The sequence below is a fragment of the Miscanthus floridulus genome, chromosome 1, assembly GCF_019320115.1.
Source record: "Miscanthus floridulus cultivar M001 chromosome 1, ASM1932011v1, whole genome shotgun sequence".
Lineage (NCBI taxonomy): Eukaryota > Viridiplantae > Streptophyta > Magnoliopsida > Poales > Poaceae > Miscanthus > Miscanthus floridulus.
Genome location: NC_089580.1, coordinates 28,162,968 through 28,232,579, shown reverse-complemented (window position 1 = coordinate 28,232,579; position 69,612 = coordinate 28,162,968). Strand labels below are relative to the sequence as shown.

Below are 69,612 nucleotides of genomic sequence, written 5' to 3'. Positions count from 1 at the left end.
AATCCTGGGACTTCCGACGTTAGCAGAAAATACTGTTCCCAAAGGGTCAGAAGTCCACGGGTGAAAGTCAGTGTCGGAACTCTCGGCAAACGTCGGGACTTCCGACATGCACAGTTAAACAAACAGCCAGCATCGACGATGCCAGGACTCCCGGCTTGGGTCAGGTCAGTGTCGGAACTCCCGGCGAACGTCAGGACTTCTGACGGTCGGAACTCCTGGCGAACGTCGGGACTTCCGACGTGCACAGACAGCGAGCAGTCAGAAGCACAGGTGCCGGGACTCCTGGCTTAGGTCGGGACTTCCGACTGTTGGGAGTTCCGACTTACGTCGGGACTTCCGACACCGAAAGTCACAGAAAATTATTCTATGTGCTCGTGAAGTGCTAGAGTGACTCTCTTTTGATTTTATTTAAATGCTTGAGCACTCTATCTTCCTCAGACCAACTAAACTTGCATCCCTCTTTATAGTGCGACGGATCCTAAACTCAAAAACAAAATAAAACCTTTGGAGATCATTTTGAGTTCATCCGCCTTTACAACTTCAAGAATTGAGGGATACCATTTCATCTTTATCAACTCTTTGATTCTTTCATGGGACTAATAGTTGCAACATATCTTATTTAGAACACATTAGTCCCTAATTTGGATGTCATCAATACACCAAAACCCACTTAGGGGGCAAATGCACTTTCACATCGCCATCTTCATGTCATGATCTTCATTTGCTTCACCACTTGGAATGTGCTACATATCCCTTGATCACTTGATAAACTAGGTTAGCACTTAGGGTTTCATCAATTCACCAAAACCAAACTAGAGCTTTCAGTCGTCCTCGATGATCCTCTAGTTCATGTCGTAGGCAATGGTGCATGCATGCTCACCGTCTCTGTGGCGCTCGATCTCTCGCTCGAGCTCCATGCGTTCCTGCTCGAGCTCTTGGTCTCATGCCCTCAGCTACTCTACCCACAAGCGAGGTGGCGCCCCTATGTCCCCCTCGACCTAATCTTCAAGGTCGTCTGTTGGGGTAGCCCCTTCCTCATGGATGCTTTCAACATATTCCTCGAGTGTACCTACCATGAAACATTCTCGCGAGGGGTGATGGCTCCCCCTACTGGAGTCATAGTCGGAGAGCAACTTCGATTCTCTCATGAGAAGGTCGTGGAAAGATTCCGCGATATATTCGGTCATCCCCACGAACTCGTCGTTCATAGGGATGGGGGTATGCGCTGCACCACAAGGTGGCCAACGGTCTCTGTGGCATGACGTAGACTGAACGGGAGCGCTATCGGGGCACTTCGGATGAGGTATTCTGGAGAGAGCGGCTCTCCATCGGCAAGCTACGTCATGACATTGACGAACAAGAAGGTAAGGCGTCCTTGGTCCTCCCTGGACGGTCGGGGTCCCAGGAAAGCGCCGAGCTGGCGCTCTAGCCTCCCGTAATCAAAGCCGAGGAGCCGGTCGCTCCTAGGGGTGTGGGCCTCCGGTGCGTGCAGTTGTAGCTCCTCTAGCGCCTCGGCGATCGCATCGAGGCCGGCAGAGTGGAGAGGCTGGACGATGGCGGGAACCTGCACCAACTCTCCCTCCGTGGTAACGATGAAGTTGAGGTTCCCGAAGCGCACGTGCGTGCCCGGGACCTAGCTGACGCCGTGACTAGACATCTGAGGCCTGATGTGGACATCGAGACGTGGCGCGCCACTTGTTGGTGTTTTCTGACCACCGATGAGTTAATTTGTATTTGTGCGTCTGGCTTGGATAGTGTGCTTGGAGGACACAAGGGTTTATACTGGTTCGGGTGGAACGTCCCTACGTCCAGTTCGTTGCTGCTCATGTTACCGGCACTTGGTTTGCAGTTGGGGTTACAAACAGGTAAGAGAAGGAGAGGATCCCAAGTCTCTGGCGGAAGGGGTGAACGGATGCTGAGAGCTCGCTTGCTGCTCAGCCGTGTGCTTATGTCATGCTCTTGTATTCCAATTTCGTCCCTTTTCATGGGGTGCACTGCTTCCCCTTTTATAAGCGAAGGGAAAGCGCGGGTTACAGCGGAGGAAAAGGAGAAGAACGAGAGAGAGAGAGAGAGAGAGAAGAAGGCTTCCATGGTCGCCGAGTCCTTCTCCTTTATGCGGGTCCCGCTAATCCTGTAGATGTCAACAGGGATGGCTCCACGTCGCAGCCCTGTTCGTCACTGGCGCCATGCGTAGGCATCATCTGCTAGTCATGGCGTTCCACTCCGTCCCGGTGGACGTCCAAGTGAACTGACACGCCTGTCAGCGTCCGTACGAGGGTTAGGCAGAATAGCACCGGCACGCCCGACGCTATTTTTGATGTGAATCCCCAGGTATGGCCCGTCATGGCCACGGGTTACATCGTGACGTGTTAGTCTCTTTCCTGGTGTCAGAGTTTTGACCTAGGCCCATACGCTTGGACCTGGAGTGGTTGGCGGCGGTATGGGTCCCCGTCGGAAGAGACGGAAACCGCGTCCCTAGGGTCGGGCAAGACAGAGCCCGCACCCAAGGGGTCGGGCAAGACAAAGCCCGTGGCCTTGGGCGAGATGGAAACCGAGTCCTTAGGGTTGGGCGAGACGGAGCCCGCGGCCTCAGGCAAGACAAAGCCCACACCCAAGGGGTCGGACGAGACGGAGCCCGCGGCCTCGAGGTTGGACGAGACAGAACCCGTGGCCTTGGGATCGGGCGAGATGGAACCCGCACCCAAGGGGTCGGGCGAGATAGAGCCCGTGGCCTTGAGGTCGGGCGGGACGGAGCCCGCGGCCTCGAGGTTGGGCGAGGCAGAGGCCGCGGCCTTAGGATCGGGTGAGATGGATCCCACACCCAAGGGGTCGGACGAGACGGAGCCTACGGCCTCGAGGTCGGGCGAGACGGAGCCCACGGCCTTGGGGTCGGGCGAGACCTTTTAATGCATCTTGATCCATCCGGGGAAGTCAGCATGAGCGCTAACTACCTTGCTTTGGGTATCCCTAATATCCCGACACATTTAAAGAAAAAAATATTTATGAACTTACATGTCAATAATTCACTCTAAATTGGAACTATGTGTTTGTCGCTATCAAATAATGTATCCGTTGCTGATCAAAGTTGCTTGAGAAAGTTGTTTGATATATCTCTGAAACTTAGCTCTGAACTATGAAGTTCATATCTGAAAACAATTTTTCGCAAGTAACGTTCGAGCTTCTTGATCTACGAGTTCAAAGACTAATTCATATATGTGCTTTAACAATTAAGGTAGAGATATAGATCAGGAACAGAACAGTTTTGCTTAAGGTTGCATATAGGATTGTAAGAAATTGTGTGTGGCACAGTTAAAGTTTGACCGAAAACCTGCAACTATGAAACCTGTACCTGCGACTCTGAAAACAAATTTGGCATTCAGTTTTGGAAGCTAAGTCTGGAAGCCATTTTAGGAATAACTTATCTGGAAAATTTGAAACAAATCTATAGTATCAATCTTGGTATATCAAATGGCCTTGTTCAGGTTAACTAACATATCAGGATCAATAGTTTTGAAGGCATTCATACCAAAAGAACCACACTTACACACGTTTGCACCTTTTTAGCTCTAGGCCTCCTCCATCCATGGACCTCATATGGACAACAGAAATTGAATTGACGTTAATTTGAAATACCAAAAGAACCAGTTGCAGAGGATAATCAAAACATTGGTTTCTTTATGGTAATTTTCAATGGTACACATGTTTGATTCACAGAATATCCATAATACAACAACTCTAAAAATACACATCCTCTCCACTGCACGATGTTTGGAAGCCCACACTGCAAACTAGAAACACATATCATCCAAATACATAGAAATGCATTGCGTGTTTGGATACAAGTGTTTCTGCAGGCATCCAGAAAGTGAAATACACTGTAGACATCCAGAAAGTGAAATACAACACGTATCTCTAGTATCATCACAAGGAATACACTGTAGTTGCTACTCTGCAATAGTTCACACCATGAACCTGAACAAGGACTATAGGGACAGTGGGAGTATGAATACTACCATTTCGTGTGGGCCAGCTAAAAGCACGATAGCCCTACCATTTCGAGTAGGATGACCACGGTCGTTCCTTGCCTCCTTGCCTCCTTGGGGAGCTAACAATAACGCCGCAGCATTTAGTATGGCCGTTGCTTAGATTTCAGGCAAAGACGACTGAACGGGTAGAATAATGGCGCCGCGTCATGGGGCCATGGGTGGGCGGCGTAGGGCGCACCTTGGCCGTACGAGATCGCCGGACGCCGCGCCCCTACCGAGCTCGCCGCATTAAATTCCGCGCCCGGGAGACGGGATTGGTTGCCCGGTAGATGGTGGCAGCGGCGGCGGCCCACGCCGCCGGCCTGCCGCCCACCACGACATGCCATGCCCGACCCGAGTACCCACCGATCACGCTTGCCAATGCCCCAACGGCTAGTCCGTTTGCGGTTTGCGGCAAAAGCGAACGGCACTGCGGACAGTGCGGACCACAGTGCTCGCGTCTACACACTGGTCATAGTGAGGTGACTCGTGAGCGCCGCCATTGCTGGGTCTAGTGACATGGGCAGATGGGCCTCCGTTCCAAAAGGCAAAATGAACGCGACTTTAGATTTAGAGATAATTATTCAGTGTTTCGTATTTGGCACTCGAAAATTTGAATTTTCTTATCTGGCATCAAGTTGAAATTTTCTTTTGTAAATGGCACTACCGTCCGTTTTCATCGGTCATCTGTTAGTTGACTGGCTCGACCGTGTCAGTTTTTTCTCCGTATGTCCAATGTATCCGTCTGCTAGGTGCGAAACCTGAAATTTGGCCGAGCCCCCGTAATCCCAGATCCCGGACCTTCTTCCCCGGCTCTGTGCCACTGTGCGAGGCTCTCCTCCGCCGCGGCGCGCTGCGCCTCGTACAGGCGCTCGTGTGCGGACCTCCTCCTGCCGCCCCAGCGCCCCGCCCCTCCCCTTCGCGGGTGACGGAGACGGAGATGGTGACGATGTGCTCGGCTTCGCCGCCGCGGTTGGCGTAATTGGAGCAGCGTGGTGGGAATGCTGCTGCAGGTGGTGGGTGCTCTTGCCGCCGTCCGACGTGCTGCGGTGGAGCAGGTCCTTGAGGAACCCGCCTCAGCGGCAGGATCCCCGGGAGGACGAGGACGACGTGGAGGAGGCGGTGGACGAGGACGACGACGAGCGTGATGCCGCGGGGGTCGCCGCCACCGGATGCTGCGCCTCGTCGGCGGACTCAGCCTCCGGCACGGGTTGTGCAGGCGCGTGCGACGCGGTCCGCCAGTGTGTGCGGAACGGGGACATCGAGCGCGCCTTCCGGCGCAGGGAGCGGCTCCGGACGCGGCCGCGGTCGTCGGTAGTCTCCTCCACCCGCTCGGCGTCAGCACGCCGCGCGTCCGCGGCGGCATGGGGGAAGTCTAGTAGCAAGGCCATGTCCGGGTGCGGCTGCAGCAGCGTGGCGGACGGGGCGGATCTGGCTGTTGTGGAAGAGCTCGTCGGCGGAGGACATGGCGGCGGCAGAGGGCGACGGGAAGCGCGAGGAGAAGTCGAAGTCGAAGTCGAGGACGTCGGGGATGGTGTCCTTGCCGTCGCCGTCGGGGCTAGTTGACGCGCTGAAGAAGAAGTGGGACGGGGACGGGTATGGGTCCCGGTCACAGGTGGGGCTGGACAGCGTGCTGACGAAGGGCATGGAGCAGGCGTGCTCATGTAGGCAATGCTCACCTTCGTGCGGCCATGGCGGAGCGGAGCTCCAGGCACGCGCACTCGCCGTTGCCATGGCCAGCCGGGGGCGAGGCCGACCACCATCTGCGCGACAGTAGCGCCCCCGGCCCCTGTGCGCAAGACTGGCGGTGGCTCGACAGCTCGCTCGCGCGCTTGCCCGGCAGCAGCGTGGTGGCCTGCTTCCGCGCGCTCGCCGGCCATGGCGCGCTGCCTTCTCGTCGGCGCCGTCCATATGAAAATACTTGAATTTCCCTATTTGGCATCATGGGTTTCTACTGTAAACAAGGGTATTCATGTCTTTTTGCCAGCCACTTAACACCGTTACTGTCCTAAATGGACGGCAGTGCCATTTACGAAAGGAAATTTCAACTTGATGCCAAATAAGAAAGTTTAAATTTTCGAGTGCCAAATACGAAACACTGGTTTGTTTCAGTGCCAAATAAATAATTCCCCCTTAGATTTAAATCAAGCTAATATTTTAAGAAGTTAACTAAATTTATAGAAAAATATCAATATTTTATCAGAAGGGCTAGCGTCCGGTCACAGGACGCCCGCATCGCATCCCACTCCCCCTTGCGCTTGCATCACAGCCCATCCCACGTCACCTGCGCCTCGCATCCTATCTCACGCGTAGCGCCTGTGTCCAAACACAGCAAACTCGACAACCCCCACTCCAACACCAACACCAAGGCGAGATGGAGGGAAGGGAAGGAAGGGGAGAGAGAGAGGAGAGGACGAGGCGCATTGCGTGAGGTAGGAGCCAAAGCCCTGCGGAAAGTGGTAGAATCGCCTAATCTAATGTCCTCCCAAGAGTACTTGTCGGGTTCATAAACTTGGGGTCCATAATGGACCTGCTTCCCAACGAAAGCTTGGCCCAGCAGACGATATTGCGAACGACGCACAAAACACCTGGGTCGGCCCAAATGCCTAAACGACAGACTGGGAGAATGATTAAGTCTCCGACCAGAAGGCCTGACCAAGGAGGGGACGATGCTCACTTCCGACTTCGACCCGTGTTTCCAACCGGGAGCCTAGCCAAGGAGGGGACGATACTCGCTTCCAACTCCGACCCGCATCTCTGACCAGGAATACACCAAACCTCTGCCTGTGGCTCTTCTCCGACCAGCGCGATCAGAGCCGACTAGGAACGACCGAACGGGGGCGCCCACTCGGTGAGGACCCCAAAAATCAGGCGGAGCAGATAAGGTAAGGCTCACAAGTCAACCGCAACATCATGGATGGGGGAACGGTCCCCTACAGTTCGCTTGGGCTGGCCAGAACATCGCCACTGCGGCGATGCTTCTACGCGGCCTTCTAGAGCCCATTGACCCCCAGGAGCAGGCGATCCACCGGAACCTCCGGGCGCTGGTGGAAACCGTCGCCGTTCAATAGGCTGAGAGCTCCGTGTCACGACACCGACTCACGAGCTCTCTCCCCACCGAGGAATGGGGGCATACCAGTCGCATCGCTCCATCTAATCACCTCTACAGTCGCCAGGCGTGGAACGGGAGGCCACAACTGCACCACGGCCTGACCCGACGCCCGCTCCACACCGACCACCTGCGCGCGAATGCCTCAGGCCAAACTGAGACGCTCACAGCGTCATCAACAACCAGCGCTAGGCCCAGCGTGATGACGATTCCATCAGGTGGCGGTGAGAGTAGGCGGCACGGGCCCCGGCTGAACCATCGAGGGGAGCAGTGAAACACACCCCAGGCATGGTCGCCGACCCGATGACCGAAGTCCCAGCCCGGATGGCCCGGGACTACAGGCCTTTTGCCGACGCATCCAGAGAGCACCGTTCCCACAGCGCTTCCGAACGCCCACCAACATCGCCAAATATACAAGGGAGATGAATTCCGGTATATGGCTCAAAGACTTCTGGCTCGCTTGTCGAGCCAGAGGAGTGAATGATGACCACTTCATCATTCAATACCTCCCCATCTGCATGGGGGAATATGTTCGAGCATGGCTCGAGTTCCTCCCGCATGATAGCATCCACGACTAGGCGGATCTCAAGAGGATCTTCATCAGAAATTTTTAGGGGACCTATGTCTGTCCTAGGAATTCCTGGGACCTCAAGAGCTGCTAGCAGGTGATAAGCAATCAGAATCATTTTATCACCTTTCAAGTTTTAGTTCTTACTACGGTACTAGACCATAGCCAAGTCGGTACCGTCTCACAGAAACAGCGATTCGCAAATCAATGTATCCTAGTTGGGTACCCCGAAACACACGCCCTATTTGTACCCCAGGCACAAACGAGACCAATCCATTTTACTCCTATCGAGGGGTCCAGGTCCCCATCCAAACTTGGACTCCAAGCCCCCACACTTGAGACCCGGTCTCAACATGGTGCTTATACCTCTACCTTTTCCTACCTCCAATCAGTCGGTCCAAAAAGTGCCAGAATCCACGACAAGAGCGCAACGAGCCTTTCCGCTCCTATAAGCAAGTATGTGCTCAAGATAATAAGTTTATGACCTAACTACCATCCACAGCAACGGACGGTCCTCAATCGACATAGGCGGAACAAGTGCAATCCGAGCCTCGCTCGAATGTCTAACCAAGTCTAGATCCAGAGTACCATTCCACTCGGTCTCTAATTACCCTCCATATATATTACATGTGATAGTAATATAATAACAACAATAATATCTTTTCTATCTCTCACGAGTGACAGGTAATCACTTGACTTCTACCGGATCCTATACCATAGCAATCTACACGATTCTAACATACTAGTAGGACTCATAGGATAAGGATATGTATATGCAAGTGGATTTCATTCAACTCCTTAAAACTTATGCACAAGCATAAGATAAAGTGCAGAATAATAGGGCTTGTCTGGGTAAGATATAACCAAAGGATAGCACTCCATCGTGGTGACACGATCATCAATGCACCATCTTTTCTGCTACCACAGATGACTCCGTGATCCATCGTTGTTCCTATTATGATATACGTAGATGTAGCGCAGAGACGTAATTAATCAACGGCAACCCTAACTCTAAGAATACGATTATGCCTCGCAAGCTAACAAGATAGCTCTAATAACTAACATGCTAGGCTACGTATCCATGTTGCTGAATAAGACGTTGTTTCCCGACAAGCGTTTTAGTCCTACAATCCAAGGTGTTTCTTTATTTTATTTCTTTGATTTAATATATATTCTCACTAGGGCTCATTAGCTATCTTAGAAAACTAATTATTATGGGGCTACAAAAATTACAGTGAGCACCTAATAATGTTAGGAGTTTACTGTGAAAATTCTAGAGCCAACACTACTACCAATTCATCACAATAATTTTTACAAGTTGATGTCTTAGCAATATTAAGTATCTTGAATTAATTAGATTACTCTTGAAAATACTATGAAACTATGTGAACGAAATATACTAGCAGATAAATCATGATTTTAGGAACCTAACAAAATTAGTTTCATAATTTTTGGTCAACTACACAAATTTTCATTGAATTTACAAGTTTACCTTAGAAACTAAATTAGAAATGCTTACGGAAAAGGGAAAAACCAGCAGCAGCCAATTCGGCCCAGCAGCTCCCTAACCTAGTGCGAGTGCGGCTACGCGCACAGCAGGCCAACAAGCGGCCCACGGTGGAAGCGCTCCGCGCGCACAGCGTTTATGCGAAAGAGACCCTGTATTTCTAGTAAATCCACCCAAAGTCCAAACCCTATTTATACCTCTCTCTCTGACATTCACGCTTAACCCCCTGGGTTTATCCCAATTCGAGCGTGTGCGCTCCTAGCGGCCCAACGCACGATGGCGCGACGCCTGCTGGCACGCGACACCGACGCCGACACTGGGAGCCCCTGATGACTCCACATAGAAGCCGACTGCCACCCAAGGTTCCCACGGCTACACTAGGAGATGGTTGGGGACTCTAAGGGGTATCTAAGTCCAGCCAACCACGGCGGTGGCCGGGACAACGCATTTTGCGATGGCGGTGAGTCCATTCCAGTAATCTAGCGCGGCTAACGAACTAAAGGGTGGGCAAATGGGCAACAGTAGCTTATAGGGATCATGGTCGACGCAGTGGTTTTCGTCAAGGATGGCCCAAGCAGAGCTGGCCACATACGAGCCGGTTGGGTGGCGGTGCTCCAAGATGGACACCGACACGTCACCTCATCGCCAATGAAGATTTTGCCTAAAATAAGGCGAGCACCGATATGAGAGGGTCAACCCAAGCCTCAAAACGCAATCAATTGAATCCTCACCCTAAGATTGGGACTTACCCCCAATCCACTGGTCACGGCGGCGTCCATGGCCGGCGATGAGCAAAACGCCCAATTTCCGGTTGGTAGTGCTCTGGTGGGCTTGAGGAGGAGGGGATGCCTAATTAACTTCTTATACTACTTTACAGCACGAGGGATTGGACTGGGAGCCTGAGCTGGGGATTTAGAAGGGGATGGTGCGCTACCGCTGCTATGTCATGGCATGTGGCCTTGACTTAACACGGACCGGCCAAGACATGATGAGGGCATAGCCGCATGGGGACATGGTCGTGCGAGCGTAATAGAGGCTTGTCGGTTAGTGAGGGGATAAGAACAGAAATGGGACAAGCAAGAGCACCAGGCACAGCGCGCCAAGGCGACAGGACAGTGGTGGTGAGATGGCAGCGCTACGAGGCAGCCGAGACAAGTGGTGACTCGGTGGGTAGGTAGAACGAGTAGCGAGACGGGTGCCACGATAATCAAACGACGATTGTCGTGGCGTCGGCTTAGCCCCGCGCACGGCCTGGCCGACAGTGCAGACGTGGCAGCCGCGTAGCAGCAGCACCGTAGCTCCACCTAGACCCATGGATGATGGCTAGGGTCGACACAGCACGACGTGCGGCAGCCAGCCAACGAGGTCGGCCAGCAGAGCAGCGCCAGGCAGCGGTAGCATGCTTGTGTGGTGACTACGGGGCTCAGGCCGAGAGACTGGGAACAACACCATGCACGCTTTTCAAAGCAGACCAAAATCTACTTACTAATTCGATGAAAGTTCAACCAAGTCTATGAACCCAAAATCAACACTAACGGATAGCTAACGAAGTAATTCCTACCACCAGAGGATGACCAGAGAGGAAGTTGGAGAGACGCCAAGATAGGTTTGTCGCGCCGAACACCAGTTCACGAATAGAGCGTCAACAACATGGTTACAACACGTTCCAACGAAGTTTGAGGAATTTTTAAGAGAGCAACGCGACACCCAGCGCAACTACGACCTACCCCATGCCCAAGAGCTTACTTAGATGCAACAAACAATACAAGAATATGAAGCTAGTGTTTAAATATTTTAGTTAGAATTTAAACACCAAAATGGCATTGTCTACTACTCTTTTAGACTTAGAAAAGGCAAGAGTTCAGTTTGAACTTAACAACCCTGAACACTTTTACCATTATTTTTAAAAGGCCTAATCTTGATTAACTTCAACCAACAAGTACTTCATGCAATAGTCCATACTTTATACTAAACCATAGGAACAAAAATATTTAAGCACTATTTAACTATTTGCTCAATATAATTCACCAAAAATAGCATTTTAAACATAAGTTCAAATTATTGTTGATTCAACGAAAAGGCTAATTTTTTTTGTTTCAGATTCAATTTTTGAGCTCTCAAGAACACTAGTTAACAACATTTATTTTCAAAAATTAAAGTTGCATTTTCAACTACACCACTTGCTCATCATCTTTACTTAAGTACTACACACAAGGTATATTTTATTTTTGTTTATATAAATTGTTTTTCGTTGACCTTGACCTAGGTGCTAAGCAAGCTCATAACACCAGAGGTGTTACACGGAAGCTCGTTGTCCGTCTACTACTGGCGCTATTGCAACATGTGCAATACCCGATTTACTTTTAAAATATCTAGATACAACACTTACAACATACATATGAAGAAGATGAAACATTTGAAATATGTGTCTGAAAAACTTACAAAAACACCTGAAAATACATGAAAACCCATTGTAAAACATACGCAAACATCTAGATAAAACACTTGTAACATACGTGTGAAATATATGCAACATAGATGAAATGTTGGGAAACAGAAGCTTGCAACTTACGTGTACAGCCATAGCAACATATGCAACATCTCGATCTACTTTTGCAACATCCATATGAAACATTTGTAATATACCTATGAAACTTCTGAAACACTTGAAACATAAAGCTTGCAACGTACATTTTCACCCTTCTTCCGTACGAAGCAGCGCAGAGCGGGTGAACGGCAGGTTCCAGCCACCCGGTGGCCAAGGATGGTGGCGTGGCCTAGCAACGGCTAGCTACGCCTGCGCCTGGCCTGGGCCCTTCCAGCGACGGCCCCCTCTCTTGGCCGCCTAGACTGGGTGCGGTGAAGGACAAAGGTGCCGCGGGGGATGGGGTGCGCCGTGGGGGATGACGGCGGCGGCGCAGCGGAGCGGGGCGGGCGGACAGCCACACAGACAAGCGCGGAGTGGGGAGACAAGCGCAGAGTGGAGAGATTTAATTTTTTTTAGGCCTGGGTGGACAGACGCCTGGGCATGAGCATTATCGTATTTTTATATCTCTCAATAGATTTGCTATGAAAATATATTTTATAATTAATCTAATGATACTGTGTATCTATAATAAATCTTAGTGCTTTGTATAGATCTAATTGGAAGTTAAAATTGTTTGATCTCTTGAAAAACAAGAATTGTATTTTAATGGGACTGAGGGAGTATATGACAAACAATTTCTTAGGAACCTGAACAACACGAGTTAGACATGTACTTCCTCCGACCCAAAGTAAATTAACTCCTAAACCACCCTATGTTAAACTATCTTTGGGTCTAACCAACTTCATAGTGAAGAATAATACTTATGACACCAAGTAGAAGTTGATTTATTTTAAGATAGACAAAAATTTGACTTATGACAACTTTAAAAGTTGATTTATTTTAAGATAGAGGGAACACCGCAGTAAGCGCAACCGACTAGGTTGAATGGAATAACGGTGCTTTACCGGCTTGATTCTTAGGGCTTATTTGATCTATTAGCACTAAAAATTACCAGCTAAAATTAGTACTAGTTGGCCTAAATAGACCCGCTAATAATTAGCCAAAGTACTGCTAACAATTAATTTCATTAGCAGGTTTGAAGTTACTAATAGTTCATATTCACTTTCAACTCATCGTCCAACCACCTGTTGGCAGGTGGATATAAACAATCTTTGTTAAAAATTAGCTATCTAGAATTTAACAGCTATTAGCTATTAACTAACTAATTTAAATTAACGCTAATGGATCCAAGCGTACCCTTACACTGCCCTTAGACTGATCGCCGTGGCTGTGTCAGCGAGCGTAGTATACTATTCTCAGATTCCTCAACTTGGAGGGGATAAAAACATGAGCCTTGCCCTTGCTACAGGAACCATGCTGCTGTGGGTTAGGTGCAGAGCAGCATGTTCTGCAGGATGCGCTGCACGGCCCAAATACCCAAACGTTGACAAACTTATGACAAAACTGACAAACTTATGACAAAACAAAACGCCGGAGACATTCATGAATCATGATTATTCTCCTTCAAATTCGGGTCACGTAGAAGAAGTGCTCATTTTCATGATCATACACACACTGAAAGTCTGCAAGACTGCAACCCAGTCGGATGCCATTGCTACGCCCGCTAGCTATTAGGTCCATGTCGCCGCGATCGGGCTGGCGACCACGTGGTGGTCGCTGGACCAGACAAGCCGGCCGAACCCGTTGGTGCCCGACGGCATCCCGCCCGCCGTGAAGCTCACCGTGTAGCTCTGCTTCTCGCCGGCCTTGCTGAAGCTCAGCGTCGACGGCTCCACGGACACCGTCACCGGGGTGCTGCCGGCGGCGGCGGCGCTGGCGGTCACCTTGTACGTCCCAGGCTGCCCGACGTTGGTCACCGTGCGGGTGTGCTTCACCGTGCCGCCCGCGGCCGGGAACGCCACGGAGAAGGACGGGTAGTTGAGCGCGGTCACCGTGTACGTGCGGTTGGCGCTGCACCCCTCGGACGGGTGCTGCCTGGTGAGCGCCGCGATCTGCGCCGGCTCGTAGTTGTTGGCGCAGAGGAAGTCGACGTAGTCCGCCGCTGTGATGTCGTACACCAGCCCCGGGTCGACGGCCTTCGCCGGGTCGACGTGGCCGGCGCCCATGTCCAGCGGCGTGGCCGGCCGGCCAGTGGCCACGTCCAGGATGCCGTTGCCGCCGGGGTACTCGTTGTACGCCGTCGTCATCAGCGCCGACCGGATGGCTGCCGGGCTCCACTCCGGGTGCGCCGCGCGGAGCAGCGCCGCAAGCCCGCTCACATGCGGGCATGACATGGACGTGCCGGAGATGATGTTGAAGCCCACGCGGCGGCTGTCGCCGGGGAGACCCGAGGGGCCGACGGACCCAGACCACGCCGCCAGAATGTTCACGCCGGGCGCGATGATGTCCGGCTTCAGGATGCTCGACGTCACAGTGTTGGGGCCCCTGGAGGAGAAGGCCGCAACGACGGGAGACGGCTTGATGCCAACCTTCGTGCCGGCGAACACAATGGTGGCCGTCGCCTTCGGATCCGACATGGCGTAGTCCCTCATGGCGTCGCCGGCTTTCTCACCCACGCCGGAGCCTGGGAGAATGTGCGCGTCAGCGACGAGCTCCTCGCCGTTGGCGGCGGTGTTGGCGAGAACCATGCCAGCGCCGCCGGCGTCTTTGACGACGAAGCCCTTCTGGACCCTGGCGTTGGTGCCGCGGTCGCAGAGCACGATCTTGCCGGCCACCTTCTCTGGGATCAGGCTGCCGGACATGCAGAGCTGGCCCATGCTGCTGTTGGACGCGTTCCCCGCGTAGATGAAAGGCACCGGCGTGGTAGGCAGAGGCTTGCCGCTGTAGAGGGACACGCCCGTGTAGTTCTTGCCGTTGCCGAGCATGACGTAGGCGGGGAAGTCGCGGTCGATGGTCCCAGCGCCCACGGTGGTGATCCACGGCGCCCCGTTCGACAGCGTCGCGGCGCCCGGACCGGCATTGCCAGCGGAGCAGGACACGAAGATCCCCTTCTCCATGGCGCTGAAAGCGCCCACCGCGACGCTGTCACGGTAGTACTCCGCCGTGCCGCCGCCGAGGGAGAGGGAGAGCACGTCGACGCCGTCCGTCACCGCGACCTCCATGGCCTTGAGGATGTCGGAGCTGAAACACCCGCCGACCCAGCACACCTTGTACGTCGCGACGCGAGCGCGGGGCGCCATGCCCTTGGCTGTGCCGGCGGCGTAGCCGAGCAGGTCCGCGCCCTGGACGGCGCCGCCCGCCGCGGTGCTCGACGTATGCGTCCCGTGGCCGTCGTTGTCCCTCGGCGACCGGGATTCCTTGGACGTGTCCACGGGGCCCTTGGCCGCCTCGTAGCCCGTCAGGAAGAACCTCGCGCCGACGAGCTTCTTGTTGCACGCGGAGGAGTTGAAGTCGTTGCCGTCCTCGCACTTGCCCTTCCAGGCCGCCGGCACGGGGCCGAAGCCCGTGTCGTCGTAGCTCGGCCTCTCCGGCCACACGCCGGTGTCGAGCACCCCGACGATGACGTCGGTCCCGGTGCCCGACTGCGGGAACAGCGCGTCCGTGCCGTCCAGACCCAGGAACTCCCACGTCCGGGTGGTGTGCAGCTCGTACCGCACCTCCGGGTTGACGACGAGCACGCCGGGCTGCGACTCCAGCGCCGCGGCCTCCGCGCGCGTCAGCCGCGCCGAGTAGCCGTGGAGGAGGGTGTTGTAGGTGTACAGCACGGTGGCGGCATCCGACACCGCCTGAAGCGACGCGGCGTACCATTCCTCATGCTCCACGAAATCACTCGGCATGGCGGAATGGGACATGTGGACGATGTAGGTCTGCCGATCCTCCCGACCAGCCGCGCCCGGGGCCGCCGCCAAGAGAGCGGCGGCGGCCACAGCAAAGATCATGCATACCTCGCCATGGCGCTGCATTGTGAGTGAGCGAGTGAAGGTAACGGAGTGGCGATTCTTGGCAGTGGAAGTGAGACTGAGGTAGATCGGGACAGTGGATTTATAGAATCAAGAACGGGGTCTCGAATGATTGCAACCGGACAAAGGGACCAGATGGACCGATGCTACAGCGGTAGCGATCGAGGGAGGAGACGGATGGGGAAGAGAGAGAGCGAGAGTGGCCGCACTGCACATGGCTGGCCGCTTTTAACTTTTGTTTTTTTGGCATCACCACCACATGACCGTTCCAGGAGCCAAAGATGCTGCTCGCAATCCGTGAAAGTATTCAGTGGTCAAGAGCGGTTGCACATCGATCGTGTCGCAGTTGTTAACTTCCCCTGCGACCCGGCCCATGAGCCTGAGGACCAGGTAGAAACTGATGTCTGCGACCGCGATTAACTTGTTCACCTCCGTCACGGCCTCCGGGTTTCTGCCCAAGCTATCTCTAAAGGCACAGAGAATGATTTCTTGAAGCTTTTCAGATAGATAACGATAGCTTTAGATTAGATAACGATAGCTTTAGATTAGATAAAACAAGATGATGTCTCGTGATGATGCTGCCGCTGTTGGACGTCGATGATGGTGGGAGGTGGCGGTGGCGGTGCCTGCCTGCCGTGGCCATCGAGCCAGATGACGGCATGGCTTGGCTGCCCGTGGCCGCAAGCGAGCTACTGCTAGAAAACAACAATTCCTCTCGCCGAACCCATGTTCGGCTGTTGCGTAGCGGACGGCGAGTTCCACGATTGCATGGGCAACTGCTCGTCTACATCGACGCGGACGAACACGGCCTTGGACGAAAGCGAGCGAAAGGCGTCGTGCTTTGCTTCGCCGCGTGACGGTTCACACTCCACGGTTCACACACACCTGTAACGTGCGTGCGTGGTTCGCCGAAAGTAGCCGGCGATTTTCGGGTGCGGTGTGGAACGGAGAAAGAAAGGCGGCTGGCTCGTAGTCGTAGGCCCGAGGCTCTTGACTGGGTGGGCCGCCTGTCAATTGGGCTTACGGTGGAGTGGGCCCCAAGTAGCCGTAACACATCAGGGGCGGAGGAGCGAGATTCGACCGTTGCGGCAGCAGCGGGTTCGGGGGAAAGCCGTCGTATCTTTTGTGCCCATTGATCTGCCACCGAAATTGCTTATGCTTGGTTTATTACCAAAGCCAAAGTGTGCCTTGTCAAATTAGGCAAAAATGTTTGCCAAAATTTGGCCAGTTGAATGTGAGATATTGGTGAACTTAAGTAGCAAATTAGTAGCTACTAAAATGTTAACTGCTAAAACATTGGACCTGTTTGGATCTCTACAAAACTTAGTTGCGAAAAATTTGGATCCTCAACTAAGTTAAGTTAATACTTTAACTACCACCCAGCTAATAAATTAATTATTAGCTTGTTCTCCTAGCTAACACAAATAATATATATATAGGACCTTTACTATTAAAAAATGGCTTACTCGTATTTTGATTATTAAATTTTAGGCTTTAGACAGACCCATAGTACCATCATGTAATTATTTTGAGCCGATGATGCAGACTTGTTTTCAATCTTGATGCGATCCTAACCTTCATCGCCTCAGAAGTCGGATGGCTAAGGGTGGCTTTTGTTCGAAGACAAGGGTGGACGAGATATGATCACCCATAGATTTCAGGATATGGATATCCATGGTGCTTATTTGGTTAGATGGATAGGGCAAGCCATTAGTCCGTTTGGTTGGATGGATGATAGAGATGAGAATAATTAACTAATTATATATTACTTAGAGTAACAACAACTAATTATACACTAACACTATTTTTATCACGATAATCAATAATTAAAAATAAAATATGTTAATTAGCACTACTACTATCCTAATTGACGCACAAAATGTGCGCTAATCAACATATTAGCACTTTATCAAAACTAATCTTGTGATTATAATTATTAATTAACCTTTATTTGTTTGCTAATGATAAATATTAGAAAACATGGATAAGCTTATCCGCCGGTTTTTTTGTGATAATTGTATATCCAGGAATATTCTCCGCATTGGATATCCATGTCCAGCCAATCCATTAAACCAAACACCACCCGTCCATGGATGATTATCTCTATTCATAATATCCATCCAACCAAATATACCCTAAAGCTAAGACGAGATCCAATGCGTTTTCAACTTTCAGCGGGTCTTCAGGTCGTCAACTTTGCACTAGTCGCTTGCAACATTGCCGCTTTGCCAGTTGCACACTTGCACTGGCGTCCCCTGCTGAAAGCCCACCGGCCCGGGCCGTCTCCTGCCTGGAATGCTTCACGGCAGTGACAGCGTATTCATTCATTCGTACCGACGCACCGTCGTACGCTACCCGTGTCGGAGGCAGTAATAAATACCGTCCACCCGTGTGGTGTGGGCGTCTGGGCGTCTGGCCGTGTGAACACGGGTGGACGGACGCAGTGCCGCACCGGTAGTACTGGCGCCGGCCGTCGGGCGTCGTACGCCGGGGACCATGGCGATGGCGATGGCGACGGCGATGGCGATGGCGACCTCCCTTTCGGTCCTCTTTCCTGGGGCGGCAGCTTTGTTGGGTCGCGTACGTACTCGCGTTGCGTCAGATCGGAGTGGGCGAGCCCGCCACTTCTCAGAGCCGCGTGCCCGTGACTGACTGGACTCTGGCGAGGGAGAGGGCATGCGGGTACGCGCAGTGCGAGCAGCCGTGGCCCGTGGGCCGCGGCGGTCAGCAGACAGAGGCACGCGGGCGGCCAGAGCTCGAGCCCCGAGGGACACGGCATGGCACGCTACGGAACAGCAGCCGTACTCCTGTCGTTTTTTAGTTTTAATCTTCATTGACCGTTCGATTTATTTAAATTTTTATGTAAAAAATAATAATATAAATAAATTATTTTTAAAGTATCTCTAATGGTAAAATAAGTTATAATAAAATAAATAATGTTTATATAAAAATTTAAATAAAACGAATAGTCAATCAATTCCAGGGAGTAGCCGGCAGCAAAGCGTGGTATGGCTCGCATTTTTCTTTTCCTCGTTTCTCTTGTCTCTAAGCGGCTGCAGATGACATGGGCCGCACACGTGCTCCGGCGAACCTACTGCAGAGCGCTTTCGTACCGTGCACAAAGCTGTACGTGGATTCTTGTCTCTGCCGGCAGCGGCTGAGATAAGGCAACCGGCGAAACAAATCTGAATACAATAGTGCTATCTATGGCTAGCTATCCAGTATATCCATAGCGGGAATACAGGATGTGGTCTTGTGGAAGGCTCGTGGCCTCGTGCGGAAGTTTTTTTTTCGTGAGAAATGCTATCCAACAATGTCTTACAACACTCAATTTCTCTCTTCTTCTTCTTTAAATCCAGTGACTTTCCCTCTCTTCTTACGGCCATGGTGAAGACATGGTGCAAGAGTGTCTTGCAAACCGCATTCGCAGTGTGCGCTACGTCGGGTTTCGACCTAGGCCTGCTAATGGGTAGGGCTTCACATGTCTTTTAAGGCGGGTTCTAAAATACTACTGTACGTGTATGTGGATGAGGGAAAACGAGTTTTACGAGTTTGTGAGGTACTACTGATGAAGTGTAACATGGTGGAGTAGATTTCTGACATATATGAATTTCGGCAGGTTAGAAAGTCCTCGGCAATCGTTCTCGTGCCATCACACTTCGATGGAGCAAGGGTAATCAGCCTATTCGTTTGGATGTGGCTTTGTAAATTTTCAGCCAGAACAGTATTTTTCTCTCACACAAACCAGCTAGCAGTACTTCTTCACAAACCAACAACGATACGAACCAGCCAATCGAACAGGCTAAATATCGTGCGACGCAACAAACAATGTGTGTTCCCACACAAGCCTAGTGTTCTGCTAGGGTTCAGGTGTCGAACTCAGACATGTGGCCAGCAAGATGGCTTCATTTTAGTTTGATAGACTCGGCGCATTTGTTTTCCTATAATTCTATTACGTCTCCTATACGGTATTGATATTGCTTACACAAGAAATTTATGGTCGTTGTACATAATAGACAAATGATGATGTTCGATCATGCAGCATGCACGCGGTAGGAGTGGAGCTAAAACAGATTTGAACGGGGTATGTTTTGCATTGTACTCCTAGGTGGATAGATCTTTACTGACTTTTACTGTCGTGGTGCTTTTTTTTGTGACTTTTACTGTCGTGGTGCTTAGCCTCTACATATGACATAGCTCCGTCTCATTTTTAAAAATATAAAAAACTGGCCCGACTGGAGATAACACATCAACCTTTAGGCCCGTTAGCGACCCAAGTATAAAGTTGGGCCGGTCCGTGAAGACAGCTGCGTAAAGGAACCAGGCGCATCTCTTTGAGGCCTCCACGTCATCGCCTTCTGAGGGCGTCTCCCTCCCTCAGTCCCTCGCGCAGGCGCAGGCTCTCCTCCATCCACCACCGCATTGGAAGGCCGTTGCATCAGTGCCTACGTCACTCGGGCCCACTCCACAGATCCACGGAAGCAGCAGCGGCAGTCGGCAGCAAACTCAATGGCGCTTCGCGCCGTGGAGCTCCGGCGAATCCTCCTCCCGCGCATCGGCGGCGGCGAGGCGGCTCTTCCTCCTCTCACGTGGCGCAGCCGGCCGGCGAGCACCTCCGCCCCGGCGGACGAGGAGCTCGCGGGGAAGAGCGCCTACGAGGTTCTCGGGGTTGGGGAGACCAGTTCCAGCGCCGAGATCAAGGCCTCCTTCCATCGCCTAGCCAAAGAGACCCACCCAGACGTCGCCGCGGCTGCTGGTTCCCGACGGTTCCTTCAGATCCTCGCCGCCTACGAGGTATCTAATTAAACTAAGCTGACAGGTTTTTTCTCCGATGATAGGCATTCTATTTTACCATGAACCCACTGATAACTGATTAGTGATTATGAGTGAAGCGATGAATAATTGTTTGAGTTTTCATTATTGAGGATGCGATTGAATTTTTTTATGTTCACAAATCTGGGTGAACAAAATTTGCTCCAGCTCTAATTAGCAGGCTTTTGTATTGCAGATTTTGTCAGATTCACAGAGAAGGGCTCATTATGATAGCTACCTGCGATCGAAGAGGCGAGTTGTGCAGAAACATCCCAGGCCATCTCAGTTCGTGTACCCAAGTGGTTCAGGCTCAGGCATTGTGGTACCTCGAGAGAGCAATGTCGTTGAATGGCTGAAATGGTACAGGCTTACCATTGATGACATAGTTACCAAGAAGAGGGTTGCCACTGGCTCTGGTTATTTTGATAGGCTCGAAAGCGAACTGTACACAGCAATCCATGCTGCATACTATGGCCCTGATGTCGACTCCATGGATGTCCTTCCTGATTGCTTTGAAGCTGAGGAGAGGTCCGTCTATGAAACCTCTGAGCTATTACACCTTGTATCAGGTCGTGATCTATTTGGTATTGTTAGTGTAGCTGATAGTGTCAAAGAGCTGTCAGACGTTTCTCGTGAAAAACTAGCGCCCTCTGGTTTTAGATCTTCTGAATTTACTCCAAATGTTTCAAGAAATGTGAATAAGGATTCAATATCTATGAATCCTGTTGATATGAACAAGCAAGAGATGTGGCATGAAAATGATATTCCTTCATCAGATGCCTTCAAGGATATTGAGTTGCGGATATTTGGGAAATTAGTTGCTACTGCGACTAGGAGCCCCAAATGCGATTGCATTGACAAATCGGATGTGGAAGATCACATTCATGTGTATCTTGTTCCAAACGCAGATCTATCTGATTTAACACAAGGGAATCTTCTCCTGGGCACAATTACTGGGTTAGCCACCACTGGTCAGGAAGGATCTTGCTGTGTCTATGATGGTCACGGCATAAAGACACATGTCATAATGAAGCACCGGACATTGATGGTATGAACTATGAAAACATTCCTATACTATGCACATTATTTTTTCTACAAAATTTGCGTACATCATTCAAATACTCGTGCAAAATAAATGGTGCCTTTTGTTATATGACCACATGATGGTGCAACAGTAATATTTGGGCTTCTATAGTATTGAATTTTTGCTGCATGCATATGTTGCGCAGGTTAAACACATGCACTGGTATCAGGTTGGAGATAAAGTTTCACCGTGTGAGTGTCGATGTAGTAGGGCTCGGTTGCCACCTAGCAGGTATGCATAATTTACTATGCTGCTTGAGCGCCCATGCACGCAAATTAGTCATTCCAAACATGATTGAAATGATGATGAGGCAATGGTGTGAGTTAGGCCTTAAATTTGAAACCTTTAGGTTAAACAATTTAGAAGATCTGATGCTGCCCGACATTACTTTTATGTGCAACAGAAATATAGATGCCGTTTTGTTCAGCTACATATATGATTGGTAAGGACATGGAAGTAAATCTTTGTCCTTTCTAAATCTACCATTTTATGAAGTCAAAGCAAAATGAGTTATGATCCGAGACTTCCTTGTTATAGGACCAGAGTGGATGTCCTTGTCATTTGAAAAAATATGTATAATTGAGTAATAGATCAATCAGAAGTAGTATTCCGAACCATGAAAAACAACCCCTCTAGTTTTCCCTAGTCTTGAAGTAACCCAGCAAGTAATGCATGCTAAATTGCATCTGATACAAATTCATTTCAGGGCAAAAGACATGCCCAAATATCATTGTTGAAGACAACAGCAACCAGTCCTCTTATATAACTCCTCTTTCGCAGGTATTGGCTTTTTGAGCCTCGTTGTTACATGCATGATACTGGTGGATGGTATATCGAAACATTTGGGAGAGACAAGAAAGGGAGGACAATTCCATCTCAAAGACAGTGGGATGGTTTCAATGAACATTCTGAAAAGTAAGTTTCACAAGTGTTTTACTGACTAAAATTGGCTTGTTTGGTTGATATGCACAAGATCCAGAATACTTGTTAGCTCAGATCTTCAATCTGGAATTGCAGGAGATTGCATCCAGCAATGTATCTTGCTGCTCTGGCTTACAGATCTTTGGATCTTGAAGATGCTGGAAGAAGACAATGGAATGTGACTAGTTTCCTGCAATTGCCCTTATCTCATATTCGTCAGATGTTCAAAAAAATCATTAATGGGGAGAAGGGGTTGACATGAGGACACCATGACAATAATTGTTTGGGGAATTCATTATCTTGCTTTAACAATTAGACTGAACCTGTGGTGTCACACCTGACACCCCTTGCTGGTTCTGTTGAGCAGCGGCTTTTCAGTATGCCACTGTATAGTTAGACAATAATGCTCTTTCTTGAAAAGACAGCTGATAAGGACATCTTTCTGAGACTATTGACTGTTCTGCCCGTTTGATATAGAGCATGATATCAGGATTTGCAGAGCCTACGATAAATTATCTGACACTGTTGGTAAGATAGCTAGAACCCTACATTGCAATGTCTTTGACTTCAGTTTATGCATATTTCTTAGCTAACAGCGGCATGTAACTTACACATAGATGGCGCTATCCACCATTTTGGACATCTGGTATATGTTTATAAGAAACTAATATAATTCAATCCAAACCAACCGAACAACAACTGTGCTCTGTCATCTAAAAGTCTATTGCAATGTGCAGACTAAAGGAGTGTGTGAAGAACCAATTCATACTGATTTTACATTGGATCAATAAGAAGAGGTTACACCTGCTAAATTTGGGCATATAGGAAATGTTGTTGCCAAGCTGGCATCCCGTTTTCAGGTAGTGTGCAGTTCAAGTTCAGGACTACTTTCATGTTATCTGGTACTTCTTTGAGGGGTGGTTGTTATCCCTTTACACGAATGACTTAATAAGGCTTTGTCTATTTTGAAAAGTAACTCATTCTATACCTGCAGCTGTGTCTCGTCTCAGAAAGGTCTAGTTTGGAACTATCCTGCAGATAGATTGATTAACGATATGCACGTGCCCTTTTTTTATGAGTTGCCTACCTATGCTTGTTTGTGGTGACCCGGGCCTGTTTGGCAAGCTGGCTGCAGCTGCAACCAGCACAGGCAACAGTAAAGCAACCAGCGGCAGGAAGCGAGGAGTAGAAAAAGCCAGCAGCAGCAGCCGCGGCCCGTCGATGTTGCACTCTTAATTTTAACTATCTGCATTTCTTGGCTGCAAGTCTGCAACTAGAGGTCTGTTTGATCTGTTACCACCTGAAGGTGCGCTGTACCTCCAGTAATGTGTTAGCTATGGCTTTGGGAAACAATAACATATGAGGCTTTTAGCACTGCTTCGAGGAATCCGATCTGAGAAATTGAGTAATGGACCTGACAAAAATACAGGAGGGATGGAAAAGAATATAGTGAAACAAGAAACTTATTTATTTTATAAAGATCCCATTGATGTTGTTGAAGCATTTCCTTTGTAAGCATTTGAACAACTGAAACCTTCTGGTTATGACCTAGTTATCAGTCTTGCTAACCATACATTGACGCCGTTCGCTTCGTTGAAAAAATAAGCTGAAACACTGTTCCGGATGATTTGTTGCGAGAGAAAAACACTGTTCTGGTTGAAAAGACAAGCGAACAGGGCCATTGTCAGTTGATCTTTTTTTTTTTCATTAGCACTGCAGTAATTGGGCCTGGTTGTCTATGTAATATGAGCTATTTTTTATGGTACTCAGTTACCTATATACATACCAATGTCGGATACCAATTTCAACTGGTATTTGGCGTGTCCTCAGAAAATCTGCTGAAATACCTCGGACACATGTCGGATTCCAAATGACTGCTGTTGCACTTACGTTCCCATTGATGTTGATAAGTACAGTAGTTTGATGTTGCACTTACGTTCCCATTGATGTTGAATTTACCACCACGTAATAAACGAGCTGGTTCGTCTTGAGTTCATCCTACTTTATTAATTTTGATGAAATGATTCTATACTGCACGCTGATTATTACTTATAAGGGCTGAGATGGTGGTAGATTAATCTATTCCATTTCATCACAAATAAAAATAAGTGAAGGTTAGGAAGGTGATGGGCCATATTTCTTAGACCAACGGCTCTAAGGATTTAGCTCTTATATATTTTTTCACACTTTAACTTTTCCTCCTATTCCATTTCGAGCAAAAGAGAGAACTTATTCCACTCTCAACTGTGAAGCAAGTACGAGACGCAGCAGCAGTTGTAGACTTGTGTGCCCCTCCCGTCGACGATTGTGCCTGGGCCCACCATAACTGACTGCGTGTTCTTTACCGGCACGTGACGTCGCGCACCGGTCCCGTCTATCGAGTATTCGGTCCCACCCGTCAGTGCTCGGACACCTGACGAACAAATAAACTCGCTCCATTCAGAGATTCAGAGAAGACCCGCCTCCTCCCGTGACGCGACGCGAGCAACCTCTCCTCTCATCGCCGGATCGTCCTCGTCTCCGTCAGCGCGCGGAATGAAGGGAGGTGGCGCCATCAGGGCCGCCGGCGGAGGTGCCGGCGGCGCGGGTCTGATGCGAACGCGACTGCGGCTTCCCGTGGTGCTCCTCTCCTGCTCCCTCTTCTTCCTCGCCGGCTTCTTCGGCTCGCTGCTCTTCACCCAGGTACGCGACGGCGAGCCCCGTGCCACGCTCCGATTCGTAGCTGCCTTGTAGCGCCGCTCCTGATCTGGGTGGGCTGGCTGCGGTGCGGCGGGTGGCGCGGTGCAGGATCCGGAGGAGGCGGACATGCCGGTGCCGAGGGAGCGGCTGCTGGAGACGGCGTGGCCTGAGATGGCATACGGCGAGTCCGGCGAGGCTGCGCCGTCGTTAATCCCATACCAGGTGACGTCTTGTTCCGGTTCCATCTCCGCGAGGGGCGGTTGCCCCGTCTTCGCTTGCCCATTGTTTTGTCAAACATTCGGCGTGATGAGCATTGGTGCGGGCACGTGTGTTCGTGAATTCTAAGCTAGCTCATGATGAACTGCCTTTGGTGGTGGCATTCCTCGGTTGGTAGAATTCATCTTTTGGGTATTTGTTGTGAATGGTATCGTGCAGCGATCCATTTGGGGTGGAACTAACTTGTCAGTGTAATGTTTCCCCAATTTTGACTGTACCTTGTGGGCAGCGGTTTTGGTGTGATGCCCTGATAACTAGCATGTGATTGTGGCGGAGTTTGGGGGTCAGTTGCGTGCATGCAATTTTCGTGGCCTCGTGGTCTTGCGTGTTGGGAAGATTGATTAGCATTTCAAATTTAGCAGGCTTCCTGACATAAGAGGAAAATGCAGGAGGTGTGGGTGTTGTGGGACTTTCGTGGCACCCTCACCAATCACAGTTGTATCCCTGTTTCTGCCATCGTGCGGCTAATGTAGGTCCCTATTACTCAAGAACAGTTGTTGCAATGAATGGATGCAGCACATTTAGATTTTATTGTGTTTATGCATCGAACAATTCTGCAGAGTATCGGCTACATTGTGCATAATTTTTTAGGTATAGAATGGGTTGATTTGATATCGTGCGAACAATTTATACACCCTAGATTTCTCACCGTGACACAAGATACGCATCTGACTTCTGACATTTAGCTTATGGCTGTGCATCCTATATCCTGGCAGGCTGACACTACTTGTTTGCAGGGTAAGAATTCAATAATATCTTTAATTGTATTTCTTCTGTTACATAATACACCATGACCTCAGCTTCACTAGAAATTGCTGGGGGGGGGGGGGGGGGGGGGGGGGGGGTTCCATTTGTCATTATGTTCCTGAAATCTACCTGTGCTGTTTTAATAATGTATTCTGAACTCTTGAGCAGATTTTGAGCTGGCAGCCTCGTGCTTTGTACTTTCCACAATTTGCGACATCAGAACAGTGTGAAAATATAGTAAAAACTGCAAAGGAGAGACTGAAGCCATCAACATTAGCCCTGAGGAAAGGAGAAACCGCGGAGAGTACAAAAGGAATCAGGACAAGGTAACCTTAAAGTCCAAGAGTAAGTGCAGTAAAGGAATAACCAAATAGGCTGACAAATCAGTCCACATTTATTACTGCAGAGAGATTTTGCAGTAGCTTTTTCTGTGGATTGTACTTATGCTGCAATGAGCAATGCCATCTCAGAACTGCCTATTTTTAGGAGCATGTGTTGGATTATTAGTATTCTTGATCTTTAGAGTTTTCATGAACTATATTTTCAGACATTTTTATACCCAATTTGTCTTCCACACACAATCATGAAAATAACTAGCTTGTGGCATTATCTGGGCCTCATTGAACTGATGGATCCTTATGCCAAACAGTTCAGGAACATTCCTCAGTGCTAATGAAGACCCAACTAGAACCCTTGCAGAAATCGAGAAGAAGATTGCAAGGGCTACCATGTTACCCCGAAATCATGGGGAGGTACTACGTAATATTTGCACTTGTATACCATATTTTGTGGTTTAATTATTCCAAGTTTGGTCAGAGAATTGATTAGCTGTAGGAATCTACATGTGCCTCTTTCTCTCTTTTTTTCCTGTCCCCTTTTCTTGAACATTTTTTTTTGCGCTGATGAGAACCAGCACACTGGGGAACAAACCAACTCAATAGTTATAGTAAAAAAATAACAAGGGATGTAGTGATCTACAGGGAGAAAAATAATTATTAAACAATATAGTCCCAACCTAAAAGCCGAAGTTATAATCCATGTTAATTTATCATTTCTGCCAAGTGCTATCAATCTATCATGCATTGGCTGCTAAAGAAAAGTGCATTCAATCCTTCCATGGCATACTGGATTTCACTTGAAGTATAAGTTTTGCACCTATTGTAGTTTCCTGATTTGGTACTGGCATATGAAGTGTCGCTTAATAAAAATATGGTAGTGTTATCTTCCACAAATGCGAATATAACTTTGAAAGTAATCTTATTGTTCATTAGGATCTAACAGGAAGTTTCTATAGTGTCTGTGGTTTTAGATATAATCTTTGCAGTAACTTAATCTTTCTATTGCTACACATGTACTTGCCCCTTACATGGAATGAAGATCATATTGATATATGGATGATATATTCCTTTCCGCAAATTTTGAGCACCCCCATTGAAAAGGACAATGTTGGGGATCATTTAGAATCTATTAGAAAAGGGCATGAAAAAATGAGCATTTATAACGTTTCATTGATTAACTATTTGCTTTTACTGTATGTTGCAGCCATTTAATGTCCTGCGGTATAATATTGGACAAAGGTATGCTTCACATTATGACGCATTTGACCCAATCCAGTATGGTCCACAAAAAAGTCAAAGGGTATGTGGCAATTTGCTTGCTCCAGGCTAACTTCAGCATTTGTTGTGATGTGCGAACTGAATTACTTTGACTCTTTCAAGAACAAATGCAGTAGAAAATGCTAGTTATCAGTAACATTTTTCCTCCAGGGAATCCTACATCTGATATAACAAACATTTAGTACTTTAGTTTATACCTTAGGTTTGTGTTTGCTTTTGTCTTGAAATTATTCAATTAAACTGTGTAGCTAACGAGCTATTGAAATGCAATTTCCCAGGTGGCATCTTTCTTGCTTTATCTCACGGATGTCGAAGAAGGGGGAGAAACTATGTTCCCATACGAGGTGAGTGCAAAAAAATAATTTATATGTATTTTTGATAGCAGATTGTAATTAGTACTGTGCTGATTTACAGAATGGTAAGAATATGGATATAGGCTATGACTATGAGAAGTGCATTGGCCTAAAGGTAAAGCCAAGGAAGGGTGATGGACTCTTGTTTTACTCCCTTATGATAAATGGAACCATTGACCGGGTACGTGCTGGCCTATCAAAGTGGCCCTGTAGTTGTGTTTCCCGTTCTCTAAGTTGTACACGAAGTAGAACTCATGTTCGTTCTTTTATTCTAGAATATATACTACCTCTGTCCACAAATATAAGCATTCTTGCTATGCACCTGGACTTTTATATTTGTGAACGGAGGTAGTAAATTCTTTTCTTTACGAGGTAGATGTTAGATTTTGTGTGCGATGGAAATCAATTTAGAGTTACAAATGACAAGTCTGGACATTGGATCGTTTATGCTGCTAACTTGCGTTTGCACATGCTGTCGCAGACTTCACTTCATGGTAGCTGCCCCGTCATCAAGGGCGAGAAATGGGTCGCCACAAAATGGATCAGAGACAATATAGTTTAGAAATCGAAAGGCTCAGGGGGTCATGTGTCCCTCAAAATAGATCAAGCGCATATATACTGGCCATTTACTTTAGTATTTGTTCAATTACCGTGGACGGTTGAACCAACGGAAGGAAAGTGTAACCAATCTATTTGCATCTTGTCAATATATAGTGCTACAACTTACAAGTGGGCAAGTGGCATTCCATGATGTCTTTCCTTTTCCTTGTTCGTGCTGTATTGCCATGCCGTCCCTTCGGCACATAAACAGTAGAAACATTCGATTGCATTGCGGCTGGAAAGTGAAAATGATGAGACTACGACGTTGAAGCGCTACCAAGTACCAGGTGTTTGATCAAACTAGATCCCCGAACTATTTATTGCTTGCAAGGATGGTCCACAAACTACTAGCTGGTTCACTCAAATTCAAACTCTCCAGTGGTAGGCCAATATCAATTGGGGGAATTCTTCGTGTGCCATTAAAAAAGATCGCAATGCCTTGTGTGTCCCTGAAAAAGTTCAGCGGTCTTCAACTGCAGGTGTGAAAAGTTGAAAATACCATTAAGTTTAAATATGTCATTAATTTTTTTTTGAGTATCTTAACGACTTCTAATGAAAAAATTCAAAACTAGAAAGTTGTAGATCTCGTCAAGATCTATAATTTTCATATAAAAATTATTTTCATTTAATTTCATAAAAAAATATGATTTTTCTAAGATATATTAATCATATCAAATCATATTTTTTGCGGAATTAAATGAAGATAATTTTTATATAAAAATTATAGATCTCGTCTAGTTTTGAGTTTTTTATTTGAAGTCGTTAAGATTCTCAAAAAAATAATGACATATTTAGACTTAAGGGTGTTATTGACTTTTCACACCTGCAGTTTGACGGCGTTAGAGCCCAAACTGACGGCAGTGGCATGGAGGGCACAAAAAAAGTTGGAGCAGTGGCGCTGAAGACCGCTGAACTTTTCCAGAGGTACACAGGGCATTGCGATCTTTTTTAATGGCACACAACGAATTCCCCCATATCAATGGGGATGTCATGGGAGTTTTATGCACATTAAACAGAGAGGAAGGGAGAATTTCCCTAGCTTGCCGTGTTACAAGATAACATTTGATCCGATCTGTACAAACGGCTACAAAGTTCATCTAGCACATTTGATCACAGCAGAAAACATAATTAAATGCTACAAGCCTTTGAAATAGTGAAACAAGGTTGTTTCATGTTCTAGTTTTAGACTAGTAGTATTGGAAACCATGACATGAAGCGTTGCATTGAGACTGGCCTTATTTAGGTTCCCGAACTATGCATATAACCTCTCTAGTGTTATTTTAAATCGCCTAGCTATTAATTTGCATTTATAATGATAATGAGTGGTTTGCATATATGGATGGCCACCCGAGATTCAAACCTCTCGTGTTATTTAAGTTCCCGAACTATTATTTGCATGTATGTATAATCATTCAAGATTCAAACCTCAAGTTGTTAAGTTTCCTAACTATTATTTTGCATATATAATGAGTGGTTCCCTCAATGTTCAAACCTCTCTAATCAGTGGTGATATCTTTACTTAACATACACATGGCAGCAATGCGTTCTCAATCCCTAAGAAGTCAAAGGTACTCAACTTTGACTAAATACATAATTAGTATCATTAGATGAACCGTTAAATCTTTTTTTATAATAAACTTATTTGGAGATACAAATGTTCTTAATAGTTTTTACAAATCTAATCAAACTTAAAAACTTTGACCAACACTAATGGGGTCCAAAATGACACTTGTCGCATCAGCGTTGGGTTACACAAGAATACAAGATATAATATAATATAATATATATATATATATATATATATATATATATATATATATATATATATATATATATATATATATATATATACCCAATAAAAAAACGTACAAAATCTAATGGGGCCCAAACTCATCGTCTAAAATGGGCAAATAGCCACGCTGCTTTGCTCGTCCAAGATATGGAAGTTAATGACACCACCTTTGCTTGTCCAAGATATGGGAATTAATGTCACCGCCTAAACAAGTTAAGGGTCAGCGGTGCACTTACAGTCTATATAAATAGGTTCAAGGACCAGCGGTGCTCTTGTACTGGAGTAAATCGTAAAACATTTGAGAGCTCAACCTTTCATTCGATGCAACACATATTTTCATCTGTGAGATCCACAAAAGTATTTCATCGAAATGACTATCACCCGAAATATAAATAAGAATCATACATACATGATAGCACACCATAATACAAGCAGTATGCTTAGCTTAGGGTTGTATTGTACTCTTCACTTTGTCTAAAGATCACATACGATTCCATATCCCATCACAGGAGATGATATGAATCTCATCGCATTCAAGCACAACCTGCAGGTTTAAAGCTACAGTCCCAAGATTAAAGACAATAATAACAAGCTCTGCCAAGGTTGCCCACATGATGCGACTTATACTATTTGATTCACTGCCATGGAGTCATGGCCCAGATTCCTGGAGCGAGATGCTTGCTGAACATGATTTTAGCCTATGATGTTCAGGAATTAGCAACGACTCCATTGCGAGGGTGTAGACCATGATTATTGTGGTCTCGACCTACTGTTCTCCACAGCTCTGACTTGGAGGAAGTAGGGATGTGCCTACATTTATTCATGTGTCGAGTCATTAATGCAACAAATCTAAGTATCATTTATAAGAAACCTTATTCTTTTAAAACTTGACGATAGGAAATTGTTCATTGAAAGCCAGGTGAGACTGAGCATCAAATATCTAGTAACATGCATGCAAATTGATGTGGTACAAAATATTACTCGCACTATTTTTGTAAAAATGGCATCAAGATTATTGGATTAAAATGTCGAAGTTCAGAATATTTTACTGAAAAAACAATAAAGTATGAGTGAACACACATTAAGCGCAGCTTATAAACACCTAAAACACGAATGTGATTGCAACGTAAAATTACTGCAAGTTAACAAATGACAGTACATTTAGTTAACCAATTATAATGCAACACGGTGTGATAATGTGTGACAGGACAGATCTAAATAGCAACACCATTATCTGCAAAGGTAGCTTATCTGTCTGGCTTACCATAGCTTCACGTGCAGTAAGCCTATCTTGGTGATCATAGCGCAGAAGCTTATCGAGAAAATCAATGGCCTATAAATATACACAGAATCATACTGAGCAATAACCATTTACAGTAGAAATAACAGAAATACCAAGCGCTAATAACAAACCTCAGGCGATACTAGATGTTGGTTATCAGCATTGATGAACTTCGCCCAGGGTTTTCTACTATGCCTGCATATGATATACACGGAAGGGTTATAATCCATCTAAACAAAAGGATCCAACATCTCAAGGAATGGAAATTTACCTTCCAACAAGAGCTTCAAGTTGAGGGTCCAGCTCAATGTGATACTTGTTCAGATAAGCATTCAGCCCATCTGTTCCAAGGACCTGAAAAATAATGGGAGGGTGACAGAATTAGATACTGCACCAGACTGTCTTGTGTTTAATGTCTCACGCCTATTGCTGCATATCAGATAAGCATCAAATAAACAAGCACAGCAAGCTCTTTAGAACTTCCTGAGGATTTTTCAGTTATCCGTAGTCTAAGTACACACAAATCGGTGACTTGCTATCTATGAGCTCAGGCAGATGCTGAGTGCTGCATTAAGCATGAGGTACACTATATTAACATTATAGCTTTGCAATATTAAGATCTGGTGCAAAGACTCCATATCACATTACGCAGGCCAAAGGAAACAAGAGACCAGTTACTAACTTGCTATAAACATGCAGACATGACTTGGCTGTGAGTTTAATTTCAATGTTTCAAAGTTCAACAGTGATTAAATCAGGTAAGTGCCATCTACAACAAACAATACACGCTTCATGTTGAGATAGAGTAGGAGTTGATCTGGTGCTGTATCGTTTATCTGCTACGGACCTTTAACTGAACTCATTTCTATGATGGCAGGTTGTTCCATAAGCTTTATCCAACTTTGATATGGATAATTATATCACATAAATCACATACGGAACACATAATAAACCTACAAACATACCGAACACGGGTGCAGTTTCATCAGGTGAAAAAAGTGATCATATACTTTCTTACAGAACATCAACTACTAAGGAACAGTTGATAATTATAATAGCAAAAGAACAGAGTGTAACATCAGAGAAGAAAAATGCATATAATTTGAACCCTTAGTTCTAAACAAACAGTCAAACCACGGATTGCATACTAAGGTTCATACCAAAACATCTACTTTATCCCAGAAACATGTGGAATGAACAATCAAACTAATGCTTACCTTTGCAATCTTCACAAGTTGGTCATGGTTGTCATGGCCATAAAAGAATGGTTCCTTGCGAAATATCTGCAGCCATCAGTCAGCAATCATATTAAAAAATGAGTTACCAACCACCAACTGACAAAATGTTTGTGTGATTGTGTCCAATAGTATTAACATAAGGACAGCATTTTTACAGTCATACATACCATTCCAGCAAACATGCAACCAAGACTCCACATGTCCAAAGAATAATCATAGTCTTGTAAATCAACAAGGAGTTCAGGACCCTTGAAATACCTGAATCAAAGTGGGAAAATATGCCCAGGTCAGATGTAAAAAAGAAAGCATGGACCAATATTGAGAATTAGATGTGATTTGTTAATTCATACAAATAAATTGCAGCGCATAAGGATATCATGCTAGCATAGAAGTATACAGAGTGATTATAGTGGGCTTTTACGTCATTCACTTGATTTGCTTGTTCTTAAGATTCATTAACTTTATTACTTAACTTTCAGAACTATAATCACATAGAAGCGAACTCAAATCAATTGAGTCTCTATGCTATGTTGCTTCTAGACTCTAGAATAACAGATCTACATCCAAACAAAAAAATGCAAACTAAACAAGCTCTGCTCTTAACATGTTATATTTCAAAAATGCAAGTGATTAGAAGGATGGAATTCAATCTAAGTACAATTAAGAGAAGCATAGGTAAACAAGCTGTTCAGTCATGTCTCAACCTACCTCGATGCAACACGGACATTGTATTCCTTGCCTGGATGGTAGAACTCAGCTAAGCCCCAGTCTATCAAGCGAAGTTTCCGAAGCTCGTGATCTATCATTACATTATGGGGCTTGACATCTCGATGCATGATACCTTGAGAATGGCAGTAATCTAGAGCCTGGAATTAAAAGAAATAATTATCACATAACAAGTAGTAAGTTGAAATAGGGACAGACAGCCACAAGATCTAAAGCACATTGGAGCTCTTTTTTTTCTCGAACATGCAGGAGAGCTACATATACATTGGTGTTCTCACTTCATACTCAAAATAAAGCAGATCTTCAAAACACAAAAGTGTGAGTATGTTAAAAAAAGCTATTTTTCAGAAGAAAAACAGTAGAAACATGAAATACTGAATCAGATACTCAGATTCTTAAACATTAAATTCGTGCTTATCAACGATATATTGTCAACAGCATTGCAACAAATTTACAACTCCATAAGATGGTGTTTTCAGAAATCCATGGACATACAACACATGCAAGTGTGTAACTGTGAAACATTCATGGGCAGAGATCAGAGATAAGAGAGAGGAAGAATTTCAAGCAATCAGATTGATTCAAACTAGGGTATACTACATGAAAACTGTGTCTAGAGGCTTAGCCAAATAAGAAAAAAACTACTTGAAACTATTTCCAGAAGAAAGATAATGTAATGTCTAAATGACAAAGTGTCAAATAATTCAGATGGCAACCGTTACCTTGAGTAGTTCATATATGTAGTAGCGGATGTCATAATCCGTCAATGTGGGGTACAAAACTTTGAAGTCCGTGTTGTTGACAAATTCAAATATCAAACTGGGAGTCTTTGAATGCTGATCTCTGACAATATCAAGCAACTTCACAATGTTTGGACCTCCACAGAGATTCTGAAGTATTTTGATCTCCCTTTTGATCTGCCAAAACATACGAAGGGTATGTTAAGAGACCCACCATGGAAATGACTATTTTCATAAGCAGTAACTCTTCAGCATTCAACACCTATCACTAAAACTGTGAGATCACTAGAAAAGAGAATGAGCAAGGAAAACTGTTGCAAAGAACAGCCAGAATATTCCTTTAAGTACCTTCTTTTTCTTGACTGGCTTAAGGATCTTAATGATGCATTTCTCATTATTGTTAACATTGATGCCTTCAAAGACCTCACTATATTTACCTCTTCCAACTTTCCTGACAACTTCATAGTCATCCTGCTCACTGGTCAAAGAGATACACAATGGTTAGGGAAACATTACTTCAAAAGATATACAGAACTTGTAATATGCTAACAGATGCTCTGAAAATATTGAGTGCTCCGGAAATATTGATAGAAGAATTAAACAGACCAAAAAGATGGATTTAAATGATCGTTATTAGAGTTTGGAGAATAGAAATTGAATCTGTACTGTCCGTGCAAGTTCCATGGATAAGACCTGCATTCTAAACTAAAATTGCTGAAATAAAAGTTTTTTTTTTTTCCTAAAGTTCTCCACAAGTATCATAAGAAAGAAGACAGCGAATAAGTAGCCACCTCTTTCAGTTTTTTTTTATCAAGAAGACACTACAGTAATACTTCACCACAAACTAGGAAAACCATTTGCAAGAACTGTAGCCCATTACATACTCAAATAAAGTTCTGCACCAAGAGAAAAATAGTTCACTTCCTTGGTGTCACTAAACAGAAAAGTGCTTCCAATAAGTCTCAGATCTCAACTACCTACTCAATGCCATGGTGTAGATGATTTCCAGTAGGAATGGGACAATAAGCTACATGTTTTTGGTAGTTGCTTAAGGTGTTACCGCATAAATTTGTGACATCCACAAACATTTAGTTACTGGAATTTGCATGTTTGGTGATCCACATGCCTCATACTCTCAATTTGGTGAAAAGTTCAGCTGTGCCTTAATTCTAAAAAGAAAAATATCTAAACCAGTCCTATCACCAAGAATCAACAGATGCGCTGTTACATTTAATACACTTTTTTACGGGTCAATACACAATAATTGCAACCTCGAAACACAAGGAACTATTTAGCCATATCATAACAAAGGCTAAAAGGAACATGCACCTTAACCAACCAGGCAAAATAGCAAAAGAATTAAATTGTCCTGATAGAGATAAACACCATGCCACCAGTACACGGTTGACACTGAAAAAACCTGGGTTATGTTGCAGCTACATAAGAAGTCACTTCAGTTTTCAAAATTATGGGCACTATTGTGATATTGCATATCTTATGCTCCTAACAAAACGATTATACAGCCCTAACTGTACCCAGATAAAAAGATTATGCTGCTCACCCAGGCCATCTAGCCAAGATGATCCAAAAACAGCCAAGCAGGCCAGCCAATACTAACGATCTCACCTAATCCCCCGCACAATCAACCGAAGCTTAAACTCGAACGTGCAAACTGCGCCAAATGGTGTCAGAATGTGACGTGATGTAAGCGCTTACCCCCATTGGACGGTGAGCGCCTCGTAGTCCCAGTACTCCTTGGGGCGCAGGACGTTGACGTCGGTGTAGACCCTCGCCTTCGACATGAGGGGCCTGGATCCCGCGGGGGGCGGGGCGGCGGCGCGTGGACGAGGGAGGGCGAGGAAGGAGGACGCGAGCGCCGCTACGACGACGGCAGCCGCGGCGGCGGGCTTGGCGATGCCGGTAGGCAGGCGGTTCCAAGGGGGCGCACCGATCATGCAGCGCCCATCGCTGGCGGCGAGGCGAGGCGGGCGGGGCGGGGCGGGCTAGGGTTTCGGCGGGCGGAAGTGGGGAGGGAGAAGAGGGAGGAGGTGGAGATAAGGATGGCAACGGTTCGGGTTTGGTGCGGATATCCGCGGGTTTCGGGTTCTGCGGGTTCGGATTTGGGGATGGTTTTTCACCCACGGTTTTCAGGTTCGGGGCCCCGAAACCAATCGGGTTCGGTTTCGGGTTTGGTTTTTCACCCGTGGATATCCGATGGATATCCGAAATAAATCATTTGGAATTAAAACTCATGTTTTATAATATACTAATAATAATTTGTTTACTTAGATTATTAAATTTATTTAAAGTTGACTCATGAAAATATTTATTATTTGTTATCTCTTGTTTATACATGTGAATATGTGTATATATATTCGCGGGTTTCGGGTATCCATTCGGGTTTCGGGTATCCGTTCGGGTTTCGGGTATCCGCGGGTTTGGTTTTGGTGATGGATTTCCACCCGAATCGGTTTTCGGGGCGGGTTCGGGTTTCGATTTCGGGTTTCGGTTTTGGGTGCACGGAGACTCCACCCGATCCGAACCCGACCCGTTGCCATCCTTAGGTGGAGACGAATCTCTCGTCGGGCTTTGGCCTTGTTTAGTTGCCAAAAACTTGGAAGCGTAAAGTTGGTAAAATGTAGTGTAGTGTTTCGTTTATATTTAGTAATAATTATCCAATCGTTGACTAATTAGACTCAAAATATTCGTCTCGTAAAGTACAATCAAATTGTGTAGTTAGTTTTTAATTTCGTCTACTTTTAGTATTTTATGCATGTACCGTAAATTTAATGTGACGAGAAATTTTCTTTTTGCATAGTGTCGAGTTAACAAGGCCAAATGTTTAGGGCGCGTTTAGTTCCGAAAATTTTTGGCTTTTGGCTACTGTAGCACTTTCGTTTGTATTTGGCAAAAGTTGTTCAATTATGGACTATTTAGGCTTAAAAGATTCGTCTCACGATTTCTCGACTAACTGTGTAATTAGTTTTTTTTTCGTCTACATTTAGTACTCCATACATGTGTCGCAATATTTGATGTGACGGGGAATCTTGAAAATTTTTTGTTTTTGGCTTGCATCTAAACAGGCCTTAATTAGCGTGGCTGCATTTGGATACCGTGCCTGTTCGGGAGGCCGTATCGTATTGTGGATTATTTATTGCTGGCTAGTTTGGTGTGAAAGAAAAATACTATTCCCAACTAGAAATTTACGATCATTTACGAGGCGAAGGGACTGGAATCTGCTGGCTTTTCGTCGCTATAGGTGTGGATTGTTCGCTGACGTGGGCCCGCTCCTTTCCCTCGGAAGACGCTTTCATACAAAAAAAAAAAAAGCTGCAAGATGCAAGTGAATCCTGCCCCATTGCAGGGTCGTGCTGTACTGGGCGTCTGGACTGTCCATTTGAACATCTAGATTTGAGATGTTTCTTCTTGACTTGAATCTGAATTCCTGCTAAACACGTCCTAAAGAAGACGAGCTCGCACACCACCGAGTATATTGTAGTTGTAGCTAAGCCCACCCATTAATAAGTCATTAACATATGAAAGAGTTTTCCTAAGCCAATACCTCCGGTTTAAAATGTAAGTTGTCTTAATTTTATCTTAAATCAACATTCCACGACTTTTAACCAAATTTAAAATTTACACAAATATCTACGACATCAAATTAGTTTTATTAAATCTACCATAAAATATTTTGACACTGCATTTACTTGATACTATAGATGTTAATATATTTTTTATAAACTTAAGTAAAAAAAGTGGCTTATGATAAAATTTGAACAACTTATCACACTATAAAAGAGTGAGTTTTTTGAGGGGCTCTTCTTCTATAATGACCGTTCAATCTACACGCCGTACTATATGAGTTATCCGTCATCTGTGATCTTACATGTAAGATGTAAGACTCGTAATCTTCATAATCTCTCCCATAATCACAAGGTTCCTTATTCTTTTTTCTTTCCGTGAACTCAAGATTTTTTTCCCGCGAACTCAAGCACAGACGTTTTTTATTTCGTTTTTGTTGCGTTCTCTTTTTCCGGTAAAACTCCCACCGACGTTTTTTAATTTCCTTTTTTTTAGTTCTTTTTTTCCCGTACAACCCTCGTACAGATCCGTGAGGCAAAATCAAATTCATTATTTTCCCAAAAAAAAACTCACGATCATCCGAAACTCCAATTATGTTCCTTTTTGTGGTTTTTTTTTCAGAAATACTATACAACACACATGTGTTTTAGAGAAAAAAAACACATTGATTTTTTTAAACGAGGAGCGAGCGTCTGACGGTAGGAACGAATTGGTTGGTGCGGCAGAGTAAACGCCGACTTGACATTGCCTGGAGAGGAGAGCTCCGGTACCGGCACGCTCGTCTTGTGGGAAAGGCGCGAGACTGGGGAGATGGGCAGCAAGCCCGGTGTCCGCCAGGGATTCGGCTCCAGTAGCCTCTCCTCCTCCTCGCTGTGATTTGTCCTTCTATAAAAAAAATTATTTCATGTGATCTGTGGATACGTGATCTTGTTATTTGTGATTGTCTAGAGATAGAAGAAGGCTGGAGGCTAGAGGTAGAAGGAGGGTAGAGGCTGTTAGATCTTAATTCTATAGTGAAAAAAATTCATATGTTGAAACTACATAAAACACATAGTTATTGAGTAGACAAACTTTTTTTTTTCTCTCCGTGACTGGTACGTTTTTCTGGTCGGACGACGGCACCTTAATGGACTCGGTATCTATCCGGAAAAGAAAACAAGAATAGGAGGAAATATATAAGACGAGAAGCTCGTGCGAGGTGCGACATATATGCATGTAGGTACGTAAAAGTCAAAGTGCAGCGATATATGCAGCTGAGGCATCCTAGTGAACAAACGATATGAACCTTGTTCTATGCGATCTGATCAAATTGGTCAAATACTTGCCATCTACCTTTATTGTATATCGACAATTCAATTAACATTTCCATTACATTTCAAATAGTTTTTAGAAACATATGCGTGTCGCACGTGCATATTTGCTAGTATTTTGAAATAAACTAGTGTTTTTACATGCTTTTGTCGGTAAGTGGCCAAGATTTCAGGGTTAAGAATATGAGACATTCAATTAAACACCTTCAAATTTGCAACAGGTCGGGTTTTTTTTTTGTTCATTTCTTTAATTTAGAGATAAATGCATCTTAGGTCTATTAACTTGTTTGATTTTGTCATTTAGGTCCACCAACTCTGAAAACTGTATGTTTGGATCCATGAATTTTTAGGCCTCCTTTGAAATGGAGAAAACTTTTCTATTTATATGTTTTTTCCTATAAAAATAAACTGATTTCTACGAAATCCCCGTACAATTCCTGTGTTCGAAAGAGGCCTTAAAGTTGTTCACCGTAAGTTTGTACCCCTTGAATAGGTCCAACGTGATAGTCCATATAGGGTGGCATGTGGGTCACCTGAAACTGCACGTGCCACGCAGACTGATGATATGGATTGTCATGTTGGGTCTATTCCACAAACGAAAGAGTATAGACTACAATGAACTATTTAAAAAGTTTATGAACTCAAATATGTAGTTTTAGAGCTGATGAATGTGAATGACACGTTTTAAAGGGCAGTGGACCTATGATGTATTTATCTCTTTAATTTACTTGATCTGTAAAAATTATCAGAAAGTTCGTTTTTCCTTTTCTAGTGAACTCTTGCAGTATCACGGATTCACGGCCGTCGATGAGAATGTAGAAGCTAACACTTGCAGATTGCAGTAGGCAGAAAGGCAGCACACAGTGACACAGCTCCGTCTGAAAAGCCCCCACATTCTCCTTATGCTTTGGAAGACTCTCCTACATATTCTCCTGAACAATCAGTAAATTATTGATTTCTAGACTTAATCCATCACTAAACCTGAACACACAGAAAGCATTCAACTGAAGAACAGTAGCAAGTCAACACCCTGACACTACAAGCAGCAACTAACACATGCGACGTGCTCTTGCTTCCTCTCATGTCTCATCGCGTCATGCCATCTTGAGGCTGAGCCAGTGGAACAGCAGCGGCGGCGGCGGCAGCACCCCGACGCCGTCCTCCACCTGCACCACGTCCAGCTCGGTCGCCTGCCTCCTCTTGTGATACGGCGTGCCGCGCGCCTGGCGCCACTCACGGCCGGAGACGGTGAGCACGTCGGACTCCGTGGACGACGACGAGAGGCTCTCCCCACCGGACGGGTACTCGCCGTACCTCTTCTTGGCCCCGCCCCCACCCACGGCGAGCGTGAGCTCCAGCTCCGCGTCGTCGTCGGTTTCCTCCGCTTCGTCGTCCTCCTCCTCCTCCGCGCTCCGCACGTACTCGACGACTGGCGCCACGACGTCGAGGCTGAGAGCGGTGCGCGGCGTCGGCGTCGCTGCTGCGACGTGTCCGCCGCGGCCGCGAGCGGCGTAGCGGTGCTCATAGGCACACATGCCGAGAGCTCCTATGTTGTACTCGGTGCAGCTGCCGTTCGGCGAGGTGGACAGGTTCCTCTGGCTCTTGAGCTCCCGTTTGAGGTCTCGCATCAGAAGCTTCTGAATCCTGTATAAGCGATGCAGCTCGTGAACCTGTGGCATCAGAGAAGAAGATGTCGATCAGTGTCTGAAGGCTAGTAGCTCCAAACGCTGGAAACCTCTTTGAGCTTACTTGCTGTCTGAAAGTCTCTTCATGTTTCAGCATGGCCATCTTCAGCGTGTCTTTATCGCAGTGCCTGAATGCTTGCTCCATGGGCATTGTGAGAGTAGTGCTTGTCACTCTATCTCTTCCAACCTGCAATGAAGTGAATTTAAGCAAGGGTTGATTACTATACAACTATAAGAATGGAAGTTTCTGAACTGGAATCGAGAAATGCAACATTACATTCAGAAGGAAGGAAAGAAAGAGAGAAGACAACGATATAAGGCTAAAATCTGCCTAGCAGTTTTCTGAAAATAGAAGGCTGAAATCATTGTGACTGTTATTTGAATGTGTCATCCAAAATATGCTTACTACAGTGAGAAGGCTAGGTAAGCCTGAAAGCATCTCACTCCTAACTTCCAGAGCTTCAGAATGATTGAAAGGAGCATTGAAGCTTGATGAGCAAATCAGAGTGGAATCAAAAGGAAGGAGTTCATTCCTCACCTAGTGTAACTGGTACCCGTGGATGTCAGAGAAGTGACTCACAAACTGTATCCTACTGAGCTCTAACTACTACTTGGCGCTTGCCACTCTCAGTTTCTGATCATTGTATGGCTCCAAAGGCCACAGGCTTTCCCTTATATACACATCCATCTCCACTCCACTCCACTCCACAACACAAGCAGAGCAAGCATGCAGTGCAGCTCCTGCCTCTCTCTGTCTCTCTGAACCGCTTCTCTCTAGACTCTGAAGAGAAGAGCAGCAGGAGACAAGACACAAATGATGTAAGATTCCTTTCACGGTGGCCGTATTTTTAACTAGGCATGCCGAAGCCGAACGATAAAAGCATACATCACTGTGACCCTGTTCTTGCAGAGGTTCACTCCTACAGGGTTAAGAAATGGACCACCGCCTAAATTACATGTGCCTTTGAGTAATCATTCGGCCGTAATAGAAAATTACTGTAAAAGAATGTCTGGTAAAAAAGGGTGATGAATGCAAGCTTTTGGAGCCAAATGTAAGGTGAAAGATAAGCTTTTGGACGACAGCAATACGTCAGTGGACCTCTATTCTTTCAATGTGTATACAATGCGTCAACAGCAGCTTTAAATCATTTTACACCGGACAGTCCTTTTTTCTCTACCGTCGCACCTATTTTCATTTCGAAGTTAGGGTTTTGGTAGGTACAGCAGGGGACGCTCCAGGATACCATCATCATGATCCAAGTGATAGAACAAGAGTTTTTTACCGTCATCATGTTCTTTCAACTGAAGCGGTTAATATGTTCTGTTAGATAAAAGGAAGCTGTTAACATGTCAAGCTCAGATAATTGGATGTGAAAATGCCTACTAATCAGACACATGGGATCAGGGCATGAAATACAGTATTAGCCGAGTGATGAAGATGTTCTTCTCAGTGCACGCCAGATTGACTCCGGTTCGACTGCTTTTATTTTAAGCAGATCATAATGATGCAAGAAACAGTCCTGAAACATTTTGATATGCTACATGGTGTACAAATTCCCCATTCATGGACCAGTCAGTGCTCATTATCATGCATGATTTGGGGGCAAGGACTGAGTACTCTCCTTCTGGTCAGTGCAGTGCAGTGCTCTGTGGGAGGGCCAGGCCCCGGGCCGGCAAATTTTTCACATTCCCCGTCACATCGAATCTTTAGACGCATGTATAAAGTATTAAATATAAATAAAAAATAAAACTAATTACACAGTTTAGACGAAATCCACGAGATGAATCTTTTAAGCCTAATTAGACTATGATTGAACACTATTTGCCAAATAACAACGAAAATGCTACAGTGTCCATTTTGCCAAAAATTTTGGAACTAAACTGGCCCCAAGTGGTCCAGTCCAGCCACTGCCGTTCTTCCTGTTCCTCCGTCCTCACTCCTCAGTCCCCACTCCCCAGACCCCAAGCGTGAGGTACACTCCTACCCTAGCTAATTGCACTGGGAAGCTAGTTATAATCTAGTGTTAGCAGAAGGAAATGGGTGCTGAACGAGACAAATTGTGTGTTAAAAAGGACTAACCCACACCAAAAGTGGCTTTCCTCCATCATGTCACTCACGCAGTCACGCTCCACAGGCCACAGGTGCCTAGATCGAGGAGAGAGCCATGCCCAAGTGCGGTTCCAAGAAAAGATGAGCTGAAAGGGCAGCACCATGCAAGAGCCTGTGTCCTGTGGAGCAAGTAAACAATGCCCCAGATGAGTAGTGATCACTCCAGCTGTTTTATATATATGCTGTGATATGCATACAGTAGCAACTAGCTAGCAAGCAGGCTTCACCCAATTGGTTAGCAGATGAGTAGTGGCCACACCTGCAGAAAGATGCATAACACTATGGGTTAATTAACAGATGCAAACCTTGCTAATGTTTGTTCACTTCTGGTTCTGGAACCCAGAGCAGCAGGGTAGGGTTACAAATAGTCTTTTCAATCAGCGGCGCTGTGGAGCGTGGGGAACGGGGTGGAAGAACGGAGGGCGAGGCGGCCGACAGCCGCGCACGCGCTGCCGCGGGAGGGAGGAGCAGCCGGGCCAGGTGGCGGGACCCGCAGCGTCGTTGGGCCCACATGGTATCAGCGGCCCATTGGCCCGGCCCGGTCGTCCTGGGCCACTGCAGATTCTCAGTGACATCTTGTGGTGCTACTTCGTGTGGCTTGCGGTCTTGCGGAGACTGAGCATGATAAGTAATAAATCCTCTAGGAAAAACAAAACTGTATGCTGATAATAAAAAGATTACTGTATATGATAAGAGAACTGTAGAACTAAGAAACTATCTATACGGTTTTATCTATATATCTAATGGAGTATTAAAAATAGTATTGTTCATCTCTCACTCTTCTAACCTTCTTAGTTGGTCAATTTTTCTTCAGTTCATATGCCCCTCGCTCTCACACCTCTTTTTCCCTCGACCCATCGTTCCTTACTCCATTCTTTTCGCTCTCACGGGTGGCAAACATATACCCACAACATGAATTCAAGGTCTAGGTGGTAAACGTAGACCTGTGAGAAGGGCCGAGTAGAATGTATCCTCCTCCAACATGGTGTTGGTTATAATTTAGAGCAGCAAAGACACTGTTGGTGTTGCTCAACCTGAGCCTGTGCCGTGTTGCATGCGTCCACACGTAGTTTGCCTTCCACTTTTTTTTTAATTCACGACAAGTGCATACAATAGCCACTCATTGGGCTGAGGCAATCATCAATTAATTTACCATATTGAATCAATTAAATCTTTATTATATTTAGCATTTATTATGAACCTTAAATTTTATCTTATTAAGTTGAAATATGGTCGGCCAAACCCAATTAAATCTGACAAAAATAACTAGCTCATTATTGATGTGCTCTAACTCATGTGACCCTGTAAAATTGTACTACAACGTACGAGTATGTTTGCTAGTAGATATTATGAAAAATAAAACGCACTGTATGTATCTTGCTTGAAGTGGAGACGAACAAACATGCCAGTGAGCGCACGCTAATCTCCTATATAATACTAGGTATTTACTAGCATTATCCACTACAGCTACTATAGAGGATCCATCATGGCGACAAGCTTTGACTGAAAAAAAAAAAAAGCTGTGGAATGGAAAATGGAAGGTTGACAAGCTTAAAGAAGGGATCAAAAGGAACAAAACGGCAGAAAGTTTGTGGAACGGGGTGAAAGCCGCTGTCATGTTGTGTCGATCTTCCGTGTCCTTTCGCCGTAACATATCCCTTCGCGAGGAAACAAGTAGTCACTTTGGCACGCAATAGCCGGGCACGAAAGGCTCCCTCGCTTTTTACGTGCTGCTATCTCATGAATTCAGTGCGCCGTTCATCAAGCACGAGCTTGCACGCATAGTTCCTCCGCTATGGGGTTATTACTAGAACTTGGAATCGCCATCTCTGGACAAGCTTGCTCGACCGGTCGCTGAAAAGGCAGTAGAGCTTCAACAAATTAAGCAATGCACTAGTTTCAGTTTGGGATAGACTAGTGGTGACACTCCAAAACTTAGTGGTAGTGACTTCATTTAATTTGGCATCTCACGATGAGGTTACACCATATCATATACCCCTACTACTGAAGTGCTGACAGTGTCACAGCATATACAGCATTGCATTGACACCATCTCTGTAAGACTCTAATACATGGATTCTGAAAGTCTGAAATGGACTAATCCGGAAGTTCTTTTGTTCGAGACAAAGAAGAAGGGTAGATTGTTACACTTGTACCAAGTACTAGTTAAAAAGAGCCCAGTTTAAAATGTAAAAACGTCAAAGCAGTAAGTTGGATAGATGCCTTTGGAAAAGTCCGTCAGCTTATTAGGACGCACCTGATGATACTAGCTGCGACATAGCGACAGAACTAAAATGGTAGGAATGATAAGAGTGAAGCATGCTTGGCAGCAATCCAGGAGCTAAGCCTAGGCACTTAAATTCAGTGCTGACCTTTCCCCGAAAGCGCATTGGTTCCAGTAACTTAATTGCCCGCAGCAGGTTCTGTTAAACAAAGCACCAAGCCAGCCAGCCAGCCTTCCATGAGTTCCGTCCATCACATGAGCAGCGTGTGACCTCATCATGCATAGTAAAACCCTAACATTCCACTCGTGCCTTGCGCCAAGTCTATCGTGCTCGTGCCGTTAGGGATCATCATGAAAATGGGTCAGGAATCAGGGTGAGGATAATAGTTTCTTAATTACTGATATGTCCTTCTTGAGTCATAATATAAACCTGATGGCTCGATGCTACGTTGGCAAGGCTTCTCTTTTGGTTCTCCTACTATCCTATCTACTCCTCATTGTATTAGAAGTACTTGTAAGCAGCGGTGGATCCAGGAAATATTTTAGGGGGACTGAACAACACTGCTGTTCGATCTTAAGTCTCAACCCCCCTACACTATAGATTTTTGCCTAAAAATTCATATGGGCTCTACAGTAATTTGCACTGCTTCGGTTTAGGTAGGGGGGCTTGAGCCCCCCCCCCCCCCCCCCCCCCCCCCCCCCCACACTGCTGGATCCGCCCCTGCTTGTAAGAGTAAGTCCTTGTTCATGCATATAATAAAACATGAGGAGAAAAAAAAATGGTAGCTTTGTGTATTTTCATGTCAATTTTCAGAAATTAGCCATGAGCTCTGATGTTCATCATTGGTTGGGCAGGAAGAGATTAACTACTCTCCCTATCAAGTACCATCAGACATTGGCATGCTCTCCTTTTCTCCCCACGCCACACTTCTGCTGTTTCCTTTCTTTTTCAGTAAAGCTTAGCAAGAGCTTCTTTCTTGACCTCAGAATGTTTCTTAAAGCAGCCACACTCGTAGCCTCATTGGACAAGGGGAAAAAATGGAAGTTCAAAAAGACAAAGTTATGTGGCTGCAGTATGCCAGCATGTGTTATTGTTGGAGATGAAAATAAACACAGAAACAAACCATATTGGGAAAAAAATAGACAAGCACTGCCATTTTATCAAACTGGGCATCATGCTGGAAAAAAACAGCAGTCTGGTCAAAAACCGAAAGCGCATTTCAGGCCTACCCATACACATGATCTACATGCACAATCATGCTCAAGCAGTGTTCAGAAATCAAAAGGGCATACACATTCCAGAGACCAGCATAAAAGTCGCCCAGCCAGCAAAAGCGCCGTGGAACATGCGTCTTGTGTTAGCCCCACGTGATCACTGACTCAGGTGAGTGAACCATTCACTAGTTTTATCGAACACCGCTAGTGTTGTCGAGCATCCACTAGTTAAACCGACCACGAATAAGTGTTGTCCGTCCCCACACACTATGGCTAGAGGTTGAAGAAGAGAGAGAACAGATCATACACACACAGTACAAGACACCAGCGTTGGCCGAAGCCCTGTATGGGAGATGACAAATCTGAACTCTCTTTACTGAGTTGCCATGGTAGTCTATTTATACAACTCTATACATCTAGTCCTAATACAGCGCACATGCTATAACAGTAACTAGATAACATACAGGCTGACTCTACGCCGACCTCTACAGATGGCTACAGTGCTACAGGTGAGCCGTTAGACACCTGCACCTATAACAATTACAGTATTATAGTAAAGTGCCTTTTTGATATCGCCTTACCTATGTGCACACAAGAAAGCAGTAGACATGTGGTAGCCGTCGGCCCCTCGCAAAGCGCAGCGCCCGAGAGCGCCGGATGGATCGATGCACAGAGGATGGCAAGGCAGGCCCGGTGTCGATGAGGCATTCGACCGCTTTGGTCAGGAAAGAGACGGCCCACACAAGCAGCTGTTCCTGCATGGGCCCTTGTGCTGTGCTCCTTTGCCGGATGCTGAGACATGGAACCCAAAAAGACTGGGCACTTCGATCTTGACATCACAAAGGCATGGTTGGTCTGGTTCAAGACCTCTGATCCATGCACATGCCAAGCTATCAAGTTGTGACATGGAGAAGGCGGGCCCGTCTGTTTATGAGACAGCAGTTCATGATCGAAATCTGCAATAGCAGGGTGATGAAGACGACCGCAAACTGTTTCTGAAGATGCACATATGTGCTAGTTATGCATAGTTTCGAGATGGAACTTGATTGGCTAAATTTAGTTCAAGTAAGCTGTGTGTTTGTTTTCAAAATACAAATTCAGACACCGAACTTCACCAGTACTACTCTTTAAGGTATTGCAAGAGCGGTGGCAGTTTGCGGCGTGCTGGCCTTCCCCGGGGTCGGTGGCCGTGCCTTCTTGCTGCTGCTCCTCCGGGGTGGCTGCTGGCCTGCAGGGCACGTCTTCTGGAGACTGCTCGTGTGCGGCGGGACGCCTGCTGTGCGCGTGGTGGCGTTAGTGGCGGTGGGGGCGCCTGCGTTTCATCGCCAGCGCCTTCCTTTGGGATAGGCATCCTCTGCAGGTGGCGTCCTGGCAGGCCAGGACGGACTGCACTGCTGGACTCGCATGCTTTGCCAAGAGTCTTTGGCCCTCAGCAAAGGCCTAGAAACCCTCGGCAAAGGCTTTGCCGAGAGCCTCTGGCCCTCAGCAAAGGCCCAGAAACCCTCGGCAAAGGCTTTGCCAAGGGCTGCCCTCGGCAAAGACCCCTCGGGGAATTTTTAGACGGCAAAGAAAAGAAGTCGTCACGTGCCGACGCCGTTGGCGGTTTCTTTGCCGTGGGCCGACCCTCGGCAAAGAAATGATTTTTTTTTAATTTTTTTGCCGAGGGCCGGCCCTCGGCAAATAAATTTTTTTATTTTTAAAAAAAAACCTTTGCCGAGGGCCTCCTCTCTGGCCCTCGGCAAAGAAATTTTCAGGATTTTTCCTAAAAAAATTGTTTGCTGAGGGCCGGCCCTCGGCAAAGAAATGGTCTTTTTTTATTTTTTTAAACCTTTACCGAGGGCCTGCTCCCTGGCCCTCGGCAAAGAAATTTTCAGGATTTTTTCCAAAAAAAATCTTTGCCGAGGGCTATTGCTAGGGCCCTCGGCAAAAGACCCTTCTTTGCCGAGGGCCTTGGTCATTGCCCTTGGCAAAGAGGTAGAATTTTTTTTGTTTTTTACATTCCATCGACACAAGCATTTCATATATATACATATATATATCACACAGAACTCATTTTCTCACAATATATCACAACCATAATTGTGAACCACAAATCACAATATATTACAACGATAAGTCACATGTTCATCATCATTCACATGTTTATTACGACAAGTTAATGAAATCCAAGCACAAGTCACAACCATAAATCACAAATCACGCGAAAGTCCAACCACATCACCTAGCACGAGTCCTCATCAAGCTAGCCTATGAGACGATGGTGAAGTAAAAGCAGGATCACTCGGTGACGCACTGGCAGGTTGATTGGAACCCGCGGACGAAAGCTGCACAAAGGAGCAGAGATTGCATGTGTGAGTAATCCGAAAAAACAGTTTTAAAACTTAGAGATTGCATCTAGTAATCTAGGAATACAAAAAGATTAGACTCAATTGAAAATTTCGGCAGTACCTCCCCTGCACGAGGAGGTTTCCAAAACCTGCAAGAAACGACGGCACGAACGCCAACATCCACAACGGCACGAACACCGACATCCACAACGGCACGAAGGTCGACATACATGCAAAGCACAAGCGAAAAATGAACTTTCATACTTATAGGAGTAGATGTAGGAGTAGGAGGTGGAGCAGTTGAAAACTACACAGGTACACCTGATGCTGGTCCAAGACTTTGCATGATCACCATCATCTCCGCCATCTGCTTCTGCGCGGCCTTGAACGCGACCTTCTGGGCCTGCAGCTGTGCGGTCAGCTCCGCAATCTGCTCTTGACTTTGCCTTTTTGTTTCTTGCAGCTCGGCCTGTAATATTTCACTCTAATGTATCAGTAATGCAAATCTAATTTAGGTGTGTAAATATCTACGTACGACGAGTAAAATAGGAATTACTTGGAGTGCTTGGACCTGCTGCAGTGCTGGAGAAGGCCGTGGACGTATGGGCTGGCTGGAGCTCGTGCTCCGTGCTCGGATAGCATCGAGGGAGGGAACAGTGGTGGAGTCGATGGCGCCGTCTGCAATCCACAGCCGCCCATGCTTCTTGCCTCCTCTGAGCATCATGATCGCCTCTGCATCAATGGGCTCAGTGCGCATATTATAATCTTCCCCATAGATCTCCCTTATCGTTGACGTGTACTCTTGGACTTTAGTGTACACGTTCGGGTCGGAGTACGCCTAGGGCGGGGCAGCCGGGTTGAAGGAGATAGAGGACGACGCCCTGCCCATGTGGGACATAGCCCACGCAGAGAACTTCGAGACCTCCTCGCCTGGGTGCGTAGCCTCCTGCGAGAAAGACGGGAAGATGGTGAGAAATCAAGCAGAATTGAGCGTCAAAATAAATAAAAGAAATCACTTACGTATGCTTGTTTGTATCCGGGGAGGCTACGACTGCCTTGATGGTGAGTTGGACCTTGCCTCATCAGATGCTGTTCCCGTTGCCTCTCGTGCGTGTCAACAAAGGCCTGTGATAACCACTTGTCCATGATCATGGCCCAGCACTCGGGATACGATCAGCACCACCAGGGAATCACCTACAAGTCATCGAGTATTTGACATATAAGAAGATAAAATTGAACCTATTTAATATCAAAATGAATCATTATGAATGTTATTCGCCTACCTCAAGGTACTGGTCCTGGGTCAGCGTAATCCGTCTTGCTTGAGGCTTGGGGAGGGACTGCCTAAGTACCGACCTGTAGTAGTCTATGTGGGCCTGGACGCGTCCATGGTGGTGCATCTCGGTGACGTACTTCCTACAAGCTGCGGCAGCCGCCCGATCTGCCTAGGCCTCAAGTCCTTCTTCGGCCTTGAAATATTTCTGTATACAAAACCGATGTATCCATTTATTATTTCAATAAAAGATTTAACCAATGAATGCGATGTATTAAGCAATGTTGTGCGAGAGAGACTTACCCAAAACTCCGCCAATACTCGCTCCTGCTTGTTGCGGTAAGTGTCATCCGTGACTAGCGCGTACCTATCCTAGTTGGAGGCCGGCTCCCGCACCACCGGCTCTTCGAACAGTTGCACAATGCCGGGGTACCATTTCCTACACAAAACACCAAGGATGCTCGCGGGGGTGCGTGCTGGAGTACCCGACAAAACCAACCAGGCCCTACACAAGTGATTAAGAAAATTTATCAGTTTCTCTTAAGATTTCCAACATATCTTATGAAGTAGTTGTGATAACATCCATAGTTACTTACCTTTTTGTCATAGGCCGAATCACTAGGCGGTTGTGAGGAAGCGGAACTAAAGGGAGGCTCGTGGGACCTCGCTCGTAGAGAGTCTGGGTAGCGATACCCTCTCCCTAGCCCTCAAGCGCCTCGCCTCCCTCGCCCTCGAGCGCCTCATCTCCCTCGCTCGTCTGCTGACCCCTCTCATCCTCTGATGAGGACGTGGCCGTGGGCGTCACGTGCTCCTCCTCCAGCACCTCGTCACGTGTCGAGGGAGGAGACCGCTGCCTCCTACAGCGGCAGCCCCTGGTCCTCCTCTCGTCACCTCCTGCGGACGCTGTCCCGAACGACGTCCCCTCACCTCGAAGGAGAGGGTGGTCTCTCCCGTAAACCGAGGGTGTGTCACGGCGTGGACGTCTGCTCGCCATCTTTGTCCAATCACCTGCAATCACAAAGAATGAACAAAACTAATTAGTACATATATTAGAAATATATTCAAAATATATAAACAAAACACAAATTAAAAAACCATAGTATTACATGTATTAGGAATAATCTTCATGATTGGGATCATAGGTCTCATCATCACTGTCAAAATTGTCCAAATGGGCAACACTATCCGAAGGTTCTATGTTGTCATCGTCGTCATTGCCTAGAAGTAATCGCTCAAGCATTGCTATGTCCTTGGCATTTACCACCACATCTCCCTCGACCTCGTCATCAACCATTTCGTTGTCTACTTCCATTTCGATTGCTTTGGGTAAGACTATCTTAAACATACCTGGTAGCCCATCTTCTTGATAGAACTGTCCATCATATGTGTTTGCGTTGAAGTTGTAATCATCATCGTTTGGGGTAGGTAGTTTACCATGTGGAGATACCTGGTGCACAATAGCCCAACCCTTAAGATCCTCTTTGTCTTGGTTGGTGTATCGAGTATAATACACCTGCACGCCCTGTTGAGCCACAATGTAGACATCTTTTTTAGGATAGATGGAATCTTCTCGAATCTCGACTAGCCCAAGATGAGGGGTTCGCCTTGTTGATCGAGGATTAAACTAGTGGCATTTGAACATGATAGGTTTAAGAGGTTCGTCTCCATGAAATGAGAGTTCATAGATTTCCTCAACTCTACCATGATAGTCGAGGCCATCAGTGCCGGGCGTACAAACTCCGCTATTTGTGGTTTTTCGTTTGGGCCGAATCTGCTCGTAACTTGTTGTGTGGAAGCGATATCCGTTCACGTCATAGCCGGTAAATGACTTTACCCTAACGTCACAGCTGTTTGCAACCTGTTTCAACTCGTCACTCATGGACGAATCGATCTGGGCCTGCAAGGTGAAGCATGATAGATCGTTATATTAATCAAATGTACGATCACCTTGGACGATCGAACGTACGAGCTAAATTGGACATTACCTTTTGTTTGAACCAAGAAATGAAATCAGGCCTCCCCGCTTCCGCACCTCGCGAAACAAGGGTGTCTTGTTCATGCGAGGTAGGATCCCTTGATTGATGCTAGAATTCATGAACAAATTCCCTGTCTGAACGAGAATCAATGGGGTTGGATGCAGAATAGTGATGGCATATTGAAATAAGTTCGTTGAGAACTTACTTGATGAACGGCTGCACCTTGGTAAGGTTATTCAACACATATAGCATGATACTGCGCCACTCTTCATTTCCCAATAGCTTTGGGGTTGATCCACTTGCGCTGTCGAGTTGGCCTTGGAAAAGGCTCAAGGTCGATTCATTTTTGCCAGTATTGTAACGAGGGGTGGATTATGATTGCTAGGAAGGTTTGACTTGTAGTATAGCATTGTGAAGTTTGCCACCTCCTCTCGAAGGCATGCCTCTGTAATAGAAGCCTCAATTCTGGCTTTATTTGTACATTTTTTGCGAAGAGTCTTTAGACATCTCTCGATTGGATAGCACCAACAGGCTTGCACGCCCCCCCCCAAACATGCCTCGGACAGGAGGTGCACAATCAGATGTTGCATCGGCAAGAAGAAGCCGGGTGGAAAGATCTTCTCCAGCTTACAGAGCAACACAGGTGCCGCTTTTTCCAAGTCCTGAGCGACGGCCCGAGATATCTCCTTGGCACAAAGCTGGCGGAAGAAAAAGCTCAACTCTACCAGCACTTGTCAGACATGCTCAGGGACATAGCCTCGGACCATTGTCGGAAGAAGCCGCTCAATCCATATGTGGTAGTCATGACTCTTCATCCCGTTGACTCGCAGAGTGCCTAAGTTCACTCCCCTGCTAAGATTCGCTGCATATCCATCTGGAAACATTAACATCTGGATCTATTTTAGTACCTCCCTCCTTTGATCGATTTGCAAGACGAAATTGACCTTAGGCCTTTTCCAGTTCTTGTTTTGGCCACTAGGAGGCTGCATCGCTTGATTTGGTCTATCGCACAACGTCGCTAGGTCCACTCTAGCCTTAACGTTGTCCTTAGACTTGTTAGTGTCCATGAGAGTTCCCCAAAGTGCCTCGGTGATATTCTTTTTAGTGTGCATTACATCAATGTTATGTGGCAGAAGAAGGTTATCGAAATAGGGGAGCCTCGTCAAGCCGGATTTATGAGTCCACATATGTTCCTCACCATATCCCACAAAACCACCTTCTTCATTGGGCATGAGAGCATCTATCTGAACACGAACCTTGGCACCAGTCCTCAAGTGCGGTTTAGGGTCTGTCACTTTGACACCTTTCGTAAAGCTCTTGATGTCTTCTCTAAATTCATGGTCTAGAGGGAGGAATTGATGATGCTGGCTGAACGATGAATACTTACTACCCTTCTTCAACCAAATGAACCTCATGGCTTCCTTGCATACTGGGCATGGGAACTTCCTATGAACACACTAGGCGGCGAATAACCCATACGCCAGGAAGTCATGCAGGGAGTAGTGGTACCAAACGTGCATTTTGAAGCTTGTCTTTGTAGCTCGATCGTATGTCCATACCCCCTTCTCCTAAGCATGGATCAATTCATCAATCACAGGCTCCATGAACACACCCATATTACTCCCTGGGTGTCCAGGAATTATCAACGACAAGAATACGTTATGTCGTTGAAAGGAGATGCCGGGAGGGAGATTGAGGGGGATAACAAAAACGGGCCAGCATGTGTATGGGGCAGCCATCATTCCATAAGGATTGAACCCATCTGTTGCCAGCGCGACACGTATATTACGGGCCTCAGCTGCTTTGTCATGATGCTTGTCATTGAAATACGTCCATGCTTCAGCATCAGACGGATGTACCATCTTCTTAGGATTATATCGTTTGCCATCTTTGTGCCATGTTATCTGTTTTGTGGATTCCTCAGTCGTGAATAGCCATTGGATCCTTAGTAGGAAAGGAAGATGTCGTAGCACTCTCGCGGGGATCAGAAGCTGCTTCTTCTAACCATCACTAGAGTCTACCTCCAGGTACCTAGAGGATTTATACTTCAGACATTAATTTGCATCCTTGTGTTCTTTCCTAAATAGGACGCACCCCTTCGGACAAACATGTATCTTGTCATACGGCATCTTAAGCATACGAAGGAGTTTCTCTGCCTCGTACAAGTTCGTCGGCAAAGTGTGCTTCTCCGATAGCATGGTGCCAAACACGGCCAACATCTTATCGAAGCCTTCTCAACTCAGGTTTAACTCGGCCTTCAACCCCATTACGCGTCCAATCGCATCCAGCTGAGAAATCATTGTACGCTCGTGAAGGGGTTTCTGTGCCGAGTCTAACATTTTGTAGAAGTCCTTTACGAATTCCTCCATCTCCTCCTTCTCACGTCGTTCAGCGAAGTGAGCTTGGTGGGCGTCATCTAGCATGTCTGCTACCCCAGCATCATCATCAAAAGCCTCGAGGCGTGGTCTCACCACCTCCGCTCTTATTCGATCTGCTTCATCATGGTAGATCCACTACTGGTAGCCAGACGTATAACCATTGAACACAAGATGTCTACCCATGGTCTTCTCGTCTACTTTTCTCCTGTTGTCACATTTGCTGTAGGGACACCAAACTAGAGAATGTCCTCCTACTCCTGGGCCAAATGCATGTTTCAAGAAACCATCTGTCCCCTTCACCCATTCATAGTCATAGTCACTCCCGCTTCTCTAGCCCGTGTACATCCACTGATGGTCCTCCATCCTTTAACATTTACATCATAGAGTATTGTGACCATCAATTGCATCTATGCGGTGTTTCTACTGTCTAATAGGTGAGGATAGGTCCTAATCCCACCCGTAGATGCGTAGATGAGGTCAGTTTCTATGCTTCGCTCCTCTCTGAGACAGAATTTCAGCAGCACCTCCTCGCTGTTCTCCCGATACACGTCCTGCAAGAGAGAGTGTGTATCCGGAGAACAACAGGGAGGTGTTGCCGAAACTTCTTCTTGGACCGGAGCGGACCATGGAAACTAACCTATCTACGCATCCATGGGCTGTTCAAAAAATGTGGACAATCCAAAATAGATACGGTCGCAGATACGCAAAGATCCGCATACCTACGACCGTATCTCTTTTGGATGGGAGACGCCTAACTGGGTTACGCGCGGGCTATGACAGACATGCGAAAAAAGAGGTTATTTATACATAGGGTGTCGGTGAAGTAAGGCTAGCGGGGCAGTGGCGAATCGACGCAGTGGCGAGGCGACGTAGTGCAGGTAGAACCGCGACGTCGACCAAGACGATCAGGGTCCTCCGGGTCCCCTCCGACGTACTCTTCTCCTGCATAAAAAGACAATAGGTTATTGTTTGTTTAAAATTTCGGTAGCACCTCCCCTGCACGGGGAGGTTTCCAAGACCTGCAAAAAAATGACACGATGGCCGACATTCACAATGGCACGAAGGCCGACAACCACAACGGCACGAAGGCCCTCATATCAACTTATGGCACGAAGGCCCACACAACCACATACGGCATGAAGGCCGACAACGAGAGTTTTACCTAGGGTTGCGGTGGAGTCGGGTGTCGCGGTACGGGGGTCACTTTCTTCTCCGGCGAGGTCGAGTGGCGTTGGAGTACTCCTCTCCCTCTCTTCCCTTTCTTCTCTCCTTTTCCTCTTCTTTTCCTTCTCTTCTCCTTCCTCCTTCTCTTCTTCTTCTCCTTTTCTTCCCCTTCCTCCTTCTCCTCTTCTCCTTCTCTTCTTCATCTAACTTCACCCTCTGCCTCCTCCCCTCCAACAGCAGCCGGCGACGGGGACAGCCTGGGGGCTGGGGTCGGGGCGGGAAGGCCGGCGAGGGGGGGGGCACCGGAGGGCCGGCCGAGCGGCCGACCTCCCCTTGCTCGATGGAGACGGGGAAGGGAGGCAGGGCGCGACCTCGGCCGCCACTGGGCGTGGTGGGGCGGCACGCTGGTGGGGCGGCGGGGCGCGCTGGGCGGCCGAGCGCGGGGCGGTGGGGCGCGCGGGGTGGCCAGGCGCGCAGCGGTGGGCGCGCGACAGCAGGGTGCGCGGCGGCGGTGGTGGAGGCGCAGGGCGACCGGGGTGCACGCGCGGCGGTGGGGACGGCCGGGCGCGCAGCGGCGGGCGCGCGGCGGCGGGGTGCGTGGCGGCGGTGGTGGAGACGTGGGGCGGCCGGGGTGCGTGCGCGGCGGCCAGGCTCGGGGCAGCCGGCGCGCGCGGCGGCGGGGTGCGCGACGGCGGTGGTGGAGGCGCGGGGGCCGGCCGCGAGCGGGCGCGTGGGGAGGGAGATGTGGTTTCGATCGGGAATTTTTTTTGATAAGATTTCGATCGAGAATTTGGGCTGGCGGCCCGATTTAGGTTTGGGCCCTTTGCCGAGGGCCCAGATCCAGGGCCCTCGGCAAAGATTTTTTTTTATTTTTTTTAAAAAAATTCTTTGCCGAGGGCCACGTGCCAGGCCCTCGGCAAAGAGCCCTCGGTAATTTTTTTATTTTTTGAACCCAGTTTTTTTGTGGGGCTATAATACTTTATTTAAAATTTAATTTTAAAATTTGGGCCAATTTTAACTTTTTTATATATTTTCTTAATTTATTTTGTTTCTTTGATTTTTTTCGAATATGTCAAATTTGAACTGTAGGTGCATGGAATATTGCAATGTAGTGTTTCGAAAAATGTTATTCATGTTAATTGGTGCATGTTGAGTCCCTATCCACGAACTCGCATCAAATTTCGCGCATCTTCTTCGCGTAACATGACGACCGACTTGTCGAAAAAGTGTTTTAAAATTATATAAAATCCATACGAAGTCCGAAAATCACAAAACTTGGCGAGATGTCATGTTATCGCATGTGTAGGCTGTGGTAAAAAATTGAGAAGGTTTCGAGCGAGTTGCGATGTCGGATGCCTAAAACCTTCCAATCACAAGCAGGTGTCCTTCCTCTTTGGAAACTTGGCGAGATGTCATGTTATCGCATGTGTAGGCTGTGTAGGCCGGGGTCGGAAGCGAGCGCCATTTCTCTTTGGCCAGACCTTCCGATCAGAGAGGCGGGTCGTAGTCGGAAGCGAGCGTCCTTCCTCTTTAGCCAGGCCTATCGGTCGGAGAGGCGGACCAGAGTCAGAAGCGGGCGTTTGTCCTCTCCTTGGCCAGGCCTTCCGGTCGGAGAGGCGGGCCAGAGTCGGAAGCGATCGTCGTTCCTCTCTTGGCCAGGCCTTCCGGTCGGAGATTGGACCGTTCTTCTGGCTTGTCGTTAGGTTTTTAGGTCAGCCCAGGAGTTACGTGTCATTCGCAATGTCGTCTGCTGGTTCGAGCTTTCGCTGAGAAGTAGGCCTATGAGAGACCCCGGGTTTATGAACCGACAAAACCTGACTTATAAGAAAAAACAGGGGCCTAGGTACTAGTAACTTGGAATCATGTGTGATTTATTTATTTGCTCGGACAAACAGCCTGTTCAGTAACTTGGAATCATGTGTGATTTATTTATTTGCTCGGACAAACAATCTGTTCGTTTGTTGGTTTCAGTTAGGGCTTATCAGCTATGGTATAATATTTTTTTTCACAACAAACCAACACCAGCCGGAGTTATCAGTCTAGAAATCAACCAACGAACTGGCTGAAAACAACCAACCAACTGGCTGAAAAGAAGTTGCATGATTCAACCCCGAGAGATGGCTTTGAAATTTTGTAAACCACGGAGTGTACATGTCTGGAGCGCGTATCAGCAAGGGTGAATGAAAACATAAATAACAATCACTCGGATGATGGATAGAAATTCCGTTTGAAATTTGACATTCTGGTGATGTATACAGAAACTGGCAGGTGCAGGAGGATTTGTCAGTGCCATGAAAAATTGAAGCACTAAAAGAAATTGGCAAAAGAAAAAAAAAAGAATACCTTTAACTCTACGTTGGGCCGGGCATAGTACGATGGGCCAGGAGAACCTCTCGGTGGGTCCAGCCCGTTGCAGAAGCATGGCGGTTTCGTGAGCGAGGAGTGGGGGGGCCGGTGAGCGGCGGCGCGGGAGAATCCGGCTGAGAGAGACGAGCAGCGTACGGCGAGAGGGCGGCGAGAGACGAGCGGACGAGAGCCGAGCAGGCGACGGCGGGGTAGGTCGGCGAGTAGCTCCGTGATGGCGCCGCAGCTCGACGCGTCGGCCGCGAAGAAGCGGCGGGTCACTGAGGAAGCCGCGGCGGCGGCGGCCGAGGAGGGGGACCCCATCCTGGCGCTGCCGGAGGACCTGCAGCTGCGCATCCTGTCCCTGCTCCCGCTCAAGTCCGCCATCCGCACGGGCGCGCTCTCCACGCGGTGGCGCGCGCTCTGGGCGCGCCGCTGGCCCGCGCCGTCCTCGCTCGACCTCCACCTCCGCTCCGGGGTCGACGACCCGGATCGGCTCCTCGGCTCGCTCCACCGCCGCGGGCGCCGCCGCCTCGACCGCTTCTCCCTGACCTTCCACTTCGGCGAGTACCGCCGCCGCCGCCTCCCCCACCGCTACTTCGGCGACGAGGACATCCGCCGCTGCCTCGACTACGCCGCCGCCTGCGATGCCAAGGACCTCCACCTCGACATCGCCGACCACTTCATGAGCACGGTCTCCATGCTCCGCTTCCCGCCGGCCTGCCCCCGCCTCGCGCGCCTCTCCCTCCTCCGCGTCGGCAACGTCACCTTCGGCTACTCCCTCCGCTCCGACGCCTACGCCACCCTCGAGGTCATCCAGATCCACTCCGCCCGCTCGGTGGACATCAACCACCTTCTCCCAGCGTGCCCTCGCCTCCGCACCCTCGACCTGCGCGACTGCGAGTTCCTCGATACCTCGGATGAAATCTACGCCACGTCGCCGCAGGGGCGCCTCAGGAGCCTCACCGTCGCCGAGTGCAACCGCGTCACCCACCTCTACGCCGGCTTGGCCTCCGGCCTCCGCTCCTTCCGCCTCAGCAGTGCCCTTCTCCCCATCTACGAGATCGCGGCCACCGCTCAGCTTGACGACCTTTACATCTGCCTACGGGGGCCATGCATAAGCTATCCTCTCAAGCACTGGATCCAAGCGCTTCCCAACCTCGCCAACCTCACGGTCCTCACCATCTGCGGCATTGCCCTCCGGGTTGGTCCACTGTGATGCCTCTAGTTTGTTTTGTTCTTATATGCTGTTCAGATTGTTTTTCATTTCATCTAGTTTATTCTAGTCTGCTAAAGAACTTTGTAAACTATTCTTGCAGAGGATTTATGCGTTGGCTCGTTTCGGATCAGCTACTTGTTTGACCAGGCTGAGGAAATTGCCGAGCTTAAAAGAGCTGCAGCTGCTGATGTTTGAAATGAAAAGCTCCAATCTCGCTCATATTTATATATGTTCCTCCAGACCTGCCAGTGTCCAAAGCTGGAGAGGCTCTTTGTGCAGGTCAGTGTCAAATTATTTAGGTGTCCAATGCTAACACTACATCTACCTGCAGCTCCCATCAAGCAGTGGTGATACATTTGTAGGGAATTCCTTGGAGGTGGCAGAGGATGATGATTCAGAGGAAAGGCATTCTGAGGAAGATGTTACAGAGGATGATGAACCGGACGAAGAGGTTTCGGAGGAAGAAGATACAGAGAGTGATGAACCAGAGGAAGAGCTTTCGGAGGAAGATGTGACGGAGGATGAGTTATTGCAGTAAAAACTGGTACAAGAATATATGCTGAAGGAAAGACCCTTCTATGAGGATGTGTATGAGGAAGATATTCTCGGAGAAGATGTGCCGGAGGAAGAGTATTTTGAGGAAGACGCACCAGAGTATGACTTAGGTAACCTTATGTTTGTAAGGATGATGAAATTCAAGGGCCACTACTTTGAGTTGCGTCTAGTAAGCTTTTTGTTGAGGAAGGCCACTGGTCTAAATAAACTGCTATTGGTTGCTCCTGAGGGGAATCTCATGGACACGGTTGGAAATGATCCTGTGGATCTATCCTCTTTTGTAGAGACAAAACAACTGCCTTTCAAAAGAGCTTCACCCAATGTTCAGATAATTCTGAGCAAATGTGATTCTGCTGGAATCCAGCCAGTGCATGCTGAGATTTTTGCCAACTTTTAGTTTTCTCAGTTGAAGAATACCATAATCTAGATAAATAGTAAGAACTTGCCAAGTGGATATAACATAACTGAAGGTGTTTTCGGCTCTTTATCTATATGTTCCGTTTCCATCATTATTGTATGAAATGTGGAACAGGAAAGCCACAATATATGTATTGTGGACAATTGGGCATGATATTTTGTGGTATAGATCACCTGGTTGTATGATTTAGACATTTTGTGCTGCTCCCTAAGTTCTCTCTCTTCTCATTTTTTGTCTTTTGTTTAATTATGTTACCTTTGTCCTGTCTTGTAAAACATGATGTTCCTGAAGAAAAGTTGACTATCTTGATTTCTTTTCTGTTCTGTGTGTATTATCCTATATGTGTAAAATAGTAATATAAACTACTAGTTCAACTCAAAATAATGAGTATGGACAAGATTGAGGAGGGTGAGAAATGATAATGATGATATGGATTTGGACGCAGCTTGTGAGCATTTTAGCATTTTTTTTTCTATATAAGGTGGCTTGTGAGAATTAATGCAGAAACTTAGTTGGAGCCTCAAATTAACATTACAGTAATATTCCCACTGTTCTAAAATATTTTAGAAATTTTAAAATAGATTAACCCTATTTTAATTATAGCGAGAGTGCGAGACCTTATGTACCATATTTTGAGCACATTGGTGAACACTAATAAAAAGATATGCATGGGATTGGTGTTGTGAGGGAGTTAGAGCCTCTTTGGCAGGACTCCTGCAGGGGCTTCAGCTCCGGCTCCTACAGGAGCTGTGCCAAACGCCTGTTTTGGAAAGGGCTTCGCATGGGGAGCCGGTCAAGAATCGGAGCCATTTTTTGCCTGCGCAGAAGAAGCCTAAAAAAATGAGCTTCGCGCGGCTCCTTGTTGTGGGTTCACGTCGTCTAGTGTGAAGGAGCCGTTTTGCCAAACGTTTTCCAGAATGACTTTAGCTCCTACAGAGGAGCTGCTCCTTCAGAGGAGCCAGAGCCGGAGCCATTTTCAGAGGAGCCAGAGCCCTATCAAACAGGCCCTTAATTCACCTAGAATGCATTATATTAAGACATTTTTTTTAATGTTTTAATATCTTATATTTTAGGATGGAGGAAATAGTAAGATAAGGTGTACTAAATTTTAAACTACTTCATTTTTTTAATGAAGTATGCTGGTGAGATCTTTCCCTTAAGAGAAGTGAAGGTAAAACTTGTACTTCTTCATATGTGAATCAGTAAAACCGTGTGTGTGCATGTCAAACACTTTGCATATCAAGCAACGTGGAAATGGTTCTTGGCGAATATCACTGGCAATTACTTATTACAGATGGAAATATAGTTTTTTTTGAGGAAAAGATGGAAATATAGTTAGCTTGCCAAACATGTATTTGGGCCTTATTGGCTAGACCGGGCCAGATTGCTAATTTGGACTTTGGATTCATGCTAGATTACCTTGGCCACCACGTTTGGGGTTCGACTAACATATAAAATGCCATTCAAACCTTGTTTTCATGGTTCCATGCATTCCTAATCCGCTTACTCTGCTCGGTTTCTCAAAGCGAAGCCAAGAACTAGTCCTACGAAAATTGAAACCTGTTCTCTAGCCAGTGATGTTGAACAGACGATGACACATGGCAAGTTGCCTAAACAAAAAGCCCAGAAAACTTCGATGATTTCATAAAAATCGCGCTGAGGTATTTTGCAATTTTCTCACAAAGGCCTACAGCCTGTTCTTTTCGGCTTATTCGCTCGTATCTGACTTATAATCCACGGCTTGAACAATATTTTTCTCTCACACCAAACCAGCCAGCAGTACTTTCAGCCATGGCTTATAAGCCAATTCAGCCGAAACGAACAGGCTCTAGTTATCAGCCGGCTTGTTTGATCGGATTTATTTTTTCAGGGAGTGATTGATTTGATTGAGTCAGATGATCGTTCATGCATTTTTCAACGCTGTTCATGGCTCACGTGTGCCGTGCCATCGATGTCGAACAGCTGAAGCACACGCTCAGACTGTTGGAGTGTTAAGATATTAGCAGACAGACCTGGCTCTCCCTCAGGGCACTTTGGAGCCGTCTATGGTTCATCCGGTGCAATAAACCTGACGTAGAAAGAGCGGAGGTCGAAGTACCACTAATTTGGAATGATGTGTGATTTATTTGATCGGACAAGCATTTTAGCATTTTTTTTCTATATAAGGTGTCTTGTGAGAATTAATGCAGAAACTTAGTTGGAGCCTCAAATTAACATTACAGTAATATTCCCACTGTTCTAAAATATTTTAGAAATTTTAAAATAGATTAACCCTATTTTAATTATAGCGAGAGTGCGAGACCTTATGTACCATATTTTGAGCACAATGGTGAACACTAATAAAAAGGTATGCATGGGATTGGTGTTGTGAGGGAGTTAATTCACCCAGAATGCATTATATTAAGACAATTTTTTTAATGTTTTAATATCTTATATTTTAGGATGGAGGAAATTGTAAGATAAGGTGTACTAAATTTTAAACTACTTCATCTTTTTAATGAAGTATGCGGTAGCTGGTGAGATCTTTCCCTTAAGAGAAGTGAAGGTAAAACTTGTACTTCTTCATATGTGAATCAGGAAAACCGTGTGTGCGCATGTCAAACACTTTGCATATCAAGCAAAGTGGAAATGGTTCCTGGCGAATATCACTGGCAATTACTTATTAGTTATTACAGATGGAAATATAGTTTTTTTTAGGAAAAGATGGAAATATAGTTAGCTTGCCAAACATGTATTTGGGCCTTATTGGATAGACCGGGCCAGATTGCTAATTTGGACTTTGGATTCATGCTAGATTACCTTGGCCACCACGTTTGGGGTTCGACTAACATATAAAATGCCATTCAAACCTTGTTTTCATGGTTCATGCATTCCTAATCCGCTTACTCTGCTCGGTTTCTCAAAGCGAAGCCAAGAACTAGTCCTACGAAAATTGAAACCTGTTCTCTAGCTAGTGATGTTGAACAGACGATGACACATGGCAAGTTGCCTAAACAAATAGCCCAGAAAACTTCGATGATTTCATAAAAATCGCGCTGAGGTATTTTGCAATTTTCTCACAAAGGCCTAGTTGTCGGCCGGTTTGTTTGATCGGATTTATTTTTTCAAGGAGTGATTGATTTGATTGAGTCTGATGATCGTTCATGCATTTTTCAACGCCGTTCATGGCTCACGCGTGCCGTGCCATTGATGTCGAACAGCTGAAGCACACGCTCAGACCTGGCTCTCCCTCAGGGCACTTTGGAGCCGTCTATGGTCCATCCAGTGCAATAAACCTGACGTAGAAAGAGCGGAGGTCGAAGTACCACTAATTTGGAATGATGCGTGATTTATTTGATCGGACAAAAGATGATGCACACACATTAATCAACCGTAAATATAGCTTTATGCCTTGTTTGGATGTAGTTGGATTCATATCAATCCACATGTGTTGGGGTAGATTGGAGTACAACTTTGAACTAAATTTCATCCCAATCCACTCCCACACATGTGGATTGAGGTAAATCCAATAACATCCTTAAAATTTTTATAAACTACGAAGTGTATATGTCTGGAGCGTGTATCCGCATCCATCCGTCTAATGTGCACACACATTAATTCACGAAATTTGCAAGGAAGCTTCTCACTAATGATCAAATGATTCAATTCAATAGAATAATGTAGATTAAACAGGTAACGTTGATGAGACAACAACATCGTGCTAGTTAGCATAGTTGAAAAGGACAAACCGTTAGACTTGCACAAAAAACAGGCAAAATATTATGGTAATATTGGATTTGAAATTGACAGAGAACTTTAATGAAGTTCAAGCAGTGGTTTGAAAACCAGTCTACGGTACGGAAAATAAAATAAAAGTGTAGTCGTCGCGAGCCGAGACTAAGAGGAACTAAAAATCCCCCTTTAATCATGCTACATCAATCAGAATAAGGTTTCAGTACTCGATCAAACACTCATGTGTCATGTTCAGTTAGATGAAAATCCCCTTTTGACTTGAAACAGTGGGCATTCTTGCACTTGCTCTGGAAGCAACTTAGCCAGAGACTGACACTTCGTTCCTTACTGGTAAAGTAACTAATCAGTTCCTTTCCACAAAGGAAAAAAAGAAAGCTAAGAAACTAATCTGTTATCGCACGATATTCCTCGCATGAGCTAAGCAGTAAGCACCACACACGGCATATATTTCCAACCATGCATGTCTCATTCAAGGAAGTCCATGTTCCACGAGCAGCATCCATTTGAACACATCAAGAATCAGTCCTTAAGAGAGCACAATGCAAAGCACACGAGCTAGCAGACAATGTCGACGGACCGTGAGATAGCTCTCTGCCGTGTCACAAAAGTCAACCATCCGCGGTTTCGTGCCAGTGTTCGTCAGTCTTGTATTTCACGATCGACACTTCATCGCTTCACAAATTCACGTCACATCGATCCTTGGGTGTACACGGTCACACGGACACACGGACACCCCATGATATATATCCACCAGTTTTGCACCACCTAGTTCATACGATAGATAGCTAGAACAGGAGCAAATAAAGGCAACCAAGATGGCTAGGCCGTCGTCGACAAGCAGCACAGCGTCGTCGCTGGCCGTCCTGGTGGTCGCCTTCGCCGTCGCGTCCCTCGCGCAGCCCGGCGCGGCCGACCTGAAGCTGAACTACTACGCGAGCACCTGCTCCAACGTGGAGACCATCGTGCGCGGCGTGGTGCAGCAGAGGGTGCAGGCCACCATCCGCACCGTCGGCTCCACCGTCCGCCTCTTCTTCCACGACTGCTTCGTCGAGGGTTGCGACGGCTCGGTGCTGATCGAATCCACGCCGGGCAACCAGGCGGAGAAGGACGCCTCCGACAACAAGTCCCTCGCGTCCGAAGGCTTCGACACCGTGCGGAGCGCCAAGGCCGCCGTCGAGGCCGCCTGCCCGGGCACGGTGTCCTGCGCCGACGTGCTCGCCCTCGCCACTCGGGACGCCATCTCCATGGTACATATGCCTGCACGTTAGTTCCAGGCCCGATACATCGTGGTACTAGTATAACCTAACGTGCATGCAGAGTGGCGGGCCTTTCTTCCAAGTGGAGCTGGGTAGGCTGGACGGCCTGAACTCCACGGCCAGCAGCGTGCCAGGCCAGCTGCCCGAGCCCAACCAGACCATGGACCAGCTGCTGGCGGTCTTCAAGGCACACGGGCTCAACATGTCCGACCTCGTCGCGCTCTCAGGTCCGTGTCCGTCAGACATACACACATGCATTAATTCTCAGCTGCTTTGTCAGTTCATTTCTTCACCGCGTATATATGCGTGAACTATGTGCCAATGTGATCGATCGAGCAGCGGCGCACAGCGTGGGTCTGGCGCACTGCAGCAAGTTCGCGAACCGGCTGTACAGCTTCCAGCCGGGGCAGCCGACGGACCCGACGCTGAACCCCAAGTACGCGCGGTTCCTGGAGAGCAAGTGCCCCAACGGCGGGGCCGACAACCTGGTGCTCTTGGACCAGTCCTCGCCGGCGCAGTTCGACAACCAGTACTACCGGAACCTCCAGGACGGCGGCGGGCTGCTGGGCTCCGACGAGCTGCTCTACACCGACAACCGGACGCGCGCCATGGTGGACTCGCTGGCCAACAGCACCGACGCCTTCTACAAGGCCTTCGCCGACGCCATCGTCAGGCTCGGCCGCGTCGGGGTCAAGTCCGGCAGGCGGGGCAACATCCGCAAGCAGTGCGACGTCTTCAACTGACCACAGAAAAATTGCATTTGCATCGTTGCATGCGTGCGTGCGCACGAAATTGTGTGTGCGTTGACATGCATGTTCGTTCCAGAGAGAGGGAAGATTCGTTTCATTTGGGTGTTTTGTTTTGTTTGTAATCGTATACATCTGTCCTGTTTGATTCGTTGCATTGCATGCGTTGATTGTTGAAGGTGTCAGGTCTGTGTAATAATTAATGCACATAAGATGTTCCGTAATTAATTGTACAAAGTGACGAATAAAACATTCTCCAGAATAAGTATCGGATTCTCCAGAATATCAGGCACGATGCTGTCAGTCACAGTGTCGGTTTTCAGTGTACCAACTGAGCCCTTGTTTAGTTGCCACCCAAAACTTTACAACTTATCCCATCGAATATTTAACACATGCAAAGAGTATTAAATATAGACTAAAAAATAACTAATTGCACAGATTACGACTAATTTACGAGACGAATTTTTAAGCCTAATTAGACCATGATTTGACAATAAAAGTGCTACAGTAACACATGTGCTAATGCCGAGTTAATTAGGCTTAATAAATTTATCTCACGGTTTACCGACAGATTCTGTAATTTATTTTTTATTAGTATCTGAACATGCGACATCTCCATATAACACTCGTGGCACCCAAACTAAAAGGCCTGAATAACATGAAACTTGCCGCGGACAGATCCTGTACGTGGTACCATACTTTTTTGTCCATACATGCAGCACTCCGGTAACGCAGAACCATGATCGATTGCTCCCGAGTCTCAAACATTCCTCCTCCGAAACCACTTGCGGTCACCGTAACCTCCGTGCTGAACCTTCTATCTCCCAGAGGAATTATTGGAGGCCTGAATTTTTTGTCAAACTTATGAGCAATTATTGTTCCGAAACTCGATGTCCACCATGGTGTTTCGTCATCATAGGTATTTTTTTAGATGAAAGGTTTCCCTGCTTTTGTATTTCAAAAAGCCAAACATCGAGTTCAGACAGAGTTTTAGCGCTCACGCGCGACGCCCAGAAACAAAACAGGTCTAGCCCAATGGCTACTTACAAAGCTCAGCCGTAAGGAAATCAATCCTAGCATCTACTGAAGGCTGAGCATCCGATTGATCCAACTGTGATGATAATGCCGTTGTGATTCCCTCCTTCCACTTGATCTGCGCCGGACGCCTTGATAACTCCTCCAGCTTGACGATCAGGCCTTCCAGCTGCACTCCGGCTTCCTTCTTGTACAGCGGCAACCATCCCCTTAGCATTCTTGTAATCTGAATCAGCACCATCTTCAGACCCAACCATACCACACCCTCAAAACAAAGTTCATTGCGTAATTTCCATAGAGACTAAAGCACCGCAGAAGAAACAACGTTAGTGATCACATGCTTTTTGTTTGCAATCCAGAATTTAGCTACAGACACATAATCACTACCAATATCTACACCCAAAACCTCATATATAATCCTCCAAACATTCACCGCAACAATGCACTCAAAAAATAAATGGGAAATAGATTCTTGTTCAGAACAAAAGAGGCAAGTTGGGTCACTGACATCTCTTCTTTTCTTTAGATTTTCCCTTGTCAGCAGCCTATTGCGAGATAACAGCCACAAAAAAAGTGAACTCTAGGTGGAATCACCAACTTCCAGATTGCATGAACAAACATAGGTACCACCCCTCTACAATTGATCACCGCATAAAGAGATTGAACCGAGTAAGTGCTGTGCAAAGTGTAAGAACATAGAATCTGGTCCTCCTCATCAGTGAGAGAGGTCCCCTTAACTAGACTACACAACTCCCACCACATGCTCATAAGCGCTTCTGACACATTTCTCCTAAAAGTAAGCATGAGTTCTTGACCATTCCAAACCTGACTTACAGTTTTACCATGTTGCTCATTAATAACATACAGCGGCCAAAAAATAATTGCCAAACTAGTATTACCTATCCATTAGTCCTCCCAAAACCTGACCTTCTCCCCATTACCAACCACCCACTTGACGCCCAAATGGGCTGCTTGAGATCTTTAGTTCTATACTTATAGTCTACAATGTTGACCCAAATCAGGACAGCAAAAGATGTTGAGATCTTTAGTTCTATACTTATAGTCTACAATGTTGACCCAAATAGCATTCTTGTGCAGCTGGTATCTAAAGATCCAGGAGCTTAACAAGGCTAAGTTTAGACTTCTCAAGTCTGGGATACCCAAACCTCCCATATCCTTTTTTTGAGCTACTAACTGCCAACTGGCCAAATGATACTTATGCTTTTCCTCAGCATTATTCCACAAAAAATGGCCCATATGAGTATTCATCATCTTGATAGCCCACTTGGGGAATTTGATAATCGACAACAAATAAATTGGAATGCTAGCCAAACAAGCCTTGAGCAAGATAAGTCTACCAGCATAAGACAACAATCTACCTCTCCAGCCAACAATTCTTTTGATGATTTTGTCTACCACTGGTTGTAAATCCTTCCTAGTCAATTTATTGAAATGTAAAGGCACACCCAGGTATTTAATAGGAAAGTCACATCTTTTACAGCAAAATAATCTTGCAAATTCATTAGCTTGGTCCTCGTCCAACCCCACTGTTAATAGGTCACTTTTATCATAGTTTATCTTCATACCTGACATTTGCTCAAAACACACCAGCAACCACTTAAGGGTACTGGCTTTTTCCAAATTATTTTCTAAAAAATAGCAGTGTGTCATCAGCATATTGCAAGCTGATGATACCTCCCTCTACCACTTGAGGTAGTAAACTATAAATAAGACCCTGCCTAGCAACTTTTATAAGCATTCTGGAAAAAAAACATCCGCTACTAAATTGAAGAGAAGTGGGGATAAAGGGTCCCTTGTCTCAAACCTTTTCTAGGTTTAAAGTAATTACTATTTTCGTCATTTATTCGAATACAAATAGAACCTCCTCTAACCACCTGCTGTAACTAACCCCTCCATTTGCTCCCGAAACCCTAGAAACAAGCATTTCCTCAAGGAAAGACCAACTAACCCTATCGTAGGCCTTCTCATAGTCCAGCTTTAGCACCACCCCTTCTTCTTTCTGTTTGTGGACCTCATGAATAATTTCATGGGCAGCCACAACACTTTCTAGTATAAATTTGCCCTTAATAAAGGCAGTTTGGTTTGAAGCTACTAGCCTATCAGCTACCTTAATCAGCCTATTATTTAGCAGCTTAGAAAAAAATTTAAAATTACAATTTATCAGGCTGATAGGCCTGAACTTCTTAAGCACTTTAGCATCTGGTTCCTTAGGGATCAATGTTATCATAGCATAATTCAACCTGTCTAGGTTTAAGCCCCCTTGCTCAAACAATCTAATAAGGTTCATCAAATCTTCCTTAATAAGATCCCAAAAGGCTTGGTAAAACAAAAAGGAAAACCCATCAGGTCCAGGAGACCCTTCAGCATAAGAGCCAAAGATTGTCTCCCTGACTTCACTCTCACAGAAAGGAGCCTCTAATAGCTCATTTTCTAGATTAGTGACCATTTCATCTGCTGCCCAGAAATCCTGCCCCAACCTAACACCACTACTAGCCTCTTTTCCAAATAACTCTTTATAAAA

At 46.5% G+C, this 69,612-nt stretch overlaps 6 protein-coding genes and 1 pseudogene across 10 annotated transcripts; 4 read left to right on the top strand and 3 right to left on the bottom strand.

Annotated features, from left to right (window-relative positions):
• Positions 1-13,216: 13,216 nt before the first annotated feature.
• LOC136469720 (subtilisin-like protease SBT1.7) lies at positions 13,217-15,813 on the bottom strand. The gene has a single exon (XM_066467822.1). It carries the CDS (start codon positions 15,657-15,659, stop codon positions 13,368-13,370), a length of 2,292 nt encoding a protein of 763 aa, XP_066323919.1. The 5' UTR covers positions 15,660-15,813; the 3' UTR covers positions 13,217-13,367.
• A 4,121-nt stretch (positions 15,814-19,934) lies between these two features.
• LOC136469807 (uncharacterized) lies at positions 19,935-24,360 on the top strand. 4 transcript variants are annotated; one of them, XR_010761863.1, is made up of 7 exons: positions 19,935-20,450; positions 20,665-21,516; positions 21,698-21,783; positions 22,333-22,467; positions 22,570-23,001; positions 23,211-23,333; positions 23,468-24,357. XR_010761863.1 is itself a non-coding variant. In XM_066467917.1 (5 exons), exons 1-5 carry the CDS (start codon positions 20,166-20,168, stop codon positions 22,733-22,735), a joined length of 1,524 nt encoding a protein of 507 aa, XP_066324014.1. In that variant the 5' UTR covers positions 19,935-20,165; the 3' UTR covers positions 22,736-24,360. The 4 variants fall into 4 exon arrangements, 1 of the variants encoding a protein (XP_066324014.1); XR_010761864.1 differs by having other exon boundaries at positions 23,091-24,360; XR_010761862.1 differs by having other exon boundaries at positions 23,211-24,358.
• Positions 24,361-24,786: 426 nt separating this feature from the next.
• On the top strand, positions 24,787-28,895 carry LOC136476875 (probable prolyl 4-hydroxylase 9). The gene is made up of 8 exons (XM_066474849.1): positions 24,787-25,155; positions 25,261-25,374; positions 26,344-26,501; positions 26,825-26,927; positions 27,718-27,813; positions 28,070-28,135; positions 28,206-28,325; positions 28,626-28,895. The coding sequence occupies exons 1-8, from the start codon at positions 25,009-25,011 to the stop codon at positions 28,704-28,706; spliced, it is 885 nt and encodes a 294-aa protein (XP_066330946.1). The 5' UTR covers positions 24,787-25,008; the 3' UTR covers positions 28,707-28,895.
• A 2,001-nt stretch (positions 28,896-30,896) lies between these two features.
• On the bottom strand, positions 30,897-36,569 carry LOC136476866 (casein kinase II subunit alpha-2-like). Its single transcript, XM_066474841.1, has 10 exons — positions 36,239-36,569; positions 34,871-35,000; positions 34,505-34,699; positions 33,765-33,922; positions 33,224-33,314; positions 33,036-33,101; positions 32,090-32,172; positions 31,950-32,013; positions 31,801-31,869; positions 30,897-31,346 (listed from the first exon to the last, which is right to left on the bottom strand). Exons 1-10 carry the CDS (start codon positions 36,475-36,477, stop codon positions 31,287-31,289), a joined length of 1,155 nt encoding a protein of 384 aa, XP_066330938.1. The 5' UTR covers positions 36,478-36,569; the 3' UTR covers positions 30,897-31,286.
• A 3,739-nt stretch (positions 36,570-40,308) lies between these two features.
• LOC136476853 (uncharacterized) lies at positions 40,309-41,730 on the bottom strand. 2 transcript variants are annotated; one of them, XM_066474831.1, is made up of 3 exons: positions 41,638-41,730; positions 41,164-41,286; positions 40,309-41,084 (listed from the first exon to the last, which is right to left on the bottom strand). In XM_066474831.1, exons 2-3 carry the CDS (start codon positions 41,248-41,250, stop codon positions 40,509-40,511), a joined length of 663 nt encoding a protein of 220 aa, XP_066330928.1. In that variant the 5' UTR covers positions 41,251-41,286; positions 41,638-41,730; the 3' UTR covers positions 40,309-40,508. The 2 variants fall into 2 exon arrangements, with proteins under 2 accessions (XP_066330928.1, XP_066330920.1); XM_066474823.1 differs by lacking the exon at positions 41,638-41,730 and adding an exon at positions 41,506-41,593.
• Positions 41,731-58,154: 16,424 nt separating this feature from the next.
• LOC136476845 (uncharacterized) lies at positions 58,155-60,533 on the top strand (annotated as a pseudogene).
• A 4,291-nt stretch (positions 60,534-64,824) lies between these two features.
• LOC136469545 (peroxidase 50-like) lies at positions 64,825-66,316 on the top strand. Its single transcript, XM_066467712.1, has 3 exons — positions 64,825-65,280; positions 65,351-65,516; positions 65,629-66,316. Exons 1-3 carry the CDS (start codon positions 64,849-64,851, stop codon positions 66,030-66,032), a joined length of 1,002 nt encoding a protein of 333 aa, XP_066323809.1. The 5' UTR covers positions 64,825-64,848; the 3' UTR covers positions 66,033-66,316.
• The last annotated feature ends 3,296 nt before the right edge of the window (positions 66,317-69,612 follow it).

Bases quoted from the DNA above. Each gene is read 5' to 3' on its own strand.
- LOC136469720 (XM_066467822.1), bottom strand. From the start codon at position 15,659: ATGCAGCGCCATGGCGAGGTATGCATGATCTTTGCTGTGGCCGCCGCC.
- LOC136469807 (XM_066467917.1), top strand. From the start codon at position 20,166: ATGGCGCTTCGCGCCGTGGAGCTCCGGCGAATCCTCCTCCCGCGCATC. The intron at 21,517-21,697 runs GTATGAACTATG...TATGTTGCGCAG, and splicing joins TGAAGCACCGGACATTGATG to GTTAAACACATGCACTGGTA. The intron at 22,468-22,569 runs GTAAGTTTCACA...CTGGAATTGCAG, and splicing joins TTCAATGAACATTCTGAAAA to GAGATTGCATCCAGCAATGT.
- LOC136469545 (XM_066467712.1), top strand. From the start codon at position 64,849: ATGGCTAGGCCGTCGTCGACAAGCAGCACAGCGTCGTCGCTGGCCGTC. The intron at 65,281-65,350 runs GTACATATGCCT...ACGTGCATGCAG, and splicing joins CTCGGGACGCCATCTCCATG to AGTGGCGGGCCTTTCTTCCA. The intron at 65,517-65,628 runs GTCCGTGTCCGT...TCGATCGAGCAG, and splicing joins CGACCTCGTCGCGCTCTCAG to CGGCGCACAGCGTGGGTCTG.
- LOC136476866 (XM_066474841.1), bottom strand. From the start codon at position 36,477: ATGATCGGTGCGCCCCCTTGGAACCGCCTGCCTACCGGCATCGCCAAG. The intron at 35,001-36,238 runs GTAAGCGCTTAC...CTCTTTGACCAG, and splicing joins GCGCTCACCGTCCAATGGGG to TGAGCAGGATGACTATGAAG. The intron at 33,315-33,764 runs GTAGGTTGAGAC...ACTTTGATTCAG, and splicing joins AATGTCCGTGTTGCATCGAG to GTATTTCAAGGGTCCTGAAC.
- LOC136476853 (XM_066474823.1), bottom strand. From the start codon at position 41,538: ATGCTTTCAGGCTTACCTAGCCTTCTCACTGTA. The intron at 41,287-41,505 runs GTAAGCATATTT...ACTTCATTGCAG, and splicing joins TACCTAGCCTTCTCACTGTA to GTTGGAAGAGATAGAGTGAC. The intron at 41,085-41,163 runs GTAAGCTCAAAG...CTGATGCCACAG, and splicing joins AAGAGACTTTCAGACAGCAA to GTTCACGAGCTGCATCGCTT.
- LOC136476875 (XM_066474849.1), top strand. From the start codon at position 25,009: ATGAAGGGAGGTGGCGCCATCAGGGCCGCCGGCGGAGGTGCCGGCGGC. The intron at 25,375-26,343 runs GTGACGTCTTGT...ACTCTTGAGCAG, and splicing joins CGTCGTTAATCCCATACCAG to ATTTTGAGCTGGCAGCCTCG. The intron at 27,814-28,069 runs GTATGTGGCAAT...GCAATTTCCCAG, and splicing joins GTCCACAAAAAAGTCAAAGG to GTGGCATCTTTCTTGCTTTA.